At 41.0% G+C, this 72,089-nt stretch overlaps 1 long non-coding RNA gene and 1 pseudogene across 2 annotated transcripts; one reads left to right on the top strand and one right to left on the bottom strand.

Moving 5' to 3' along the window:
• Positions 1 to 21,822: 21,822 nt before the first annotated feature.
• On the bottom strand, positions 21,823 to 26,401 carry LOC141628840 (uncharacterized). Of its 2 annotated transcripts, none has more exons than XR_012537196.1 (4): positions 25,491 to 26,401; positions 24,057 to 24,152; positions 23,808 to 23,856; positions 21,823 to 22,261 (listed from the first exon to the last, which is right to left on the bottom strand). It is a non-coding gene; the product is annotated as an uncharacterized LOC141628840 (long non-coding RNA). The 2 variants fall into 2 exon arrangements; XR_012537197.1 differs by lacking the exon at positions 25,491 to 26,401 and adding an exon at positions 24,719 to 24,941.
• A 16,020-nt stretch (positions 26,402 to 42,421) lies between these two features.
• Positions 42,422 to 55,569, top strand: LOC141642446 (MLP-like protein 31; annotated as a pseudogene).
• Positions 55,570 to 72,089: the final 16,520 nt, after the last annotated feature.

Below are 72,089 nucleotides of genomic sequence, written 5' to 3'. Positions count from 1 at the left end.
ACATCTAATCATCATAGCTAAGACAAATTCACGGTGAACGTTAGCCGAAGAGTTGTTAATTAACACATAAACACATAATTTAACTACTTCCCCCTCTTGACATCATCAAGAGAAGGACAGAAACATGTTCAAGTAGTACATAATTAAACCAAAGACAAATGTTCAAAATAAGAGAAAAGAAACAGCCCATAATTTGCTTAAGAATTAAGAGCAACGAGCCAAAAGGATAAGAGGGCAAGGGTAGGTACGGATCCCTCATTCATCATCGGACACATGACCACCAAGAGCTTGCACACGCTCAATGAGATCTTCATTCAAGGTTTTGAGCTCAGCAACATCTTCCTTAAGAGTCTCATTGTCCACAACCAATTTGGACACCATGTTCATAAGCTTATCCAACTTACCAAGAACAACACCCATTTCAACAGTTGAGCCAACTGTTGCACCAGTTTTGCCTCTACCCAAGAACTTGCGAGTCAACTTCCCATTGTTGATAGCCAAGGTCATTTGAGAAAGCAAACCCATGGTCATGTCATCACTGAGTTTTTCAATACCGGGGCTACCTTTCATGACTATCTTTATTTTCATGAAGACAATGGACAACCACATACCGTATGGAATCACGGTTTTCTTGTCAAATTTCCCCTTTTGGAGGTCGGGGGCAATCTCATTGATACGGTGGAAGATTAGTTGAGGAAGGTTGATGGGACGGCGTTTGATAATGTGGTGAATAAGGAGCATCTCAAGGAGAGAACATCTTCCCCTACTGTTATTGCTTGGTAAAATGGCTCGGTGAACAAGGTTAAAGGTGAAACGGTAGGGGGCTTGAAGTTCATGGGCATATATGTTGGTGGTGCCATTTTCATTGTCGGGTCGAAGGGTTCTCATAACCTCACTAGCCATAGTTTCATCAACATCACCCCAAGTAGTTTTAGGGAAGGTGGTAAGACCCACGGCTTCAACCTCAAGGTAAGAGGCAAGTTGGTCAATGGTCAAGACAAAGGGTTTTTGGTTTATAAATGCCGAGAGAGTTCCTGATGCAACATCAACCTTGACTGTTGCATAGAACTGAATTAACTCCGACATGTAAACCGGAGAGTATTTGTCGAGGAGATTAAACCAATCCTGACAAAAAATAGCAGCTTTGAAGAATGCAAAAGTCGGGGAAGAATCATACCATGTTTTCTTGTATCGTCTCCCACTGTGGAAGCAACATGTAAGCATGCCGTGACATAGCTTGAGGGTGTCATCCGGAAGGTCGAGATAATTGAGATGAGCAAGGACTTCGTTCTTGAATGCCTCATCGTGAGTGGTGACCATCAACTCCGTGCATGTATTGAGAGGAATTTTATCCTCAATAACATCATCATCTTCCGTTGGAAGGACCACCTCCTTCTTCCGTGGGTACCTCGGCCTTTTAGCCGCTTTTGGCTTTGATTCCTTCTTTCTTTTGAGACCCGCCTTGGATTTTCCCTTTGATTTGGTGGGAGTTTCAATGATAATATCATCACCATCATCACCAAACAGTTCGGTGATTTTGATTTGGGATTTTGTTTTGGGGTTTTCGGTGGAAAGGGGGTCAAATTCATCAGCAACAATGTTTTCATTCGTGAGTTCATTTGTGGTTTCAATGTTGGGAATGACCTCTTCCTCATGAAGGACTTCTTTTTCTGAATTTTGATTTGGGGAATCAATTTTTTCGACATCTTTCTCATTCACTGTTCCCTTTTCTTTCTCTAGCTCACTCTCTTTCTCTTTTTCCTCATCTTTTTCACTCATTTTTTCTTCCTTATCATCATTAATTTCATTTTTCTCTTCCACATCTTTCTCATTCACTTTTTCTGATTCTTTTTCTTTTTCCTCCTCAACAACATCATCAACAACCTCATTCTCCTTTTCTTCTTCAATAATAGTAGCAACAACCACATCATCATCAATTGCTTTGTCTTTGTGGATGTTGCTATCTATTTGTTTGAGCGTGGGCTCGTCTTCCTCGGAATCAACATCAACATTTGAGTCCAACATCAACGAGATTGGTGGACTTCGTTTTAATCCACCACGGCCTCCTATACCACGGCCTCTTCCTTTGACAGCCATGGATTTCTTTCGTGCAATAGTTGGTTTGACTGTTGGTGGCTTGGTAGGAGACGGGGTGGGTTTGTCGGATTTTTCAACACTTGCAGCGGATTTTGTGGCCATTTTTTGCTGGGCAATATATTTGGGGTTGAATGTATTTCTAAGGTTTTGAATTTCTCTTCTAGTTGATTTTTTGGGAGCCATTATGAGGGGATGGGTTTTTGACGGTTTAGGAGATGAAAGAGGTTGAGGGATTTTTTGAATTTTGAAGTTAGTTTGTGGGTAAATGGGAAAGTGGGGTTATTACATGGGGGTTTTATTTTAGGGACGGCTGGAGTTTAAAAGAGGGAGTGGTTAAAGGTTGAGGTGCAGTGTAAATGAGAGTAATGATGGCATAGGGGGCGGCTAGAGTAGGATGTGCTAGATGAGACATAAAGTAAGTGCAAGGCTCAATGCAAATAATTCAAATGCAAAATGTGGAGTTCCAATGTAATTTTTTCGGCACACTTATCAAATGGTAAATTAGACATTTTTAAACTTGAGAACATATATACATCATTTCATCTCTAGTCAATCATATGGGAAAGATAATTTTAATATGTGTCACATGTCGCCTAACAAACCAATTTCCAACCGAAGTTTTACGAATTGTTCCCTTTCTAACGGTTTTGTAAAAATGTCCGCAATTTGATTTTCCGTTCTACAAAAGGTTAGACATATATTTCCTTTTTCGAATTGATCACGTAGAAAGTGATGCCTTATGTCAATGTGTTTTGTCCTAGAATGTTGTATTGGATTTTTCGAGATATTAATGGCACTTGTATTATCACAAAGTATGGGAGTAGTTTCGAAAATAAGACCGTAATCATGCAATTGTTGTCTTACCCACAGAATTTGAGCACAACAAAGAGCGGCACTTACATACTCACTTTCGGCCGTGGATAGAGCAACGGTATTTTGTTTCTTGGATACCCATGAGATAAGGCACGGTCCTAAGAAAGTGGCAATACCCGAGGTGCTTTTTCTATCCAACGAACTCCCGGCATAATCCGCATATGAAAATCCTACAAGATCAATGTCATAATGAGTTGGGTACCAAAGGTATAAACCTTGCGTTCCAATCAAATACCTAAAAATCCGTTTGACGGCTTTGAAATGTGATTCTTTAGGATTTGATTGGAAACGAGCGCATACGCACACACTAAATTGTATGTCGGGTCGACTAGCGGTTAAATAAAGCTGATGGGGCATATTCTGCACCCGCTGACCGAGTCAACATATTGGGCAAGGTCAAAGATATCCACAGCAAGTCAACGACTTAGACAGCCTAACCGACGCAGCCCGTCGCCCTGTCACGGGAGTCTCGGCTGGGACAACTAGCCAGCCGGGGCACATATCCGCGTACTCATATCCAAGACCCCTCGGCGGAGAGTCAACAGGGCCCGCCGGCCTGCCATGGGTCCCTCGGCCAAGGGTAGAACAGTCTTTCCACCTGCTAGCCACTTGGCCACTTGGCCACTACGTGACAAAAGGTGAAAGTCTATAAATACTCCTCAACCCTCATTGAGGAAAGGATCCCAAAATCATAACCTAAATACCCTATAATCCGGTAATATCTTCCTTATCTCTCTACAATATATACTTAGCCAAGTAACACATAACTTATCTCTCTAAGTTCACTGACTTGGGCGTCGGAGTGAGTACGCTCGGCCAAAGCCGAGCCCTCAGTTTGTTCATTGTTTCAGGAGAGGCCAAAAGGAGGATTCAGTCAAAGACGTCATTCTACAAGCACGAGTGGTAACAATATCTGCTTCGGAATTACACCCGGAATAATTGGCGCCGTCTGTGGGGAAAGATACTAGAAGCTAGTCACATTCATTCCCAAACAAAAAAAAACACAGAAACAAAAACCCACCCAAAAAGCTAAGAAGATGTCGAAGCAACCAGAGAAGGTGCTCGCGGAAAATGAATTCTACCAGGATGACACGTTCCACAACTCTGAAATCGGGCAATCCCCCACCGGCCGTATCACTGATACGACGAACGGGATGCCAAAGGAACAAGATACACCGCTGCCCGCCGACCAGGTCACCATCATGGGACATGTGGTTGATGCAGCTAAACTGAAGCTACTCCTGGACCTAATGGGGGGCACGCCGACTCACACTGTCACAACGACAAGAGCGGCGGCACCCCCACCGGAAACCAGGGCCCAAAATGTGACTCCGAGAAACTTGAACGAAGCCTTGGAGGAAGCTGACCATGTCAAAACGCCGGAGGAGCCCAGAGTGGTAGTGGTAGACCTAAGTCCTTCCCGCACTCAGGGGAGGACAGCGCCGCCGCGACACCAACGAGGCACACCCCAAAGGAGCCAGAGGATTCCGACTCAGCAGAGCCGGAGAAGAAGCCCGAGTCGGAGAAGGAGCCCGAGCCGCCACGGGGAGAGTAGCCGGACTAGGGTTGCGAGGAGCCGATCGCCGCGTGTCATTCGACACGTGGTCAGACAGCCCCTCAGCGCCTATGTCCTTGAAACCACCGTGCCAACCAAGCTGAAGTTGCCGGCGCTCACATACAAAGGGGATAGCGACCCCACCGACCATGCCGAGGCCTTTGAGTCGTACATGTCGGTGTGGGAACAACCCGATGAGGTCTGGTGCCGAGTCTTCCCAACGACCTTGCATGGGATGGCTCAAAGTTGGTAAAAGGGGCTGCCTGACGGCTCGGTATACTGTTACGCCGACCTAAGGGACGCCTTTTTAGCCCAGTACTCTTGCAATAAGAGGAGGGCCGTGGAGACATCGGATCTCCTAACTATCAGACAGGAGGGGGGCGAGTCTCTACGAAGCTATGTGAAGAGGTTCGACGCCAAGGTTCAGCAGATTCGAGAGCTGAATCCCGAGCTGGCGGCCTTCGCGCTGATGAAAGGCCTCCCAATGGGAGACTTAAAAAACGAGCTTATCAAGTACGGAGGCCTGGGCTTAGACGCCGCTAGGAAGATGGCCGACCAAGCCATCAATGTGGAGGACTATCACAAGACCTGGGTAGGCCACAGCGAGGCTGGGCACTCAGAGAAGAAGAGCCACCGGGATGAAAACCCGGATGAAGGACGCCGTGACAATAATAAGTCACGGCCCGACAGATCCGCCAGGAAGCAGAACCCGGCGGGCGCCGGGGGAGGTTCGATACCGTACTACAAAAAGCGGTACAATGATCACACTCCCCTAGTCGTATCTCCAGCCGAGGTCTTCGCCCTGAGCAAAAGCGAGGGTCAAAAGTGGGAAAGGCCTCCCAAGGCGAGGGGGGACGGTGACACGAGCCAGTACTGCGAGCACCACGGCCACACCGGCCACTTAACTAACGACTGCCGGCATCTGAAGAGTGCCATTGAAGAGTTGATCCGGAAGGGGAGCCTCGGTAAATACGTTACCGGAGGCCAAAAAACAGATGCCGGCGGGTCAAATAAGAAATCCGTCTTTGAACGGATAGGAGTAATCCATGTTGTCATCGGAGGCAACGAGAACGGTGGGTCCACTCATGGGCACAAACGGCACCTGAATGAACTATATCAGGCCATCAACTTTGTGCCCAACACAGCAACCCCCGCTTCCAACATCCCCGATATAACTATTGGGAAGAAGGACTACGAGGGAGTCATCGCCCCTCACAGCGACCCACTTGTAGTCCACTTGGACATAGCCAACCACCTGGTGAAGAGGTGCCTGATTGACACAGGCGCCTACACAAACATTATGTACAGAGAATGCTTTCTCAACCTCGGTCTGAAGGTTGAAGACTTGAGCCCCTGCACCAACCCGTTGTACAGGCTTTTAAGGGCCGCCTGTACCCCGGGGTCAATCAGCCACCGGTGAGGTTCGGCGAGGGGAGTGCGGCCAAGAATGTTATGTCTGAGTTCGTGGTCATTGACGGCTCGTCCGCCTACAACGTTCTCATAGGCCGAGTCACTTTGAGTGAGGCCGACGCTGTGATGTCCATCCGGGCCCTGACATTGATGTATGTCTCGGACCGGGGGGAAGCGCATAAGCTCGTCTCGAAGAACGAGAAGGACAAGGTAGTCAATGTCCAAGTATCCGCCAGAGGGTGCAACATGCAGTCCTTCAAAGTGGCGAAGAAATCAGAGAAAGGGAAGAGCCCATCCTTGCAACAGGAGGGCGAACGCATGGATACCACCGTCGGTATGGTTGAAGTAGCAGAAACCGAGGAAGTGGAGATTGACCCAGGCCGCACCGTAACTGTCGGTGTCAACCTGGAACCAAAATTCAGAGCCGACCTCCTGGACCTGCTGAGGAAGAATAAAGATGTCTTCGCCTACTCAGCGGCCGAAATGCCAGGCGTGAGCCGGGAGGTGATTGTTCACAAGCTGAACGTACTCTCCACCGCTCGCCCTGTCAAGCAGAAGATGAGGAACTCCTCAGCCGAGAAGGATGAGGCCATTAAAGCCGAGGTAGATAAAGTAATAGCGGCGGGCTTTATCATGCCTTGTACTTATCCTGAGTGGTTAGCTAATGTTGTAATGGTGAGAAAATCATCGGGGGGCATGGAGAATGTGTGTAGATTTTACCCATCTTAATAAAGCATGCCCCAAAGATTGTTATCCTTTGCCTCGAATAGATAGTTTAATTGACGCCACGGCAGGCTACACTATGCTGAGCCTGCTGGACGCCTTCTCAGGGTATCATCGGTATTCATGGCCGAAGAAGACATGCCTAAATGCGCATTCATCACCAGAGACGGCACATTCATGTATAAAATGATGCCGTTCGGTTTGAAAAACGCCGGCGCAACTTACACAAGACTGGTGGACAAAGTGTTCCAAAATAAAAAAGGGCGAAACGTTGAGGCTTACGTCGACGATGCCATTGTAAAAAGCAAGTCTGACAGCGAGCACTTAGCCGATTTACACGAGACATTTTGTTCACTAAGGAAATACAATATGAAGCTGAACCCAAAGAAATGCAACTTCGGTGTCCGGGCCGGCAAGTTCCTCGGCGTGCTTGTCAGCGCCAGGGGAATTGATGCCAATCCAGATAAAGTCCAAGCAATACTGGACCTGCCGGAGCCGAAGAATCGAAAAGAGGTTATGATGCTGACCGGGAGGATGGCGGCTCTGGCCCGTTTTATCTCTCGGTCAGCCAACAAGAGCACCCCATTCTTCAAAGTGTTAAAGGGGAATAAAGACTTCAACTGGGGGGAGGAACAGAGCACAGCTTTCATGCAACTGAAAGCTCATCTTCAAACTCTCCCAACCCTGTCCAGGCCGATGCTGGGGGAGACGTTATATCTATATCTACCGATTACCTCGCCACGGTCGGTCGTGATCGTCGAGAAGAGAACAACCAAAGAAGACACCAATCTACTTCATCGACCCATACATTGTTGCCCGCCGAAAGAAATTACCCGCCGATTGAAAAAGCGACCTTTCTTTCGTCGTTTGCCGCAAGGAAACTGAAACCCTACTTCGACGCACATCCCGTGACGGTCTTAACCGACCAACCATTGGAGAAAGCATTGGAAAAATTCGAACAATCCGGCAGGCTCATCAAATGGGCGGTGGAGCTATCCGGCTTCGGCATTCAATACAAGCCGAGGCCCTCGATAAAGGGGCAGGCACTTGCAGACTTCCTGGCCGAGTGCAAATATAAAGAAGAGCAAAACCCCGGAGTATGGGAAGTATACACCGACGGATCCTCCACGGCGAACAGTTCAGGAGCCGGCATCCTTATCATCAGCCTAAACGGGGACGAGTTTGAGTACGCCTTGAAATTTACCTTCTCGGCCTCAAACAACGAATCCGAATACGAGGCGGTGATAACCGGAGTCGAGCTAGCTAGAGCTGCCGGGGCGGAACACATCATTTTGAAAACAGATTCACTTTTAGTGGCTAATCAAATCAGAGGAGAGTTCGAGACTCGAGACGACGGGATGGTAAGATACCTGGAAAGGGTAAAAGCTGACACTTCAAAATTGAAATCTTTTCAGATACAATGCATTCCCAGGTCTGAGAACAACCGAGCCGACGCTCTCTCAAAGCTTGCCATTTCAACCATTAAGAATGTCAGCCGAACCGTGCTGGTGGACATCAGAAATGCCAAAAGCATCACTGAGACCATCGGCATGGTGGGCGACATAGAGGCCGAGACGACGTGGATGACTCCGATAATGAAGTACAAATTGACAAATGAATTACCGGAGGACCGCAGTCTCTCGCAGAAGATAAAGAGGATCGCAAAGAAGGTACCTGGTGTTTGAAGGAGAATTATACCGGAGGTCCGTGATAAGGCCACTCTTGAAATGTGTCGGCCCGGTAAACGACGCGAGCTATCTTGTGACGAAATTCACGAAGGCATCTGTGGACACCACATGGGGGCAAGAACATTAGCCCACAAAGCTCTCCGAGCCGGCTACTTCTGGCCCACCATGCTTGAAGATTCCAGAACAAAGACCAAGAAGTGCACAAACTGTCAGATGCATGCTCCAGTGATACATGCTCCTTCCCGGGACCTGCAACCGGTACTTAGTCCCCTTCCTTTTGCACAGTGGGGGATAGATCTGCTAGGGCCATTTCCAACGGCCTCCGGAGGAAGAAAGTTCTTGATCGTCGCCGTTGATTACTTCACCAAATGGGTTGAAGCTGTAGCAGTACCTGCGAAGACCACGGCGGCCGTAAGGAAAGTAATATGGGAAAATGTCATAACTCGTTTTGGGTTACCCCAAGTCATGGTATTTGACCACGGTCGAGAGTTTTGGAGCGACATGATAATGAGTTGGTTAGAAGAGCTCGGCATCAAGTTTGCATACTCCTCCGTCTGCCACCCTCAGAGCAACGGACAGGCGGAGGCAGCCAATAAAACCATACTCAACGGTTTGAAGAAGAAAGTTGAAGACCTGAAGGGAAGATGGGCCGATGAGCTACCCGGAATCCTGTGGTCCCTTCGAACCACGGAGAAAGAAGCAACGGGGTACAGTCCATTCCACTTAGTCTACGGGTCCGAAGCCGTCCTGCCAATTGAAGCATCGGTGCCGACATTCAGAACGGCTACCTTTGACCCGGTTGAAAACGAGGAAGGTCTGAAAGCCTCCTGACACAGTCGAAGAAAGCCGAGACACGGCACGCCTCAACTTGGCAGTATACCAAAACCGAATGAGAAGAGCCTACAACCGAAGAGTCCACAAAAGGGACTTAAAAGTAGGGGATCTAGTCCTAAGAAAGTCGGCCGCCACCAACAAAGGAAACATCCATGGTAAATTAACGGCCAACTGGGAGGGTCCCTACAAAGTGGTTGAAGAAATGAGGCCGGGTACATACCGGCTGACTGACATGGAGGGTGTGCCTTTGATGAGCCATTGGAACACTGACAATCTCAGGAGATACTTTGTATAGTGGCGGAGGTGTACAAAACTACTGTTGGCACCCCAACGCATATTTATATCTAATGAAGAATCATCCCAGTTTTTCCATCAAAGTGTTTATCCCCTCCTTAGTCATACCGAGATAGATGCCGACGGTTAAAACTGGGCAGTCACCCCAAGAAGTAGAAGAAACATATACTCAGTGCAGTTGAGACGCAATTCTAGCCGCCTCGGCCAACCGAAGGCCCGGCAGAGGAAGCGATCAATATGCTTACAGATACGCTAACATGTTCACAACGGCGGTTGGGAATCGCAAATCGGACGCCTCGGCAAGGCCGAGAGTGAAAGAGAAAGCGACCAACATGCCAACATGTTTAAAGACGTTAAGTACAGTTGAGACGCATTCTAACTGCCTCGGCCAAAGCCGAAGGTAAAAACAGAAAAGAAAAAGAAGCGCTCAATTAATAACGCAAGAAGACAAGTGGAAAATCCGCTAACATGTTCACAACGGCGGTTGGGAATCGCAAATCGGACGCCTCGGCAAGACCGAGAGTGAAAGAGGAAGCGACCAACATGCCAACATGTTTAAAGACGTTAAGTACAGTTGAGACGCATTCTAACTGCCTCGGCCAAAGCCGAAGGTAAAAACAGAAAAGAAAAAAAGCGCTCAATTAATAACGCAAAAAGACAAGAAAAGACCTCGGCCAAGCCAGAGGCAAAATAAGCAAACTCTTATTCAAAATGATAACAGGTTACAAGTGAGGAGAATACAGACGACGGCCGTCCCCATAGGGATAAGCCAAAACGCTACCTACCAAAGTTTTACAAAAAACGAGGAAAAGGAGAACAAAAGGTTACAGACTTAATCATTTGAAGCGCCAAAAGATGGCAGGGAGGAAAGGCTTAATAATTGGCCCCCGAACAGCTGAAGCTATCCGAGACGCCGGGTGAGCCTAGTGATAACCGCCCGTCTCCCTATGCCTGTTGCTGCTCGCCACCGGCGACATCAGCAGCATCATCCTTGGTGGGCGACCCAGAAGCCGACTGGTCAGCTTCAGCTTCAGCTGCCTTCAGTCTCTCAGCCTCCTCATGGGCCGCCTTCTCAACTTCAGCACGGACGGCCTTCTCCGCAGCCTCCTCCTCCTCCTTCTTCACCTTCGCCTCCTCAGCGGCCTTCGCCTCCGCGGCCTTCTCTTTACCTTCGAGCTTGTCATCCAACAGCTCGTCAAATTTTTGCCACGGAAAGGAGCCATCAAGAAAGAGCTCCCCTATCACTTCCCTGGCCGCTTCTTCGGCCAAGTCCCGGTATTGGGCGCACATGTTAGGGATAATCTCGCCTTGGAGCTTCTCAATGTCCTCCTCCCTCTGGGCGATGACAGCCTCCTTATTCCGAACCACCTTCCCCTGGGCCTTAAACATGGACCTCCATTCGTCCCTCTTCTTAGCATTGAAGTCGGCGACCTCCTGAAGCTTGTTACGCTCCTCCAGCAGCTTGGCGACTTCAGCCGCCGAAGCCTCAGCGTTGGCTTTCTCATCAAGGACTGCCTTTTCAGCATCCTCCCTAAGCTTTCGCTCAGCAAGGACCGCCTTTTCAGCCTCAGCCTTGGCCCTCTCAGCTTCCTTCTCCGCAGCAGCGAGTTCAAGCCTGAGCCGCTCTAGCTGTGGGGCAGCTTCAGCTATGACCTTTTCTTGCTCCACAATGAGAGTACCGGCCACATCAGTCCACTTCGAAAGCAGCCTGGCCAAACTTATGCCCTCCGACCTGATCTGGGCGGGGGTAGGCTTCGGGAAGGAGGAGACAACGCTGACATCTTTACCACCCGTCTGCACAGGTCGCTTCTCAGCACGCCGATCAACAGTGTGTCCGGCAGACAGAGGCGGTTTATCTACAAAAAATTCAATCAAGGCATCTGTGTCAACAGTCATGGACATACCAGAGAGCATGTCATCAGGAACGCCTAATGAACCGGCTAAGTCTGAGCCACAGGTTAGATCTGTACCAGTCTTGGCCTTCTTGGCCGGAGGACCCGTTTCTTTGCCGGCCCCCGGCAGATAATGCAGCGGCGTGACGAAGCGCGCGGGCCGGCTCCTTTCTCTTACGAAAGAGAGGAGATTCTTCTGCCACGGTGACCTCGTCCTCGGCAGTAATATCGACGATCTCCACCGTCTCCTTTTGAACTGAAGGGAGTGGAGGTATAACTGATGTCGACGCCGTCGCCGCCGAAGACTTTGTTTTTCGCGTTCGGCGCGGTATGTTGCCAGCAACCTTCGCCTGGGCCGCCGACGTATCTAAGCCCTTCAGTTGCTGATCCATGAGATCATTTGGCGCCGGTCTACGATCACGGGCCTGGGCCTTTGGATGCAAGTCAACAACGGTCTTGTCTTTGGCAAGCCCCATTCTCCGGAGGATATCCTCAGACAGGTCTGGGCCAAAATGGTCTGCAAAGGAACAAAACAAGAGTTAGTGAAAGAAATAAATCAAAGTTCCTGAAACAGAAACATTAAAAGCAGAATGGGCCCCACACCAACCCCACTCACCCCGTCCGAGGGCCGGTATGAGGCCGACATGGCAGAGCAGCTCATCCTGAAGAATGATCTGCGTCGGGGGAATCCATCTCTTCGGCACCCCATTCTTCTCCGCCTCAAACAGCCTCATCGCCAGCTTCTCATTCGCATTAAGAGGGACCTTGCTGGCGTCCATCTTAAGCTTACTCCGGGTGACCCATTTGTCATGCTCCGCCTTACTCTCGCACCGCAAATTGACTTGGTGCTGGAAGGACCGGGGCAGCAGATAGTCATCCGGCACCTCAACGTACCCACCGCTCTTTCCAGTCCTTGCAGGAGGAAAGCTTATCCACGGAGACGTAACCCGGCTACATCTGCACGCTGTACCACCCGACGCGACCAGCAAACGACGGCCGAAGGTGATGAAGCCGACGGAATAAATTAACCGTTGGGACCTCCCCCTTGAAGAGACAGAGCCAGACAAAGCCAACTATAGTCCTAATAGCCAACGGGTGCAGTTGGGCCACGGCGACGTTCATGGCTCTAATGATAGCCATAACGTATTCATTCAGCGGAAATCGGAGCCCGTACTCCAGGTGCCGGATGTATACGCCGATGTAGCCCTTGGGAGGGCAACAGACCGCCTGGCCTTCTCCAGGGATAACAATATTATGCCCCCTGCCGAAGGAGAAGTGACGTCCGAAGAAGTCAGGACCAGAACAACTGGCAAATTTGTGGGTCCAAGCACGGTCAGGGCTAACCTTACAGGCGTCGCCGTGATCCATGATGTACGACCTCCCCTCATTAGGAGGTGTCCTTTCAAAATCATCCCCGTCATCGTCAACATCATCATCATCCTCCCAATCCTCCAAAGCTTTTGGATCGACTTCGGGAGAAGGAGACCTAGGACCGCCAACGTTCAACGGAGTGACAACCAACACTTCCTCCTCATCAGGACGCGACGAGGAACCCCCCGGCGCAGGCTTACTAGGTCCGGCATCAGCAGAAGACATGGTAGCAACAATTGCTTAACAACATAAGAGAGTGAGTAAAATTTGTTTGTTTACCTTGAAGAAAAGCACTAGCCGAAGTAACGACTCTGAAGATTAGAAGAGAAAGAAGCCCTTGAAAGTTTAGAGAGAAGAAAATTTTAGAGAAAATGAAATTGGTGGCCAATTTCAGGGACTAACTGCCCTATTTATAGAGGAAAGCCCATTAAGAAGGACCAATCAGGGCACAGCCCATGAAACGTCAGCCAATCAGCGAACAGACACGTGTCAGACATGCAACCACGAAATGTCAATCGTTGCAACAGTTGAACGTCAATCAACGCAACAGTGACCAAGCGTCTTCAACAGGCCCCTTCATATCTCTTTGCCTATTCATCTTCCTCAACAAATTCCTAAGTATCTGTTCTCCGCCGGCCACATGATCAACCAAGCTAGGTAGCACCGGCCGGGGGCAATCAAAAACAACCTAAGACTCTCAACCCCGGTCTCGGCCGCGTCACTCTCTCTTCCACATCGGATGCCCTTTACACATCCATGTGGAGGGGGGATATGGTACGGCCTAAGCAGAACCAAGCCGAGGTAGAAGAAGCCGAGAAAGAAAATTTTTACTTGCGCGATATACGCTCAACATACATCGAGCCCATACCACGGCATAGACTACGCCTGGGGCAAATTGATGGGGCATATTCTCGCACCCGCCGACCGAGTCAACATATTGGGCAAGGTCAAAGATATCCACAAAGAAGTCAACGACTTAGACAGCCTAACCGACGCAGCCCGTCGGCCTGTCACGGGAGTCTCGGCTGGGACAACTAGCCAGCCGGGGCACATATCCGCGTACTCATATCCAAGACCCCTCGGCGGAGAGTCAACAGGGCCCGTCGGCCTGCCATGGGTCCCTCGGCCAAGGGTAGAACAGTCTTTCCACCTGCTAGCCACTTGGCCACTACGTGACAAAAGGTGAAAGTCTATAAATACTCCTCAACCCTCATTGAGGAAAGGATCCCAAAATCATAACCTAAATACCCTATAATCTGGTAATATCTTCCTTATCTCTCTACAATATATACTTAGCCAAGTAACACATAACTTATCTCTCTAAGTTCACTGACTTGGGCGTCGGAGTGAGTACGCTCGGCCAAAGCCGAGCCCTCAGTTTGTTCATTGTTTCAGGAGAGGCCAAAAGGAGGATTCAGTCAAAGACGTCATTCTACAAGCACGAGTGGTAAAAATATCTGCTTCGGAATTACACCCGGAACAAAAGCAATGAACCGATCATACCTCGATATACCCTTTCACTAACACTCTTACCATTTTCGTCTTTGTCAAGATTAAGCTTGGCAATCATAGGTGTAGGCAGAGGATTCGAGCTAGTTAACCCAAACTTACTTATCATTTTCTTTAAGTACTTTTGTTGGTGGATCATGGTTCCTTTTCATCTTGCTTAATTTGAAGACCAAGGAAGAATCCAAGTTCTCCCATCATGCTCATTTCAAATTCAGAAGTCATAAGATCCGAAAAGTACTTATAAAGAATGTTGTTAGTTGCACCGAAAATAATATCATCGACATATACTTGCACAAACAACAGTTCCTCTAACTGTGACTTGATAAACAATGTCTTATCAACCGAACCACGTACAAAACCATTTTCTAGTAGGAATTTGGAAAGCCTATCATACCAAGCTCGGGGAGCCTGTTTTAAACCATAAAGTGCTTTGTCAAGTTTAAATACGTGATTAGGGAACTCATTGTTTATAAAGCCCGGAGGTTGTTCGACAAAAACTTCTTCTTCAAGATAGCGATTTAAGAAAGCGGTTTTAACATCCATTTGAAAAAGTTTTATGCCAACATGAGATGCAAAAGCTATGAGCATTCGTATGGCCTCAAGCCTAGCTACCGGTGCAAAGGTTTCATCGTAATCAATCCCTTCTTTGTTGATTAAACCCTTGTACCACTAGTCTAGCTTTATTCCTTACGATTTATCCAACATCATCAAGCTTATTGCGATAGACCCATCTCGTACCAATTACAGTACGTTGAGATGGTCTAGGGACCAGATGCCATACCTTGTTTCTCTCAAATTGCTCCAATTCTTCTTGCATAGCCGTGACCCAATATTCATCGGATAGTGCCATTGTGATATTTGTGAGTTCAATTTGTGATATGAATGCTTCGAAAGCACAGTGATTTTGGAGAGATGATCTGGTTTTGATTCCAGAGGTAAGGTCACTGGTTAAATTTGATAGAGGATGGGAACCTTGATGTTTCCACTTCTTTGGAACAAGGGTGTTAGAGGCCTCATTTGTTTCGTTTGGTTCTGATGCAACAGTGTCAGTGACTGTTGCATGGAGAGTATTGTGTGAGGGTGTTTGTGGATTGGTTTCAATTTGGTTAGTGGTTGGTTCACTGCACTCCTCATTCCCCCTGGATGAGCTGGCTCCATTTTGAGATGAGGGAGGGTTAGTTCCCCCTGAATTTTGGCCAGCCTCCTCAAGCAACAAAAGAGCTCAATCGTTGCTCGGCCTTCTTCCACGACTTGATCCATGTCATGACGTATCATTCCAATTTCAAAGTCATCGTCTTCCTCATCATATTCATCATTAACCTGAGTGTTTGAAACAAAGAGACTAGATTCGTCGAATATTACATGAACGCTTTCTTCCATTTTCATGGTTCTCTTGTTATAAACTTTGTAAGTTTTACTATGGTTGGAATAACCAACAAAAACACCTTCATCACTACGAGCATCAAATTTGCCTAGGTTATCTTTTCCATTATTATGTACAAAGCATTTACTACCAAAGCACTTTAGATGGGAGATGTTAGGTTTTCTTCCTCGTAGTAATTCATAAGGGGTTTTGTTAATGATTTTTCTAATCATGACTCGATTATAGATATAACAAGATGTGTTAACGGCCTCGGCCCAAAAGTTTCTTGGCACTTTAGAGCTAATGAGCATGGTCCTAGCCATATTTTCAAAAGTTCGATTCATTCGTTCCACAACCCCATTTTGTTGAGGGGTTCTTGCGGCCGAAAAATTGTGGCTAATACCGTACTCATTGCAATAAGACTCAAATGATAAATTCTCAAATTCGGTTCCATGGTCGGATCTCAAGGAGACAAGTTTATAACCAAATTTGAACCTTTTTAACCCAAATTAAGAATTCATCAAAAGTTTGATCTTTAGAACTTAAGAAAAGAAGCCAAACAAATCTTGTAAAATCATCAACAATGACACAAATATAGCGACTTCCACCTTTACTAACAATACGCATAGGTCCACATAAGTCTATATGAATGAGTTCAAGAGGTAAGGAAGTGCTAACAATATTTTTGGATTTAAAGGAGCATTTTACTTGTTTACCTTTAACACATTCGTCACAAAGTGATTTGAATTCAAATTTGATGTTAGGAATGCCATCAACTAGATCAAGCCTCTTAAGGGTATTAAGTGTTTTAGCATTTACATGACCAAGTCGTTTATGCCAAAGCCAAGGGTCATTCTTTTGGACACTCATGCATGATAGTGTTTGACTTGACAATAAGTGTAAGTTAGTCATGTAGACATCTTTGACACGTTTACCTTCAAGAATGAGTTCTCTAGTTTTTCCATCAATTATTCTACATTCACTAGCAAGAAATTCGACGATGTTACCTCGATCACACAATTGTGATATGCTTAGAAGATTGTGTTTCAAACCTTTGACAAGCAACACTTTGTCGACACATAGTGACTTTGACTTACCAACTTTTCCAATACCAATGATTTCACCTCGCTTGTTGTCACCAAAAGTCACCATGCCACCATCGTATGCTTCTAGCGAAAGGAATTGGTTTTCATCTTCCGTCATGTGACGAGAGCATCCACTGTCTAAGTACCAATTGCTGCTGCCTTTCGCTAATGCCTATAAGAAATCAAACGTTTAGTTTAGGAACCCAAACAAGTTTGGGCTCCTTCTTGACAACAACTTTCTTGACTTCTTTATTTTTAATCCAAACATGTTTAGCCACTTTGGTACTTCTTTCTAGGTCAAGGACTCTCTTTTCACAACCATTAAACTTATGACCAGTTTTACCACAGTAATTGCAGATAATGTACTCAGGAAGGCCAGCATACTTTCTTCTTCGAAAATCAGTTACGCTTGGGTCTTGGTTTCGAGTGCAACAGTGCGTAGAACTGTTGCATTTGAAACCAAGTCCAGCATTTTTTGCACGGTTTTCATATTCTTGAGATTGTTTTAGAAGAAACTCCAAGACATTATGACTTCCTTCCCATTTCAAATAGAACATCTTAGCCTCATCTAGCTCTTTGGTTAGTTTTTCAATTTTAGGAATATGATTAAGATTTAGTTGACCTACTTTGTCGAACGCAAGTTTAGCATGTCTTACTTCATCACTAAGCAATAAGCCAATTTGCTCAAGTTGCTTGTTGTCTGTTTTGCACAAGGTAAGGTCAGCTAATAGAGAGTCACATTCTTTAGTTAGTGAAGACACATGTTTTGTGAGAGTCTGAATTTCCTTCATAGACTCAGATGCAACAGTTGCATCATCTGTTGCATGGATTTGTTCAACCTTTTTCAGAGTTTCAATTTGAACGAGAAGGTCATTGTTTGAATTTCGTACTCGATCTAAAGTACTTTTAACATGATTGACTCATCATTTAGCATTTCAGCAATTTTGACAAGTTCCTCTTTTTCATTTTGACATGTTGCAAGATCAATCAAAAGTTGGTCACGTTCTTTGGTTAGTGAGGACACAGCTTTGTCAAAGGACTCTTCTCCCTTGTTAGACACAGATGCAACATTGCATTGATCTGTTGCATGTATTTCATCAACTCTTTTAGCAAGAAACAGATTCTGTTTTCGGGGCCTTTTAATCTTCTTTTCAAGACTCGATGATGAACTAGGTTGATCTACCTCATTTAGACATTCTTTTAGACCAACATTTTCTTCGGCTATGTCTTCAATTTCTATTTGCATAGCCTCTAATTTATTGCTTTGGACACGACACTTATCAATGAATTGGTCTAGGAGATGACAAATTTTGTCTTTAGAGAAAGATCGAACCTTTTTCTTGAGCTTATTTACCTTAATGTCAGAATCTGAATCTGAGTCCACGGAGTGAGCCATAAGACATTTGACACTTTCTTTCTTTGTTGACTTTGGAACATCATTGCTTGACTGAGGCGAGATGCTAAGTTTGGCATCCAATTCTTCCTCAAGAACATCGTCCTTGTCAGAATCAGACATTCCCCAAATGGCAGTCATTACTTTGCTTTTGTATTCTCTTTTAGCAAACTCACGCTTTTCTTTAGACTTAATGTCATTCCACTTTGGGCATTCTTTGATTTGGTGACCTTTGTCACCATATTTGAAGCAACCAACAGTGGAAGTAGACTTTCTTTTGGGAAAGCGTCGTTTGCTAGTATAGTTATTAGACCTTTGTGAGTTTCGACCATTAATCATGCCAACAATGTTTTTAGTGAACATTGCAAACTCGTCATCTTCATCCTCCTCATCACTTGAGAGAGCATAAAGAGCAAGTCCTTTCCCTTTAGAGCTTTCACCGGATCGCTTCATGAGAGTTAACTCATGAGCCATGAGTGAGCCCATAAGTTCATCAAGGGATAGCAAAGAAAGGTCTTTAACTTCCTCAATAGCCGTAACCTTCGGTTGCCATTTTTCAGATAGGCTACGAAGGATTTTACGTACTAAATCCTCGGATTCAAAGTTTCTACCTAGATTCTTGAGGTCATTAACAATACTAGAGAAACGAGAAGACAAACTATTAATTGACTCATCTTTTCCCATATTGAACATCTCATATTGTTGCATGAGAAGATCAACACGGTACTTTTTGACTTGTGACGTTCCCTCATAAGCAAGATTTAGGGTGTCCCAAATTGCCTTTGCCGAGTCACATCCGAATATCCGGTTGATCTCTTGTTCACCGATGCCATATTGAAGGATGGACATGGCTTTAGAGTTTTTCTCGACTTTTCTATAATCGGCCTCAACATATTTGTCCTCACTTTTGGTAGACTTAGTGCCATCGGCATTAGTCACCTCAATCTTGAGAGGACCATTTTGAATGATCAACCAACATTCGTAGTCCGTACTTTTAACATCGTGCTCCATGCGATGTTTCTACCAGGCATAGTTTTCTCCCTTAATGATGGGATACTTAGTGTGTTTTGAATCGTCCATAACTATGGGATCAACTCTTTGGTTTTAACCAATATCAAGAGCACGAGGCTCTGATACCAATTGAAGAGTTAAGAATGATAAACACCTAAGAGGGGGAGGGGGTGAATTAGGTGTACCTTTTAAAAATTTTCTCCTTTACTTGGTTAATGACTAACACAAGTAAGATCTATTAATACGAGTTTGAGAAACTTAATGGATTGTAAGTTCACAAACGGTACAACAGGTCTATGTAACAGTATGAGAGACTATTGCACAGCACTGAGAGCGAGATTAACGTGTAGAAGAAAAATGATAGGAAAACGTGAAAGTAAATAAACAAACAAGACGATGTTTAAGAATTGGTTCAGCTCCTACTCCGGAGCCTACGTCCAACCGTTATTTTATTGCTTGTTTAGAAATTTACTCAAACTTAACTAAACCATTACAATGAAAATAACTCGCCAACCTACTCCGGTTGCAATTGGTTAAAGCTACTCCGCTTCAAGACTTTCTCTTGCTCAAAGCTACTCCGCTTCAAGACTTAAGGTTCTATCTCAACGGTTTCTGGACTCGGAATCTCATCTCGGTTCACTTAAGAACATGGAGATTACAATTAAGACCTAAACACGAGAATCATTGAACATATTCTTTTATGCAACAGTTAAGCGAACTGATACTTGGAGATTTTACAGCTTTGAAAAACAATCGAAGACTTTTGAAAAACAGAAAACGGTTTTGCAAATGATTGAAGAACAAAGCTTTTAATGCTGAAAAGATTTACAAAGTATTTACAATGAATGCTCTTTCAAAGTCTTGCAATAAATGAAAAATGAAGTGGCTATTTATAGAGAAAGGTAGTGTGTAAGAGAAGGATCTTAACACTACATTAATCTAATATCCACAAGTTTGTACTATGCATTTTCATTTAAAAAATATAAAAGAACAATCAGATTTGAGAGGCTCAAGGTGGCTGCGTTTTTCCAAAGAGAAGGAGTGTTTCCCATAAAATATGGGAACTCACAATTTTGCCTCAAATGGAAAAAGTATAAGACCCATTTTTAGCATGAAAAACAACTTGCACAAATGGGATTGACATCTTTTAAATTATTGTGCAAGCATATTCTTTTTGTTCTTTTTGTTCTTCAGTTTTGAAATAATGTTCCTCTTGAACATAGAAAAGCTTTTTAAAGAATTTCAAACACTTGTGAAGTTTCCCGAAAATTTCTCCATTCGTTAGTACCAGAAACCATGGTGGAACAGTCACGGGAACTGTTGCACGGTTTTGCCATAACTTATGCGTAAAAAAAAAATATGTTGAACTACCTCGTTTACAACATTTGTTCTAGACTATGGGCATGCTTGACTTGTTCTTCATCTTGATCATCTTTGAACTTCTTTGATCTATCATTGGATGCTTCAATTTGCTAAGCATTAAACTAAGAAGCAAACGATTAAATCATAATGAAACTTGGCATCATCAACCAAGTGTGTTCTAACATATTCCCTTAGGCTAATTTCAATTTCATAGCAATGACGAATGATTATTCCTGCAACATATTAGTATAAAAAAACAGTAACGAAGGCTACCCGACGCCTATCCCAATTCCTTAAGCCCTGGTTCAGTAACAGTTGTTTTTTGTTGTTCAGCAGTTCAGTTGTATTTTTTTGTCAGAAATACCAAGTATCTATTTACATGGTTTTATTAAGGGTATTTGCATGAGGAAGATAATAAATTTGTTGCCAATTGGCCGATTTGTCGCTGAATCCGTATACCAATTACCATCCAATCATCAATTGCAGATTTGCAGTCTGTTAATATATACATATACACATCTATGTCGCACCCTGGATAATGGTCCTCACCTTTTGACAGTCTTATTTACGATTTTGTGTTATTTCAATCAATCACGAGTGCGCATCAGTTTTTCGTTTAAGGAAGTGGTTCATGATGCCCAACGCATATATACATATGAATCGCTATCTATCTTTTCTTTGTTTCATACTGAACATAATTTTAAATTGTTGGGAACAAATTTTGTGATTTTCTGCATACCGCTTGGGTTATGACCAAAACCTTCTTAATGCACCGCGAAACAATCAAAGAAAAAAGAATGACGTTGCTGGATGTAACTCATCGTTTCCCCATTATATCCTATTTTGTCACTATATCAAGTTCAAAGTAGTAGCGGCATTTAGAGACTTGGTTTTATGCTTCAATGCCAATATGTTTGTAATCCGCTAACCAAGCAATAATGGGTGGCTCTTCACATTCATCACTCAACAAAAAATGTGTCATGTGGGCCGCTTTATTATGTCAAGAGTGGGCCATTTTAGGGTCATTGTGATTCGTCTTGTCTCCGCGAAGACTATTTGTTTAGATCCTTTCCAAAAACGTTTATTATACTAGAACTAGCTCGGTTGCCCGTGAATTCACGGGGCTTTTTTGGTTCGTGGTTTTTGTAATGGCGGAATTACGTTCATTGGAGCATGTTTGTCTATTAACTGATTTTGAGCCGAGAAGCTATGAAGCGGTGAATATACAGAGTAGGGGTACTAATAAGCAGAAACGGAATTAAGATTAGAAGGATTCGTTTCAAACATTGTCAAGATATTTGGGCAGAATGTTCGTTTATATAAAGAACTCAATTATATAAGCGAGGAGGACGACAACAACAATATTTTCAATAGTCTTTATCACGATTCACGTCTACTAATATATTTTGTCAAGACTCAAGAGTGCTAAAAGGTATTAAACAACCGCTAAGATTTATGGTGGACCATTTATTCAAGTAGTGAAGTAGGTGAATATTGTTATATTTTTTTGGCAGCCTCATTGCGGTTTATGATGTTGTCTCTGCGCGCTTGTTGGCGTTACTTTCCTCCATCTTGATATCTTGATGACTCTGTCACCGCTTCTACGCTTCTACTCTTGCATCCTTCAGTGTTCTTTTTTGTTACGTCTGTACACTTCTGAATGTACATGTGAATATATTATTGCGTCAATAGGCTTTACTTACTTTTCTGTGTTATTTCGCTTTTCCTTCTTGTATGGTGTTTGGGATGTTACTCTTCCTTTTCTAGGTTGCTCTGGAGGTTCCTCTTGCTGTAGCGTTGCCTGCGTATTCAGTAACATTCAATGTCAGTTTTTTAATTTCAATATTTTTGCCATGGTCTGTGGTTTTCTGTTCTACCTTTTCCTTCCTTTATTTATTTAGAATGCTACATTCTCACTTTATCTCAAGACCTTTGGTCTACGTTATAGCCCAATTCAATATCAGCACACCTCCCTTACCAACTCATACGTTTGGTTTTGGATGCTAGGCTATTAGCTCTGAAATATTTAGTTGGGTATTGCAACTTTCCCTTGACAAAATAGTACTTCTATTGGCCGTGATTTAGGCATTAGCTTTCCCATCCTTCTACATAAATGTCCATGCATGTTATTTACCTAATTATTGAGTTCTGTTCATTTTGCTAAACCTCGTGTTTCAGGAGTAATGGGTCAGTTGGGGACTTGGGGTCAACCAGGTTGTACGACACTGTCTCTTTTGTTTTTTTGTTTGTTTTTGTCCCTTTCGGAATGATAAGGGGCAAAATGTTTATCTATGCTTCTTGCGAGCCACCAAATTGGCATGCGTTGCACCTCTGCAACTAAGAAATTCTGAACATTTAAGAACCTTGCTCACCTGAATTTCTCCACCCACTCTCTTGCTCTGTTTGCCCTTTCATCTATGAACTTAACTAATCTAATAATTCGCTTATGAGACAATCTTATGTTTATGTTATTGTGAGACCACTCATATAAGAGGTGGTTATTTCTTATATTTTATTTTTCCTTCTGGTTGCTTTTAGTAGTTTTTAGGGTGTTCTATATTTTGTCTTACATTACTTTGATATGAGATAGTATCTAAGGAGGCGTACTCTACCCATTCACCAACTTAAAGCTCCTTTTTGTACAATCAACTCCTATCACTCGCAAAAATGCAATGGTATGTGTTCATAAATTGAATATACTTTATACTTATACATAAGGTAGTTGTTACGAATACTAATGTCGAAGCTTTTCAGACGGCCAGTACCGAGTGCGCTTATGCAGTAAGTAACACTTAGTAGATACGAGTATTCTATTTTTCTACAACAGACAAATTTGCTAATAATGTTATACTCACTTCATTTCTGCTTGTCTCCTAAAATAATTGCCCGATTCATATCGTATAAACAGAGAAATGAATTTCTTCTCGTATCTTTACTTACACAAAAACTCTAGATAGACGGTCTCTCAATAATTATTGAAAGACCTCTTACATGATGGGGTGAGAGACCCACTGAATTTTTTTTTTTACCTATTATGTTACCCACTAAATTAGTGGGAGACGGTCTCTCATGAGACCTGCTGACTTATTAAGTAGTACTCCGTACATTCAAACGTCTCAAAGTAGTGGGAAGAAAATTTAAAAATGCTCTGATATGTAAGAATCAAAGTCTAGTAAACAAAAATATTTTCCTCCAGTATAGCGGGATTAAATGGATAAGTAAATGAAAGACGAATTTGAAGCTTGATTGTACGGAGTAATATTTAGCTTAAATATTCAAATTCAGGGGAAAGAGCATTTACAAAGTTGAAAATTGAAATAAGGAATTCCGATCAATAAATAGCAGACCTTACGCTTAGCTTGCTCTTAGTTCTGATCTCCGAGCACCAACTAAAACCTAAAAGAAAAAAAGTGAAATAACAAAAAACAATTTTAGAATAAGAGAATTGAAAATCAAATCAAACAGAAACTTATGAATAAAAGCACAATTAAGATCAAAAGAGTATTAACCAAATAAAAAGCAAACAGGGAAAATACAGGGAAACAAAAAATCATATTATACCAACCGTGGATCATGAACAAAAAGTCATGCCAAACCTTATTTCCAATCTTCAATTATGAGCGTGAATAGCCAGCGGGAAAGAATAGAATTCCGTTAAAAATTTCCAATCTTCAATTCTGAGCATGAATAACCTGTGGGAAAGAATAGAATTCCGTTAAAAGTTAGCAAAATTTGCTTATACATAAGATAATTATTACGAATCAAATGTCAAAGCTTTCCAGACGGCCAGTACGGAGTGCGCATTTCAGTAAATGGTTTCATCAGTACGACAGTACAAATTACTAAACCATTATCAAACTATTCCGGTACGGAGTGCGTTTCAATAAATGAGTTGCTCCGTTTATCTGGTCTATTAAATCGCAGGTGCAGATAACTCCAACTCGACTGTGGAGAGCATGGAGTCAGGAATCTTACAAGATGAACAACAAACACCGTACTAAATGAAAAATCGCTATGTACTCCTAATCCTTCTTCTTGACTGGAAAGCACTACAATTTCGACATTAATTATAAATTGGTAATAGAGCCTTAATTATTATAGAGTTCCCCTGATTTATATCCACTCATTCATTGCACCAAAAACAAAAATATATGGAGTGTAAACTAAGTACCCGAAACTCATAAGGGTAGAAGGAAAACAACTAAAAATTCAATGGTAATCGGAGGTTGATCTCAGATTAAAAGGTGAGTTGTCATACCAACATGCAAAAGTAAGAACAATTTGGTCCTTCTCCGATGTAGCGGCCGACGCCTGCCACCGCTGGATGGGTGGAGTTATTGTATATAGAGTAATTTATCAAATACACCCTCAGCAAATGCACTTTTTTAAAATAACTCCCACCTCAAATTTTTTTATTTTTTTACACCCAACTTAATGGCTCCGTTCAAAACTTGCACCCAATAACGTTTCCCGGCAAGTTTTCCGTCAGTTTTTAAATTTTTTGAGTTAAAACCTTTTTTTTCGGACCATTTTGCCCTCATTTCCTCCTTTATAATTGTGTTGTGTTCTTCTTTCTAATTCCCCCATTCATTCTCTTCTTTCTCTTTCAATCCTTCTTCTTTTCCTCAATTTTGTTTGGATTTCGTTTCCTTCATTGTATTCTCATTCTCTGTCAAGGTAAATCATTCTCCATTGTTTGGATTTGGTTAACTTTTTTCATTTTAATTTCGATATGGTTGTTGGTAATTAGGTTGTGATAATACAAAACCAAACAATGGAGAATGATTGGAAAACCTAAACTAATAAACACTAAAATTAGAATCATAAACCCAGAAATACAAAACCCCAACACCCTAAACCCAGAAATAGATAACCCAGAAATTAGGATGCTCAAAATTAAGCTTATAGAATTATCGGATTACAAACCGAGAAAATAAAGCTACTACAATCAACATTATTGAAGACAAAGGTTACAGAATCAAAAATAACAAACAAAGAAATTCGAAATAAGAGATAGAATGAAAACTTACATAAATCAATCCTGATGAATGAACAATCCCTCGAAAATTAGGGTTTTAAGCGGAAATTTGGGGAAAATTTTTAAGAGTTTAAACTGGGATTTGGGAAGATTTTTGGGGGAATTTTAACAAGTGTTGTGTTGTTCAACAGATGGAATAAGGGAGGGAAATGAAGAGTCATAGCTTTTTAAACACGCGGGGGCATTTTCGTCATTTCACATGCTTTTTCACCTGAAAACGGTTATGGGTGCAAGTTATAAACGGAGACATTAAAATGGGGGTAAGAAAATAAAAAAATTTGAGGTGGGAGTTATTTTAAAAAAGTGTATTTGAGGAGGGTGTATTTGATAAATTACTCTTGTATATATTTGAGCAGCTCTTCCAGGTGCGTCTCTCCCACCAATGAGACAGTTATTCGACAAATTTGATAGACAAAGTGGACGGATCGCAATAGGTAGAGAGATCCGCTCGAGTTGCCTCTTTAGTGAAGATGTAATAGATATGGAAATGTAATAAATTTGAGTTTTACGTTTCGTTAATGAGGCACTCAATCAATTGAGATAGTAAATTTGGTTCATCGGTTTTGTTGTTGCTGACTATGCTGAGGTATACGAGAAGGCTTGAAGGTGAGGAGTAAACATTTATTGCTTTTTCTTTTTCAGTTCTTTTTTTCTTTTGTTTATTGCCGGCTTTTTCTTTTTTTCTAGTTAATACATACATAATGTATGCTGAGTAGGATGTATAGTAGTCATAGGTGGCATGTAGTGATTAAGCTTATGTGTGACATAGATAGAGGCTCAAGAAGCCTTTTTATGTTATTATATAGAATAGATAAGTCTTTTTCTCTCACTTTGCTGATTAATATTTGGGACTTTGCTCTTTGTAGGAAAAGAAAAGATAATTGATAAGAGTGAGGGAATTGCATAAAAGGGAATTGTATTATTGATAGTTGTGTGATTCTCATTAGAATATATAGATGGTATATATAATAAACCACACTACTCTAAACCCTAGACGATAGCCGTCATAACTCGTAACCTAACTTTAATTCATAACTCATGATAATTTGCTAAAATTACCATGAGTTTGCACAAATACAAAATAAAAAATCTTCGATCTGCGTCTTCTTTATCTTCATTAATCTTCTCCGTCTTCAAAGTAGGTAAGAAAAACGAGTATAAAGACTCGCTTGAAAATTTCTTCGAACAAGAACGTTAAGCATTTCGGACTTGTCAAATATCAAATAATTTGTTAGGAACACTAATCGGACCTACACAAATTTCGGTAAGACGGAAAATTATCCGTTAATTTCAATATTTGGAGATATTAAGTTTTTCGGACTCCAAATTTTGTTGCGTAACAACTCGCCAGTCAATTTTAGACTACCTTGAACGAATTCGAAAATTAATAATGAAATTTCAAAGAAAGACAATCTGGAAGATCAATTATGGATCTTAAAATCCCGTGAAATTAAATCACCAAGCATAAGATGTATATCTTTATGAACTAAAAAGGATAAAATTTTCACACCATTGATGTAAGGGGACAAATTAAGGAAATAATTATTGTGCTAGAAATTGCTATGTAAGGCTTGGTACAAACACGTATGTACAAACACGTATGTAATGTGCTCCACCATTATTACGGATACTGAAAATTATTGCTATAAAAACAAGCAAAAGAAGATAAACAAATATCAATCTGAATGTAATGAAACCAACATATATCCGACCGGTGGGCGTCATAATAATTCATAAACCCACCGGCAGGGACGCGGAATATTTTTTTTTTAGGCCTCAAGAGCGTGAGGCTCTGATACCATAATAAGACTATAGAGGGGAGAATAGGATATTGGGCTTACGTAATGCCTTTACGATTGCGGGAGGGTACTAGGATATTGGGCCTATAATAGGCCCGACTACCATTAAGGTTGGCCATATTAGGGTTAGGGTTTAATAAAGATGTGAGTTATTATAAATAGCTCACCATATTTCATGTAAGACACTATCATTATCAATAAGACAATTGCCTTATGAAATATTCTCCCCTCTATAATTAATTGATTTAAATAGAAGAAATGCATAAAAGGCTTGCAAATCAATATATAGAAAAAGTTCATCAAGTATTAACCTGCAATTCTTGATAGAAAGATAAATATGTGAAGGTATGTATACATTAGAGTAACACAAATTCTAATTAGAGACTGTCTAAATGCGAGGTCCACCACACCCGGCGTTCTCAGTTATTGTTCCTATAACCAGCCTGGGATCAACTAAGAACTCGAAATATCCCTTTATTTTACACATATCATTATTGTTCGACTGCAACATCATCCTCGACTGATTGCATGTTGAAAGAAAGATATCTTCTTGACATATTTGGCGTATAATATCGTATAATGTTTTTATTTTGTTACCTTTTCCTACCCTTTAGAATAGGTAATTAATATTCTAGAATTGTGTATACATGTTTTTATATGGTTTCCTGTATGTCGCACTATAATCAATTGGAATACAATAAACTTTCTCACATCAGTACGCTTCCGATTTCTTCATGGAATCAGAGCAGTAGATCCTAAACAAAACTCCATTCACTTTTTTTTACACAAAAAAAATCAACACAATGACAAAGGATGGGCAGGGAACCGGCAGCACCAAAACAGAACAAATTGCACCGACTTCGCCATTATATCTTCATCCATCAGATAGTCCGAGTTTGATGTTAACACAAACGATTTTTAATGGTGAAAACTATGAGATTTGGGCAGATGCAGTACAGAATGGTCTCGACGCCAAAAATAAATTGGGTTTTGTCGAGGGAGCAGTGAAGAAGTGATACGAAAGTTGATAGCTTTCGTTGATTCGCGGAAGCAGCACAATAATGAAACAAACGAAAACAATAACAAGGCACGAAAACAGTAAAGAAACAACGAACCAGGAATTAGGCAATCGGATATATGCTTGGATTAGACCTATAATCTAACCAATCGTGATCGATGTTGCAAGACATATTGCTAGTCGATCTAGTTTAAGCCTGAAAACGTGTCAGTCAGAAACCGGGTTTGGAACGAACGCGTCGAACCGGAGGCACAATTGCACGCAGCAATAAGCTTCAATTTTAATATCAATATTCAACGTGTCTATTGTGAGCGCAATTACACGCCTTATATAGGCTTCAAAAATAACCTAATAACGACCTAGTATCTCTGATGAGATCTTTCTTATTCATGCTAAATAATAAATTACCTAAAAGATATAATAGATAATTAAACTTCCTAAAACTGAGATAAGGAGATAACTAAATTAGAAAATAAACTAATAAATTTTTAAATATGTCATCATGTGGAATCGAGAAGCCGGTAGTTGCTAATGACGAAGAAACCATTGAAAGCGTAGCATGGCGACAATGTAACGCCATGGTTAAAGCATGGTTAAGGGATGTAATTGACGTCAAGCTACATCCAAGCATTTCTTTTTCCGAAACTGTGATAGAGATTTGGAAGGAATTGAAGGAGCGCTATTCAACTGGTAATGCACCTCACGTTCATCAGTTGAAAAACGAACTTAATGAATGCAAACAAGAAAAGAATCAATCAATTGTTGAGTATTACACATAATTGAAAGCAATATGGGATGAGTTGGGTAATTATAGCCGTGTACCTCCGTGCACTTGCGGAGCGGCAGCCGCATTGGCCAAAGAACGTGAGGAAGAAAAGGTCCACCAATTTCTGATGGGACTCGACACGGTTTCCTATGGCCACATTCGCACGAACTTATTGATGGATGACGAAATAACATCTTTAAGTAGAGCATATGCTATCGTGCTGTGGGAGGAAAGGCATAGGGTCGTGACGAAGGCTAAGGAAGTGGTAAATGATGCTGCAATGGCAGTCAAGACAACCGCTGGAGATGGAAGAGGACATGGCAGCAACCCCAAAAAAGATGAAGAGGAGACACTTTCAGATCGATGCACATATTGCAAGAAATTCTACCACATTGAGGAGAATTGCTATTCGAAACACGGGTTTCCAGGTAGAGGAAGATGCCGTGGAAGGAGAGGAGGCCGTGGAGGCAGAGGAAACTGTTGGGGTTGGTGTCCTTAACAGTTAGTGCAAGGACTTATAAACCTCTAAAAGGATCAAAGGGCATACTTTTGGTATTATTATCAGTTGATCCACGTTTATCAATAACGGTTGGCTTGCTAGATAAGTTTGACGTTATTGTCATACAGATGGCGGTGATCAACTGGTCCCTAAAAGTCACACCTATAGGATACGTTTGAGTGATGTGACGGTATGAAAATACAGTCATGTAGATGCCAAATTTGACTAACCAGTTAGTCTGAGTTATTTGACTAATAATTAGTCAAAATGTGATGTTGAGATGTTATATTTAATACGGATTAAATATCATGGGCTAAAGGCGAATTAACCAGTTAATTCGTAAAATTAAATATAAACGTTTTATATTTAATTAAATGTGTATTGAATATAATTATACAATACTGTTTTGTCGGACATGTATTAATAATTCAACTAACCCGTATTATTAGTTGATGCCTTAATTTCCGATAACCGATAACAGTTTATAATTAAACCGCGTCGTATACACTTAGTAAGCTATGGACCGGACCGCGAGTTTAAGTGAAGAGAAAATGAAAAGCCCATTTGGGCTCCTTCACTCGGTTTGGCCGAAGGGTTTTAGACAAAAGAGAGCTCTCTCTCTTTTGTGACCTAATGCTAATTCATTTACAACATAGCTAGGGTTTTGGAATTCATCCTCTCTAAACCTAGATCTCTCATCTAAGAAAACCTCACACAAATTCTCTCAATATTGCAAGACAATTAGAGAATTCTCTTCTAGCACAAGGGCATAATCTCAGACGGTCTTGGGTGTTTCAATTAGGAGGAAATCTCTGTTGATTTCTGATCTTTACGCCGCACTACAAAGGACCCGAGGTTGATTTCTACATCTTTATCGTTTTCATCATGTTTTTCGTTTTATGACTATAAACTACATATATATTTTGCGTTATAATCCTTAATTCGAAGGGTAGTATACGGATATTAACCCACAAGTGGTATCAGAGCGAGGCCACGCAATTTTTTATATGTGTTTTTCATTAAACGATTTTGAAATCGATGAATTTTGGAAAAAAAATTTGTCACGGCTCAAATTTTTTTCCCTCTCGGCAATATTTTTTTTATTGCTGCGTTTTGTTGTTGTTTTGTGCCTTGGGATCCGTGTCTAGTTTACACGGTGATGTTTGTTTATTTTTTGATCTTTGCATATTGTCTATGTAATCGATATTCATCGCTATATGTTAAAGATCGGTCAAAATAATTGCATAAAATTTCGTGTGGCAATTTTTATTTCGGCAAATCTGTTTTTTTTAAGAAAACCGTGTGGCCGTCACTGTTCACGGCCTGTTTTCTGTTTTTTATTGCATTGGTTTGCGTGCCACAAGTTTTGTTAGATCGTTCGATCTCTTGTTTTCGTGTTGTTCTTAGCGATTTGTTGTTTTAATCGATAATTACAACAAAATGTGAAGAACATGTCAATTGTATTTTTATTTTAATCCGGATTAGAGTAAATTGCAATTGTGTTTTAATCAAACCGTTTTGTTTTGATCTTTCATTGCTCTCAAATTGAGCCGTGTAAAAGTTTGTTTTTGGCCTTAAAGGCTCTCGGCATTTCTGCTAAAATAAAAAAAAAAAAATTTTTTTTTGAAGGCCCCTGGTACTGTTCACGTACAGTACAGAGAAGAAAAAAAAAAAAAAAAAAAATTTCTTTTGTTTTTTTTTCGGCCTTTTTAATGCATAAAACGTTTTTTTTTATGCTCTCGCTTGATTAGTGAAACGGTTCACCCACGTAAAATAAAGTTACATTAACATGATTTATTGTAACGGATTATCTCGGATTAAAATTAACTTGACTGAAGCGGTTTTGTCATGTAATTTTAATTATCTTTGGTGGTTTGGATAAAAATTAAACATAATTACGGAATTATGTCACGAATAATTTTATTTTTAGTTGATGCATTTTATTTATCGTTTTTGTTAATTTTGTATGTTTTTGAATGCCTTTTAATTACGTATTTAATTATTTTGCAAACGGTTGTAACTTAGTGTGGCCTTAGTAGAACGTGTTACCGTAATGATGGAACACGGTCTTGGTTGTATTTTGAGATCTCGTATCTCCATTTTATTTCTTTTAATTACAGTTTTTATTTAGAATGTAAATAGGTTTATATTTGTAAATTTTAAATTGTAATTTTTGAGAAGACTAAAGTTGGAGACCGGATGCTCACTCCCGCTACTTGGATCAAGAAGGAACATCAAGACAAGCTTCTCGGGTCCAACGGTGGATTCCAAAGTTGTTTTATGTTTTATTTTACTAGGATAGGCCACACTAGGAATTTTTATTTACGTATTGCATTCATTTATTTATTTTTTCGTAACGATAATATGCATCATTTTCCGCCTAAAAACCAAACCACCTAATTATTGCATGAAAAAAACCGACACATATAGAGGTCACGAGTTAGTTTTCATTGACATTCTCATGTCACACGATTTTAAGCCATCACCTAAATTGATTCATTCACGCAGACGCTAGTTATTCGTTCACTTAAAATGAATTATAATTAAGTTGGTGGGATCTTCCTCGTATAAACAAAAATTGAGAACGGTCTTTATAGGTCAAACTCCAATGAGTCCCTTCTTCGTCGGTAGGCATAATATGACCCCTTCTACGTCGGGTAAGTTGGAACCGATTGACCTATTTTATCTCAACACTATGGTCACTCGTATGATCCTGTGACTATGGTGGACTATAGATAGGATTTACGGAAATCTATCGACCAAGAGTTCTTCCTGAAGAATTAGCTAAACAGTTGGCTTATCAATTTACCGAAATTGAGTCTTGGGATCACTTGTATCATTCTTGAGGGAGATCAATTATGCAAGTGCAATGAGTCTACACGATTAAAATGTATTTTAATAGACTTAAATCACCTCGATGAGTTGCTTATTTCGTTTTGTTTTTCTTTCTTTTTCAAAGTAGATCACGAATTTTAAAATCGCTATAACAAATGGCTGGTCCAACTAACGACCCAATGCCAAGTGCCACATTGGACCGTGAGTCCTGGCTTCGGATCTTCATGAATCGGATGAATCGGTCTACTCGATCAAGAATGATGGATCCAACTTCGAGACCGGGAGGCGGCATTACGGAATGCTGCATTGGCGATGGGAAGCTCAAATATTTATTAGAGCCCCTCCCGCAAACCCAGGTCCCACGGCTAGAGTCAGCTCAAATCACCAAGTTTAATGATTTCCGTATGGAAGCGGGTGCGATTAAAAACGTACTCATTTTTGCAATGGAATCCAATTTGCAGAAACGCTTCATAGCCCATGGTGCGAACAAGATTTTCACCACGCTCACTAAGGAATTCTCGAAAGCACCGAGAATCGTGACTTATGAGCATACCACTCGCTTCTTTGATGCGAGACTCGAAAGGGCCAACCGGTTAGCCCACACATTCTCAAAGCATGATTGAGAATGTCGAGAAGTCGAGACCTTTGATTGTAACATCAGCGAGAACATTGTTATCGACCGCATGCTTCATTCACTCCACGATGGTTTTTCGCAATTTAGAGCGAATTACTATATGAATGATTTGAAGAAGACTCCCCATGAATCGCACTCCTTCTCGTACGCACCGAGAAGGACATGAAGTTCAGTGGGAGCTTGAAACAAGATGTTCTCGTTGTGTCCAACAAAGGGAAAGGTAAGGGCAAAGCTCGGCAAACCTAGCGAAAGAGGTAAACCGAAGTTCAAGAAGTCAGGTTCAGGTAAGAGTGGTCCTGGTGAGTCGAGCAACTCATCAGGCGCGACAAAGAGCAAGGATGGTAACATGGAGTGTCACCACTGCCACAAGACTGGGCATTGGAGGCGTACATGTCCATTATACCATGAGGACTTAAAGGCAGGTCGTGTTAAACCTGTTGGTATGTCTTCTTCCTCTACTACTTTTATTCATATGATTGAGATTAACCACGCAAGTTACTGGAACTTGGGTACTTGATACTGGTTGTGGTTCTCATCTGTGTAATCATGTGCAGGGGCTCCGAAACATCGAACCCCTCGTAAAGGGTGAGGTGGACCTGCGTGTTGGGAATGGAGCAAGAGTAGCTGCCATCTCAAAGGGGACATATGTGATCCAGCTTCCTAGCGGATTTGAGTTATCATTATATGATTGCTATTATGTACCCAGTCTTTCCAAAACATTATTTCAGTTTCTGCACTTTACAAGCTTGAATTTTCATTTGTAATAGAGAATGATAATTGCATTTTCTCATTACACGATATGATTTTTGGCAAGGCAGTCTCCATGAACGGAATTTATGTTTTAGATCAGACCACGGAAATATTACACGTAATGAATAAAAAGTTAAAGGTTGGTGACAAAGATCAAACGTATCTATGGCACTGCCGTATGGGACACATTAATGAGAAACGCGTAAAACAGCTCATCAAACATGGAGCTATCTCGGCCTTTGGTTTTCAATCATTTGGCACGTGTGAATCATGTCTCATCGGTAAAATAACTCGTATTTCCTTCAAAGGTGTTGGAATGCGCGCTGCTGACCTATTAGGACTCATACACACGGATGTATGTGGACCTATGTCAATCACCGCACGAGAAGGCTATAGGTATTTCATCACTTTCACGGACGATTTAAGTAGATATGGCTATGTCTACTTAATGAAGCATAAAAGTGAATCCTTTGAGAAATTCAAAGAATACCGAATAGGGTGCGAACCTATTGGGTAGAAAGATTAAAACACTGCGTTCGGATCGTGGTGGCGAGTATCTTTCTCACGAGTTTGATCATCACCTCAAAGACTGTGGGATTGCCCTACGATTAACTCCACCGGAACACCTCAATTGAATGGTGTGTCCGAACGGAGAAATCGAACACTACTTGATATGGTTCGATCCATGATGAGTCACACGGTTTTACCCGATTCATTATGGGGTTATGCTCTTATGTCACCCGCTCTAATACTTAACAAGTCCGTCTAAAGTCATTGACAAGACTCCATATGAACTATGGAAAGGAACGGTCCCTAACTTGTCCTTTATACGGGTTTGGGGCTGCGAGGCTTATGTCAAGTGGAGACACGAGGATAAGCTCGGCCCGCGATCAGTCAAGACATTCTTTATAGGTTATCCTAAAGGAACACTTGGTCATTACTTCTATTCGCCAACCGAACAACGTGTTTTTTGTTGCGGCTAGTGCGACATTCTTAGAGAAGGAATTTCTCGAGAATGCAAAGAGTGATAGAACCTTCGACCTGTCGGAGATTCCAGAACCAAATACCGAGCAACTATTGGAGGAACCTATTCCTTCAATCCCGGCTGCGGTTAACATTCCTGAGGAACCTAGGAGGTCGGGAAGAGTCTCTATTCCTCCGGACAGATACATCGGTATGGTCGAGGAACATGATATAGATGACGTTCTACTCTTAACGAGTAGTGAACCCGCAACCTATAAAGGTGCCATGACCAGTTCTGACTCAAAGCTATGGCTTGAGGCCATGCAATCCGAGATGGACTCCATGTATGAGAACAACGTGTGGGATCTTGTTGACTTACCTGCTAAGGTTCGTCCCCTTCAATGCAAATGGCTTTACAAGATAAAGCATTCTGTGGAAGGTCAACAAGATATCTACAAAGCACGACTAGTTGCTAAAGGTTTCACCCAAGTGCCAGGTTTGCACTACGATGAGATTTTTGCACCCGTAGTCATGCTGCGTTCCATTCGGATTATCTTAGCGATCGTCGCTTTTCATAACTATGAAATTTGGCAAATGGACGTGAAAACCGCCTTCTTAAACGGCTTTTTGGAGGAAGAGTTGTACATGGTACAACCCGAAGGTTTCATCGATCCAAAGACATCCTAAGAAAGTGTGCAAGCTTAAGCGTTCCATTTATGGACTTAAGCAAGCATCAAGGAGTTGGAATCATCGCTTCGACCAAGTGATAAAAGAAAATGGATTTACTTGATCGGTCGAGGAACCATGTTTATATATCAAGTCGAGTGGGAGCAAGATTGTCTTCCTAATATTGTATGTTGACGACATACTCCTGATTGGGAATGACATACCTCTCTTATCTTCGGTGAAAGTATTGTTGAAAAACCATTTCCAGATGAAAGATCTGGGTGAGGCACAAAGAATTCTGGGCATCCGTATCTATCGAGATAGATCACGACGGATGTTATCTCTCAGTCAGGAGTCTTACATAGACAAAGTCCTAGAGAGATTCAGCATGACTAACTCCAAGAAGGGGTTTCTTCCTATGGCTCCAGGGGTGCATTTAAGAAAGTCTCAGGCACCAGAGACACCGGAAGAGAAAGAGCGCATGACACGGATTCCTTATGCTTCGGCTATAGGATCAATCATGTATGCCATGATATGCACACGTCCTGACGTGGCATATGCATTGAGTATGACAAGTTGATTCCAACAAAGATCCGGGTAATTCACATTGGATGGTCATCAAGAACATTCTTAAGTACCTACGGAGGACTAAAGATTGGGCATTGACTTATGAATCGAGATGACTCGAAATCTCAGTCTGGATTCGTTTTTACTCTTAATGGTGCTTCAGTCAGCTGGAAGAGTTCCAAACAATATGTTACAGCAGATTCTACGACTGAGTCCGAGTACTATGTCGCGTCTAGACATGTACAACGGAAAGCTCATCTAATCCGAGATTACGTGGAGCAAAAGGAAGTAGTGATAGAAAAGATTGCTACACATGTTAATATAGCAGATCCTCTCACTAAACCATTACGACAAGATTAGCATGAAGGGCATGTTAATTCCATGGGAATCAAACGTGTTCCTGAGTTGTAGTACTCTTTTATGGATCAGATTCATTCTCCTTTGTACTCTATACGACATCATCGTTTTGATATTTTATATATATATTTTGTTTTTTCATGTGGAATTGTACGACGATTTTGAACACCACAAAGTGAACTGAACAAACATCATATCTTGTTAGTCCTTAATTGCCCACATGAGCCGATAACTCGCAATTATTCTCGTGACGTTGGTTGATGGTGGGTTCAACGAGCCATAAGTCAACCGGTTGACCACCAATCACGAGGCGATTTATACGGATATTTCGTAGGACACAATTGTGACATCGACGTGGAGTCCTAAATGTTTTATAACATTCGTGCCCGGTCGTGGATAGGACTTCCATGGTGATCCTAAGAGTCGATTCTTTGACTATCGACTGTCTCTTGAGACTACGGCAGTTTTTGGGTGACTTTGGTTTCTTTCTCACGGTCATCCGTAACAGGGGCCAAGTAGATTTTTTTCTGGTCATTTCATGCGTGCTTAGATCGGAAGGAGTCGAGTTGAAGGAAATATTCAGCCTTTATCGTGTACTCGATATTTCTCGGGGCCACTCGAGGAGTCAGAATCGAAATGCATGGCCATGCTCGGATACGGATTCGTTTTATCGGTTAAGTTACTCTCTAGTCGGGGAAACCACTCTAGATACGGATCGATTGTAAAATACGACCTTTGCGGATCCGGATCTGCAAATTGTTTTACATTGAGTGGGAGAAATTTTAAATGAATATGAGAATCGGTTATCGCACATACACTTGTACGGACAAGTGGGAGTTTGTTGGAACTTGTGTCCTCCGAGTTAGTGCGGATAACGTCATTGCACATACACTTGTACGGACAAGTGGGAGCTTGTTGGGGTTGGTGTCCTTAACATTTAGTGCAAGGACTTATAAACCTCTAAAAGGATCAAAGGGCATACTTTTGGTATTATTATCAGTTGATCCACGTTTATCAATAACGGTTGGCTTGCTAGATAAGTTTGACGTTATTGTCATACAGATGGCGGTGATCAACTGGTCCCTAAAAGTCACACCTATAGGATACGTTTGAGTGATGTGACGGTATGAAAATACAGTCATGTAGATGCCAAATTTGACTAACCAGTTAGTCTGAGTTATTTGACTAATAATTAGTCAAAATGTGATGTTGAGATGTTATATTTAATACGGATTAAATATCATGGGCTAAAGGCGAATTAACCAGTTAATTCGTAAAATTAAATATAAACGTTTTATATTTAATTAAATGTGTATTGAATATAATTATACAATACTGTTTTGTCGGACATGTATTAATAATTCAACTAACCCGTATTATTAGTTGATGCCTTAATTTCCGATAACCGATAACGATTTATAATTAAACCGCGTCGTATACACTTAGTAAGCTATGGACCGGACCGCGAGTTTAAGTGAAGAGAAAATGAAAAGCCCATTTGGGCTCCTTCACTCGGTTTGGCCGAAGGGTTTTAGACAAAAGAGAGCTCTCTCTCTTTTGTGACCTAATGCTAATTCATTTACAACATAGCTAGGGTTTTGGAATTCATCCTCTCTAAACCTAGATCTCTCATCTAAGAAAACCTCACACAAATTCTCTCAATATTGCAAGACAATTAGAGAATTCTCTTCTAGCACAAGGGCATAATCTCAGACGGTCTTGGGTGTTTCAATTAGGAGGAAATCTCTGTTGATTTCTGATCTTTACGCCGCACTACAAAGGACCCGAGGTTGATTTCTACATCTTTATCGTTTTCATCATGTTTTTCGTTTTATGACTATAAACTACATATATATTTTGCGTTATAATCCTTAATTCGAAGGGTAGTATACGGATATTAACCCACAGAAACAGCAATACCTTTCAGGTTGCTAATGCAGCTTCAACCGGTGATGCGGATTCACAGAAAATTGACCTGATAGCAGAAGAGATAGTGCAGGTCAGGAGCTTGTTAGCAGCGAAGCCAGGAGGTAATTCAAAGACACTAGGTATGAAAAACCAAATTTGTGGTAATTGGATGATTGATATTGGTGCATCAAACCACATGACAGGTAGGCCTGAACTACTAGAGCAAATTACGGAGTGGTAAACCTTCAACAGTTGGGTTACCTAATGGCACGCATATTATTGCAAACGAGCACGGACGTGTCGTGCTAGGCGAGAACTTTGTGCTCAAAGACGCGTGCTATTCGTCCAGTCTCTTACTTGTGATCTAATTTCTGTACAACAATTAATTAAAGAAAATAATTGTGTTGTGACTTTTTATCCTGACCATTGTATTGTACAGGACCAATCTACGAGGATGAAGATTGTACGGGGTGAGCACAAGGATGGAGTTTATTTTCTAAGGCATGATCGAGAAATTGTGGCGAAAGCGAGTACTGGTGGTGACGCGCGGCTTTGGCACAGGAGACTCGGTCATCCCTCAAGTAGTATTTTACCTTCCTTTCAGTCTCTAGTTGGGTGTGATTTAATTTGGAATTCTAGGGATATTTGCGATTCTTGTTGTCGGGCCAAACAAACACGTTCCGTTTTAAATTAAATAATTCTTCCAGTCCCGGTTATTTATTTGTCGATTTTATTTTGGGTGTCTCATTTAATTGTTCGTCTTTAATTTCTATTTTAAAAATGTTTGTGATGGATAATCAAATACTCCATACTCAGTTTGGTCCATTTTACACCTAATAATTGACCTATTTTTTTTCTTGATCGTTGTACTAGAATCAAAGAACCGGAACGGGCGGAGATCTGAAAATCAAGAATTATTTGATCGGGAGACAAATACTGACCCACTAATGGCAGTATTTATATTCATGCCGGCCATTTTTGAGACTAACGTGAATGACAACCCGAACCCTAAGAGATTGAATTCTCTATTACAAGTTTACAACATCATGATTTTTTTGAGTTAACCACACTAAAAGGACCTCAATTATGTGAATATATGGCTTTTTTTTTTGGATAAGATGATCGTTAAAATAAAAAGCGAAAGAATTCAGTTACATCAAGGGGAGGGTCGGGGGAAAGTGGCGTAAATGCCAAAACAATGTCAGAAATACAAAGTTCGGATAGAAAGTAGGGAACGCAGTCCCACTCAAAACATCCCATGAAAGGGCTAGTATCTAAAAGAGAAAAACGGGCGATGGAGTCTGCAACACGGTTGGCCGTTCTCCTCTCAAAACCCAGCTTCAACCGGGGTGAATCCTGTAAAAGTGCCCTACACTCAAGGATAATGTTAGCAAAGGGGCCGCAAGGGACATCATTTCGCAAAATAGAGGAAACGGCGTCCAAACAATCAGAGGCAATCAAAACATCAAGCCCAAGACCACTAGACCGTCTAATCCCATCACGAATGGCCAGGAGCTCGCAAAGAAACGGGTTGGGGGAAAACAGGCGGGAAGACCAACCCAAGACCCACGTACCGGTCCAATCTCTAGTGACACACCCAAAGCTAGCAGAGGAGGAGGAGGGAGATAAGGCCGGGTCAACATTGGTTTTTAGCCAGTGACGAGGTGGGAGGGCCCAGCTAACAGGATAGCAAAAGGCATCAGGTGAGGTGACAAACAAAGGGGCAGCAAGGGAGCGGTCATGAGCAGAGATCCAGGTAAAGGCCTGAGAAAAGACGGAGTCACAGAAGGTGGTCAGGGGCAAAGGGGTGAGCGGAGAAAAAATAAGATCACAGCGTCTAAGCCAGATGCGCCAGATAAAAAAAGGAGAAGAGAGTGTTTCAGTGGGGGCGGCTAGAAGTAGAATTATCAAAGATCCAGCGCTTAAGGTCAGTGGTGGTGAAGTCAAAGTTAGAGTCGAGGCGAGCCCAGACACTAGAGGCGAAACTACAATCGCGGAGGGCATGAAAAGAAGACTCAGAAAGGGAGGGATTAAGACATAGGGTGTTAGACTGGCAAGGGAGGATATTTATAGAGAAAAGGGATTAAGACATAGCGTAGCAATAAGGATCTGCGGTTATCTTTTCCGTTAAATGTAACCAAGGAGTGAGGTGTGAGATATGGTATTGTCAGGCTTGCTTTTTTCTTTGTTTTAAACTTGGACGGTGCATATGATTTATGGTAAATCGTTTGTTTTTCTTAAGACGGTTATATCCGTCTCAAGTAATACAGGACAAACACGATTTTATAGAATTAGACAGGACGAAAGTTTGTCATTTACTTAATGTTTTGTTTCTATTTCATCCATCTATTTAATCAGTTTTATTGTTTAAGGACATGTCCGCATTTCCGTCTTAAACAAGAATTTTTGTATGACTAAGGCCCTGTTCTTTTGGACTTAAAGTCACTTAATATAAGTTCACTTCAGATCCTATAAGTTCAGTTCAGATTCTATAAGTTCAGTTCAGATTCTATAAGTTCGATTCGATTCGAGATCCTATAAGTTCGATTCGATTCGATTCGATTCGAGATCCTATAAGTTCGATTCAGATCCTATACTTCACTTAATTTAAGTTCGATTCGAGATCCTATAAGTTCGATTCGATTCGATTCGAGATCCTATAAGTTCGATTCGAGATCCTATAAGTTCGATTCGATTCGAGATCCTATAAGTTCGATTCGATTCGAGATCCAATAAGTTCAGTTCTGATCCTATAAGTTAAGTTAAGTTCAGTTCAGCTCCTATAAGTTCAGTTCAGTTCAGATCAGATAAGTTTCAGTCCAAAAGAACAGAACCTAATTACCCATTTATCTAGTACTTCCCGTTACATGTCATTTGCTAACAAGTAAAATGATAAGATACCTAATATTTAGGTCACTTTATACATAGATCCAATAAGTTCAGTTCTGATCCTATAAGCTAATTTACCAAATATTTTTACATATAACCTTCAAGCCTAGCTTGTTATTGAAAATATAGAAAGAAAAAAAATAAAAAAATAAACAGTTTTATATAGGCTCGATTTGGATTCGAGTTTGGCTCGAGCTCGCGTTAAAGCTTGCAAGCTTTATAACGAGCACATTTTTTTCAAACTCGGGTAAGCTTGAGATCAGCTCGAGCTCGAGTTTTGATTCTTGAGCACAAGCCGAACAAGGCCAAGCTCGGGCTCGACTCGACTCATTAACACCCCTATAACCAATTAATGCTTACTTACATTGTGACACCGGGCGAAAATCTAAATCTAAATTATTAAATCAAACAAAATCAGTAGCTACTTCCATCCGAGAAAGAGAGCAAAATTTCATTATTAGGGAGATAATAATACAAGAGTAGTCGACATACACGCAGGGGCGGATCCAGCTACTAAGCTGTATGGGCTACAGCCCAACCCATTTTCAGAGTTAAAATCTTATAGTTCATTAGACATTCAGCAAAATAGAGTCGTGTAGTTGGTAAAAGGTGCAATCATAAGGTTGTGGGATTGATGCTAGGCGCTGGTTCGATACCTACTGCTTTCAATTTTTGCTTATTTTTGTCCTTTCAATACTCTTTGTATCTAACTTGTGTTTTTCCCTATTTTTTTGTTGCCGCATTAATTAAATCGTAATAATATGGTCTTTGTTTGTAAAGAAAGTTACTGATAAATACTTGCATCATTAAGTTGAATTCCAAAAAGGTTAGTATTAGTCATTTTAACAATTAAAAAAACACGAATATTCCGTATTTTAAAAAGGTAGACGGGATAGTAAGATAAGATGATTTGTTAATTTAATTTACTAAGCAACTATTAACAAAATTGTGGGTAGCATTGGAAAATATTTTTATACGAGTAAATACTTTTTAAAAACTTGCCCGGATATTTTTATAAGAAAAAATTAGTATCGTATAACTCTAATTAAAGTGGTTTTGCCATTGGTCAAGGCTACGACAATAAACTACGTGGAGTTTACATACATGCAACCATATAACTTCACATGACAACTGAGAACCGACTTCGACCTAGCCCTACATACTTTTAATTCCTGGATCCGCCCCTGCATACACGTACTTATAATAGCCAAATAATAGAGTATGTCATCCGGTCATTCTCTCATATTGAATAAATACCAACCAAAAGATGGTTGGTAAGTTGTATAAATACCAACCAAAAGATGGTGTCTACCTATCTCATTATCAATATCCATAGTTATTTTCACAAAAACAAAAGTAGAAGCAAGAAACTAAGGTTGAGAAGATGAGGGTTATAGGGAAGTTTGAAGTAGAGGTTGACATCGCCGCATGCGGCGGAGATGTCTTTCATGAAATATTCAGCACTAGACCTCACCACATCGCCACCATGTCACCTTCTAATATCCATGGTTGTGATGTTCATGAGGGTGATTTTGGCAAAGTTGGCTCTATCATTTTTACGGACTACACCCTTGGTATTATTCTCTTTAGACCACTTATTTACATGTTTGCTCAGGCACATACTATAATTACTGATGGGGCATATTCTGCACCTTTGACCAAGTCAACACACTGAGCAAGGTCAGAGACATCCACAGCAAAGTCAACATATCAGACAGCCTAGCCGACGCAATCCATCGGCCTGTCACCTGGGTCCCGGCCTGGCACCTAGCCCGCCGGGACACATATCCGCGTACTCATATCCAAGACCCGTCGGCCGGCCTGCCATAGGTCCATCGGCCGAGGGTAGAACGGTCTTTCCACCTGCTAGCCACTTGGCCACTTGGCCACTACGTGACAAAAGGTGAAAGTCTATAAATACTCCTCAACCTTCATTGAGGAAAGGATCCCAGAACTTAACCTAAATACACTATTCATCTGGTAATATCTTCCTTATCTCTCTACAATACATACCTAGCCAAGTAACACAACTTAATCCTTTAAGTTTACTGACTTGAGCGTCGGAGTGAGTACGCTTGGCACAAAGCCAAGCCCTCAGTTCGTTCATTGTTGCAGGAGAAGCCGAGAGGTACGATAGAGGCAAGAAGGGTTCAACTCAAGACATTATTCTACAAGCCACGGGTGGTAACGATACTTGCTCTGGAATTACACCCGGAACAATTGGCGCCGTCTGTGGGAAAAGACACTAGAAGCTAGTCACATTCATTCCCGAACAAAAAAGAGAAAAAAAAAAAAAAACAACAAAAACCCACCCAAAAAGCTAAGAAAATGTCGAAACAACAAGACGCAGTCGTGACCGACGAAACCACGTTCTACCAAGATGATGCTTTCAACAACTGCGAGTCGTGCGGCCCTCCACCGGCGGAGTAATCCAACCGAGTTCGGGATGCCAATAATACCCGACACGCCGCCGCCCGATAAACCAGGTCACCATCATGGGGCATGTGGTTGACGTAGCGAGACCGAAAATGCTCCCGGACCTAATCGATGTCGCCGCTCACACTTTGTCACGCCGACAAGAGCGGCGGAAACCGTCCAGGAGACCAGGGCCCTAAACGTGACTCCGAGAAATTTGAACGGAGCACTAGGAGAAGCTAACCCAGTCAAGACGCCGGGGGAGCCCAAAGTGGGCGCGGTAGACCTAAGTCCTTCCCGCACTCGTGGGAGGACAGCGTCCCCGCCGCACGAACGAGGCTTACCCCAAAGGAGCCGAGGAGTCCGACTCGGCGAGTTGGAGAAGAAGTCCGAGTCGAAGAAGGAGCCCCTCCCGCTACGGGGAGGAGCCGAGGTTAGGGATGCGAGGAGCCGATCGCCGCGTATCGTTCGACACGTGGTCAGGCAGCCCCTCAACGCCTACGTCCTAGAAGTCCCGGTGCCAACTAAGCTCAAGTTGCCACCCATATCATATAAAGGAGATAGTGATCCAGCCGACCACACCGAGGCTTTCGAATCTTACATGTCGGTATGGGAACACTGATGAGGTCTCAGTGCCGAGTTTTCCCGACAACTTTGCATGGGATGGCTCGGAGCCGGTACAAAGGGCTTCCCGACGGCTCGGTGTACTATTACGCCGACCGAAGGACGCTTTCCTAGCCCGATATTCCCGCAACAAGAGAAGAGCCGTAGAGACATCGACCTCCGACTATCGGACGGGGAGGGAGGCGAGTCTCTCCGGAGCTATGTGAAGAGGTTTGATGGAAAGGTCCAGCAGATTCGAGAAATTAATCCCGAGCCGTCGGCCTTGCGATGATGAAGGGCCTCCCAAGGGGAGCCTTAAAAAATGAGCTCATCAAGAGCGGAGGCACAGGCCTGGACGCCGCCAGGAAGTTGGCCGACCAAGCCATCAAGGTGGAGGACTATCACAAGACTGGGTAGATCCCAGCGAGGCCGAGCACTCGAAAAGAAGAGTCGCCGGGAGGACACCCGGGACGAAAGACGCCGTGACAACAACGGGTCGCGGTCCGATGAAAGACGCCGTGAGAATAATAGGTCACGGTCGGACGATCCGACCAGAAAATGTGGACTCGGCGGGCGCCGGTGGAATTCGAGAACGTACCACCGGGGCGGTATAGTGATAAAACCCCTCTCGTCGTATCAGCCGCCGAGGTCTTCGCCCTGAGCAAAAACGAGGGCCAGAAGTGGGAGAGACCCCCCAAGCCAAAAAGTGACGGTGACACGAGCCAGTACTGTGAGTACCACGGCCACACCGGTCATTTAACCAACGGCTGCCGCCATCTGAAGAATGCCATAGAGGAACCGATCCGGAAGGAAGCCTCGGCAAGTACGTTAAAAAGGCCAAAAGACCGACGCGGCGATTCAGATAAGAAGTCCGTCTTCGAGCGGATAGGAGTGATTCATGTTGTCATCGGGGCAACGAAAACGGAGGGTCGCTCATGGGCACAAACGACACCGAACGAGCTATATCGGGCCATCAACTTTGTGCCCAACTCAGGGATCCCCCCTGCAAATATCCCCGATATGACTATTGGAAGAAAGGACTACGAAGGGGTCATCGCTCCTCACAGCGACCCGCTTGTAGTCAATTTGGACATATCCAACCACCTAGTCAAGAGGTGCCTGATCGACACAGGCGCATACACGAACATCATGTTCAGGGAGTGCTTCCTCGGCCTCGGCCTAAAAATAAAAGACTTAAGCCCCTGCACCAACCCACTATACAGCTTCTCTGGGGCCGGCCTGGTACCACTGGGATCAATCAGACTCCCGGTGACTTTCGGCGAAAAGACGGCGGCCAAGAACATCCTAGCTGAATTTGTGGTCATCGACGGCTCGTCCGCATACAACGTTCTCATAGGCCGGGTCACCCTGAGCGAGGCTGACGCGGTGATGTCCATCCGGGCCCTAACACTGATGTACGTCTCGGACCGGGGGGAAGCGCATAAGCTCGTCTCCAAAAACGAGAAGGATGAGGTGATCAACATCCAGATAGCTGCCCGAGGATGCAACATGCAATCCCTCAAAGAGGCAAAGAAGTCCGAAAAAGGAAAAAGTCCGTCCTTACAGCAGGAGGGCGACCTCATGGAGACAACTAGTGGCTGACTGGGAAGGTGTGCCTGTGATGAGCCATTAGGGGGTTGGTAATCTCGTAAAAATCGATGTAGCGGCGGAGGTGTCCAAAATAGCTTTGGACACCCCGACGCATGTTTTTTTTTACCTAATGAAAAATCATCCAAACCTTCCATCAGTGTAAATTTTTCCCATCAGTCAGTATCAAGAAACAGACGCCGGCTCACACTGTCATACCGACAAGAGCGGCAGTCGCTATGAAGAAATACAGCGCCGTCGCAGTCACCCCAAGTAGTAGACGCCACGGCAGTCACCCCAAGAGGTAGACGCCGTCGCAGTCACTCCAAGTGGTAGACGCCACGTAACACGCTATCAAGAAACAGACGGCTCACACTTTGTCACACCGACAAGAGCGGCGATCGCTATGAAGAAATACTGCGCCGTCGCAGTCACCCCAAGTAGTAGACGCCACGGCAGTCACCCCAAGAGGTAGACGCCGTCGCAGCCACTCCAAGTGGTAGACGCCACGTAACACGCTATCAAGAAACAGTACGCCGCTCACACCGTCACACCGACAAGAGCGGCAATCGCTATGAAGAAATACAGGCGCCGTCGCGATCACCCCAAGTAGTAGACGCCACTAGCGATCCACCCCAAGAGGTAGACGCCGTCGCAGCCTCCCAAGTGGTAGACGCCACGTAACACGCTATCAAGAAACAGACGCCGGCTCACACTGTCACACCGACAAGAGCGGCGATCGCTATGAAGAAATACAGCGCCGTCGCAGTCACCCCAAGTAGTAGACGCCACGGCAGTCACCCCAAGAGGTTCGACGCCGTCGCAGTCACTCCAAGTGGTAGACGCCACGTAACAAGCTATCAAGAAACAGTGACGCCGACTCACACTTTGTCACACCGACAATAGCGGCGATCGCTATGAAGAAATACAGCGCCGTCGCAGTCACCCCAAGTAGTAGACGCCACTAGCGATCACCCCAAGAGGTAGACGCCGTCGCAGCCACTCCAAGTGGTAGACGCCACGTAACACGCTATCAAGAAACAGACGCCGCTCACACACACACCGACAAGAGCGGCGGTCGCTATGAAGAAATACAGCGCTGTCGCAGTCACCCCCAAGTAGTAGACGCCACGGCAGTCACCCCAAGAGGTAGACGCCGTCGCAGTCACTCCAAGTGGTAGACGCCACGTAACACGCTATCAAGAAATGACGCCGCTCACACTGTCACACCGACAAGAGCGGCGATCGCTATGAAGAAATACAATGGCGTCGCAGCCACCCCAAGTAGTAGACGCCACAAAGAGTCACCCCAAGAGGTAGACGCCGTCGCAGTCACTCCAAGTGGTAGACGCCACGTAACACGCTATCAAGAAACAGACGCCGGCTCACACTGTCACACCGACAAGAGCGGCAGTCGCTATGAAGAAATACAGCGCCGTCGCCGCAGTCACCCCAAGTAGTAGACGCCACTAGCACACCCCAAGAGGTAGACGCCGTCGCAGCCACTCCAAGTGGTAGACGCCACGTAACACGCTATCAAGAAATGACGTCGGCTCACACTTTGTCACACCGACAAGAGCGGCATCGAGATCAAAGAAACAGACGTCGGCTCACACATCACACACCGACAAGAGCGGCCAAGATCAAGAAATAGACGCCGCTCACACTGTCATACCGACAAGAGCGGCAGCCGAGATCAAGAAATAGACGCTGCTCACACCGTCATACCCGACAAGAGCGGCAAATCGAATCAAGAAGTAGACGCCGGCTCACACTGTCACACCGACAAGAGCGGCAGTCAGTAACATGGAGCACTCGCCGGCTGACACCGTCACACCGGCAAGAATGGCAATCACACTCAGGAAATAAACACCTCGACGGTCACGACCAGCGCAGTTGATACTCGCAAAGCGATCAAAACGCCTCAGAAGCGTTGCACAGCTGAGGAACGCACTCTAAGACTGCCTCGACCAGGCCAAGGCGAAAGCAGAGGAGGCGCCCAATTAATAACATAAAAAAAAAAATCAGACAAGGATGAGAAAAGACCTCGGCCAAGCCGGAGGCAGAGTAAACGAGCTCTTATTAAATATGTTTCAGCAAATTACAAAGAATACAGACAATGGCCGTCCCCATTGGGATGAGCCAAAGCACAACCTGCCAAAGTTGTACAAACTACAAGGAAAGAAAAGCAAAAGTTACAAGTATATCATTTGAAGCGCCAAAAGATGGCAGAGAGGAAGGGTTTAGTATTTGGCCCCTGAACGGCTGAAACAGATCTGTTGTAAACTTGTTCTCATCAAGCAGCACATAGTAGTGTGTGAAGAGATAAGGCAATCCGAGACGCCAGGTGAGCCTGGTGACCGCCGCCCGTCTCCCTATGATTGTTGCTGCTTGCCATCAGCAGCGGTAGCCGCATCTTCTTCAAGGGGCAACCCAGCGGCTTTCCCTAGCGACCTCGGCCTTGGCCTCGGCATCATCAGCTGCCCTCATCCTCTCGGCTTCCTCCTTGGCCGCCTTAGCCTTCTCAGCAAGAGCTGCTTTCTCCGCGGCCGCTTCCTTCTCCATCTTCGTCTTCACCGCCTCATTGGCCTTCTCCGCCACGGCTTTCTCCTTAGCCTCGAGCTTATCATCAAGCAGCTCGTCAAATTGGCCCCACGGAAAGGAACCATCGAGAGGGAAAAGCTCCCCGATCACTTCCCTAGCAGCTTCTTCGGCCAAATCCCGGAATTCAGCGCACAGTTTGGGGAGCATGACGGTTTGGAGCATCTCAATGTCCTCCTCCTTTTGCTTGATGATGGCCTCTTTGCCCCGAATCACCTCCGCCTGAGCCTTAAACAGGCCCCTGGATTCGTCCCTCTGCTGGAGATAGAGGTCGACACGCCTCTGAACAAGGTTACATTTCTCCAAAGACTTCGCGCTTCGCCGCCGCTTGCCTCGGCCTTGGCTCTCTCAGCAAGGACCTCCTTTTCAGCGTCCTCCTTGAGTTTTCTCTCAGCCAAGAGCGCCTTCTCAGCATCTCCCCTAAGCCTCTGCTCATTAAGGAGATCCAGCTTCGCCGACGCAGCCACCTGCTTAGTGGCATTACGCTCAAAAACAGCTTGAGCAACGGCCTTCTCCTGCTCCATGAGACGAGCACCGGTAACCACGTTCCACCTCGCCAGCTCCTTAATCAGCTTCGTACCTTCCTCTATAAGCTGGGAGACGGAAGCCTTCTGGGATGAGGGGACGGTGGTGACACTTTGACCACCAGCGTGCAGCTGCAGCTGAGAGAGGGAAGCCTTCTGGGATGAAGAGTTGACAGTGACGCCCTGATCACCGACCTGCGCAGAGATCCCCTCCACTTGCTGCCCAATGAGAGCGAAAGCCGGCAGCGGTTGATCTACAAAAATTTAATAAAGGCATCAGCATCAACATATTTCGACTAAATTTGAGCCACAGGATAGATAGGTACCATGTTTGGCCTTCTTGACCGGAGGAGGCACTTCCTTGCCAGCGGTAGAAGCTGTCCCTTTCCTCTTACGGATAAGGGGAGATCCCTCTGCATCAGAGTCCCCCTCATCGGGAATATCAACAATCTCCACCTTCTTAAGGGAGGGGATGGGAGTTGGAACCGGTGTCGACGCCGTTGCCGCTGAAGACTTTGTTTTCCACGTCCGACGCACTACGCCGCTAACAACCCTCGCCTGCGCCTCCTCCTTGCTCAAGACCTTCAGCCGCTGTTCCATAAGATCATTCGGCGACGTCCTGCGGTCATGGGCTAGAGCCTTGGGATGCAAGTTAGCAACGGTTTTATCTTTGTGCAGCCCTATTCTCCGAAGGATATCCTCAGATAGGTCCGGTCCAAAGTGGTCTGCAAAAGAAACAAAGCAAGAGTCAAGTAGAGGAAATAAATCGAGGTTCGAAAAGCAGGAGCATTGAGAGCGGTGATGGGCCTCACACCGACCCCACTCACCCCGTGCTAGGGCCGGTATGAGGCCGACATAGCAAAGCGGCTCATCCTGAAGAATGATCTGCGTCGGGGGAATCCATCTTTTCGGCATCCCACTCTTGTCCACCTCAAAGAGCCTCATTGCCAGCCTCTCATCCTCCTTGAGAACGACCCTGCTGGCATCCATTTTAAGATGCTTCCGAGTGACCCATCTGTCATGCTCCGCCCTAGTCTCACACCGCAAATTAACCTGGTGCTGGAAGGAGCGGGGCAGCGGATAGTCATCCGGCACTTTAACGTACACCCACCGACCTTGCCAGTCCTTGCAAGAAGAAAGTTTGTCAACAGAGACATAACCCTGCTCCGTTTGCACACTGTACCATCCGACGCGGCCAGGGATTGATGGTTTAAGAAGATGAAGTCGGCGGAATAAATTCACCGTCGGAGCCTCTCCCTTAAAGAGACAAAGCCAGACAAAACCGATTATGGTTCTCATAGCCAGCGGGTGCAGTTGGGCAACGGCAACGTTCATGGCTCTAATTATGGCCATAACGTACCCATTCAGCGGAAACCGGAGCCCGTACTCCAAATGCCGCATGTATACGCCAGTATAGCCCGGCGGAGGACAACATACGGCCTGACCCTCCTCGGGGATAACAATTTTGTATCCCCTACCAAAGAAAAAATGGTCCTCGAAAAGTTTCCCGCCGGAACAACTGGCAAGCTTATGGGACCAAGCACGGTCAAGACGAACCTTACAGGCATCGCCGTGATCCATGACGTACTGTCTCCCCTCATTAGGACGAGAACTTTCCGCATCATCACCAAAGTCATCACCAAAATCACCTAAAGAATCATCATCTTCCCATTCCTCCAGAATTTGAGGATCAACTTCGGGAGAAGGAGACCTAGGGCCCCCGACGCAGTGTACTAGTCCCGGCATCGCGAAGACATGTTCACAACAATTACTAACGAAATAAAAGATGAAAAAATTCGTTTGTTTACCTTAAAAGAAAAAAACACTCGCCGGATCAAAGACTCTGAAGATTGGAAGAAAAAGGAAGCCCTTGAAAGTTTAGAAAGATGAAGATTTTGGGAAAAATTTGAGAAAACGAAATTGGTGGCCAAAATCACGGAAAAACTGCCCTATTTATAGGGAAAAAGCCCATGAAGAAGGACCAATTAGAGCACGACCCATGAAGCGACGGTAAATCGGCGAGCAGACACGTGTCGAGCATGCAACCACGGAATGTCAATCGCCGCAACAGTTAAACGTCAATCAATGCAACAGTGACCAAGCGTCTTCAACACGCACATTCACATCTCTCCGACTATTCATCTTCCTCAACAAATTCCTAGGTATCTAGTCTCCGCCGGCCACCTGATCAACCAAGCTAGGAAGCACCGGCCGGGGGCAATCAAAATCAACCGGCACTCTCAGCCCTGGTCTCGGCCAGCGTCATGTTTCTTTTCCACATCGGATGCCCTTTACGCATCCATGTGGTGGGGGGATATGGTATATGGTACGGCCTAACAAGAGCCACGCCGATGCATAAGAAGAAGCCGATACAGAAAAATTTGCGAAAATTACTTGTGCAGAATATATGCTCAGCATACATCGGAGCCCATACCACGGCATAGACTACGCTGGGGGCAAATTGATGGGGCATATTCTGCACCTTTGACCAAGTCAACACACTGAGCAAGGTCAGAGACATCCACAGCAAAGTCAACATATCAGACAGCCTAGCCGACGCAATCCATCGGCCTGTCACCTGGGTCCCGGCCTGGCACCTAGCCCGCCGGGACACATATCCGCGTACTCATATCCAAGACCCGTCGGCCGGCCTGCCATAGGTCCATCGGCCGAGGGTAGAACGGTCTTTCCACCTGCTAGCCACTTGGCCACTTGGCCACTACGTGACAAAAGGTGAAAGTCTATAAATACTCCTCAACCTTCATTGAGGAAAGGATCCCAGAACTTAACCTAAATACACTATTCATCTGGTAATATCTTCCTTATCTCTCTACAATACATACCTAGCCAAGTAACACAACTTAATCCTTTAAGTTTACTGACTTGAGCGTCGGAGTGAGTACGCTTGGCACAAAGCCAAGCCCTCAGTTCGTTCATTGTTGCAGGAGAAGCCGAGAGGTACGATAGAGGCAAGAAGGGTTCAACTCAAGACATTATTCTACAAGCCACGGGTGGTAACGATACTTGCTCTGGAATTACACCCGGAACAATTACAATGTCAAAAGAGAACGTAAATCCTTCAATAATCATTTATTTATTTGCTCATTTTTAGTTTTTTAAGCATATTGTCTAGTTCCTGTTAGCACTAATTCTTGTTTAATAGCGTCTTAACTTTAGGCCTCTTACACCCGATGGAAATAATAGAGCGGAAATAAGGGCTTAAGTAGTTTTTTTATCGTTTAGTACGCATCTTGTATTTCATAAAAATTGGGTACCAATATAATCCTTACGTTAACGTAAGGGTCATCCTCCCCAATTAAGATCCTCCCCATTTCTTTCTCTCCATTTCCCCTCACAAACCCATTAAATAATATTTACCCTTTAAACACTATTAATCATATATTTTTATGCATAAATGTACAACCGTGACCGTCCGATATTGCCAAGATGCAATCTGGGCCGTTAATAGAAAATGACCTCTCCATTTCTTTTTAGAAAATGGAGAGGATCTTGACTCCATCCTACCAACTCTCGGGCAATGATTTTTCTTGCGAATTTAGCTATTTGCTCGAAGGTAAACTCCGAAAAAAATGGATTATGGAAGTGGGCTAAAATCACTTATTTTGGCTTTTTTACCCTACCTACCAAAATTGACTTCTGGTGTGTTGAATCCATAACTGATGATAGAACTAGTGTAGCGAGAAATTTCATAGAACTAGTGTAGCGAGAAATTTTAAGTTAAGACCGTCTTATTATACTTAATCACATAGTTATAAGAGTAATTTATCGATTACACCCACGCTTAATCCACTTTTTTACATTTACTCCCACGTCAATTTTTTTTTTATTACACCCAAATTAATTGCTCCGTTTACAAATTGCATCCAATGTCGGATTCAGGCCTAATTTCCGTCAAATTTGAAAATCGTTTGGTTAAAACATTTATCTTAGGACGATTTTGCCCTTCTTCTTTCCTTTATTATTATTATTATTATTATTATTATTATTATTATTATTATTATCACCCAAACACATCATCTTCTCCATCTTCTCATCCCCAAACTCTGTCCCTCCCCCCAAATCAGCCTTACCACCACTTCTGCCTCACCGCCGTGAGAGTCCCACCGTATGAATGCCCACTCACCTTGACCCCAACAAACCCCTTTCATCTCTTCGTCCCAGATCTGGTGTCCTCATCATCTCATAACAAAGGGCTTGCAATAACCGGTTTTTTAATTGGAATGTGGATGATAAAGATGTCGTAAGAGAGTCGTTGCTCTCAAGGCTAGAAAAGGCATGGAATCATTCATTGTATATTATGGCATTGGGTGCAATTTCCGTATACTTCAGGAAATCAGTGATACTTTTGACAATTACTTGTTTGTCCAAGACCCAACAACCTCATCTGCTTATTCGTTGAAAATCAACTTTAGCGACTTGCAAAACACATCTTAACTTACTGCTCACAAGAATTAGGATGTCCTTAAGCCATGATTGGGAAGTGATGGGAAAAGAATTGTTCCCTGCAATACCAAGCTATTCCATCTTTTCCCATATGTGATTACATATAATCAAAGGATGTCCTTAAGCCATGATTGAGTATATGATTATATGTAATCACATATTGAGTGGAATGTCAATCAACCTTTTCCCATATTCTTTCCTGCTTCCTTCTTCCTACTTCGACCCTTGATAGATATTGATGGATGAACAATCTCTCAATACTTAAGGTTTAATTTGGATTATGACGGAAATTTTAGGGAATTTTTATAGGATAAGTATTTTGGGGAAGTATTTGGGAGAAATTAGGTGAAAGAGTTGTAAATGGGAAAGTAAGCGAAGAGTCCCAAGAATACAAAGAGTCATACACACGGGGGCAAATTCGTCATTTCATAAAATTTTTCACTGGAAAATAGCATTGGGTGCAATTTATAAACGGAGCTATTAATTTGGGTGTAATTTTCAAAAAAAATTTGACGTGGGAGTAAATGTAAAAATGTGTATTAAGCGTGGGTGTAATCGATAAATTACTCTAGTTATAATATGATTTAACCGTGGTCCGTGGATAGTAAACTTATAAAGAACAGATAATACACTTGATATATATACTTTTTCACATAGTTATAATATGATGTAACCAGGCCCGGCCCAAGGGGTGTTCAACCCGCGCGGTGGAACAGGGCCCCCAATTTCAAGAGGCCCAATTATTCTCGCAACTACTCTAATTTATTTTTATATAAATTTTAGCGTATTTTGACAACATTGGGAAACTTGCATCTCAGCTGGTATGGATGCCTTATTATTACCTTGCACATCTCGAGTTCGATTCACATTAACAACATTTTTGAAATTTTAATTTGTAAAAATGAAATAAAATGGCCTCTAACAAGCCTTGAACCAGTATCCACTTAGTACTATAGGCTATAGACATGTTGCCAGTTGCCATCTCTACTATGATAATATTTAACGATGTAATCTTTATTTATTCAATATATATGTATTTTGTTTTGTACCCAATTTGAAAAAAATAATGGTAGTTGTTTCTAAAAAAAAAATTCAAGTACTTATTTAAAATTTAATTTATTATTTCATAGAAATATAGAGTATAATACTAATAAGGACCTATTTTATAAATATCGTATAGGGTCCTGAAATGTCAGGGAAGGCACTGTAAGTGAAAACGTGAAACAAGAAATAAGGCTAGATGATATACTCTTACTTAAACTAATAATATACGCCTTACATAACAAGTATTACATTATTTTCCGTAATAAATAATATAATCTGTTATCCGATGATATTTTTTATAGTAAGCAATATTTTTGTTTTTTTTGATAATTTTTCATCGATTGTGGTTTTACAATTCACTTTTCGAGCAATATTTCGAGTAATTTGGTAATGGTTAAGGTCCAAGCTTAAGAATTTTTTTTTTTTTTGTGTTATCGTAAAAAATTATATACTTAAAAAAAAAAAAATTAAGTATATGTATAACTAGTCGTATTAGTTAGGGCCCCTTTTCGAGATTTCGCACAGGGCCACCGAAATCTCCCAGACGGCCCTGGATGTAACCGTGGTCCGTGAATATTACTTTGATAAGAACAAATACTACACTTGAGATATACTTTTTCACATAGTTATAATATAATTTAACCGAGATCCGTTTATATACAAAATCGATATGCAGACGGGAAAAAATGCGTGGCAAAGGAACTGATTGAAGAAATAGATGATGAAAACAGTTGGTGAGATTTAAGATAATTGATGGAGATCTACTAAAAGAGTTTAAGAGTTTTACTCTGACAGTTCATGTGTTACCAAGGGGTGAGCTAACTGGGGTTAAGTGGATTTCTGAATTTGAGAAGATTGATGAAAGTGTGCCTTATCCTACCAAGTTGATTGATTTCTGTATTGCTGTTACTAAGGATATTGAAACTCATCATCTTAATGAGGCAAAAACAGAGGCAGCAAAGACTGAGTAAATGAACAAGTGATCTCTTATATATTCACAGTCTGTGATCCGTCATAAGGGAGAGTTACTGTTGTTATATATTATGCTTTTAAGGTTATTTGTGTAAGAAATGTGTGTGTTGGTGTATTTGAATTCATGTTGAATAAACTGTTTTAATATGTAGTGGTTTGGCTTATAATGCATGGTTTGGTTAATGGTATAAAGAAGTTTTTATTATTAATCATACCACATTTTCTAATGGCAATTGATTGATGTTACATTAGGTGTTCTGAGAGACCGTCTTTCCATAAACTTGTTGATGCAGTGGGTGTCCTCAGAGAAAATATCTCAATAAACGTATTGAGAGGCCACTTACAAATTGATGGCACAAAGCTTTAGTGAAGATATATCCGCAAGATGTTCATGAGTAGGTTCAAGTGAGGGAATAATCAAACCGACTTGAATAATATCACGAACAAAATGATGATCTAACATTATTACACCTTTAGTTTATTGAACACCGGACGTTTTTAAATATGCAAAGTTGATTGATTATCACATAAAAAAAAAAGCTTCATAGGGCATATTAAATAAATCTATTCCCTTTAGGCTAATTTCAATTTCAATTTCAATTAATAGCAATGACGAATGATTATTCCTGCAACATATTAGTATAAAAAAACAGTAACGAAGGCTACCCGAAAACGTGGCTTAATGATCTAAACAATGATACGTAGTTGTAACAAACTTGATGATATCCCAGGTTGGCCGACGCGACGCCTATCCCAATTCCTTAAGCCCTGTTCAGTAACAGTTGTTTTTTTGTTGTTCAGCAGTTCAGTTGTATTTTTTTGTCAGAAATACCAAGTATCTATTTTAGGGTCATTGTGATTCGTCTTGTCTCCGCGAAGACTATTTGTTTAGATCCTTTCCAAAAACGTTTATTTAGCAGCTATTTACTTATTGGAGATTGGCCAATGGAAAAAAGTCCAAGATAGGATCCAACCACCCAGGTCCCGCTTAGCACTCAAAGATCGGATATCACCATGTGCAATTTTCAGGGATGGTTTGCTTTTGTATAATTGCTCCTATTTTTGTGCCTTGGATCCATTTGACGTTACTGATTAATATTTGGGACTTTGAGAATTGTAAGCCTGCCGCAACCTCCAACTGATTGTATTATTACTAGAAATAGATAGTCTTTTTCTCTCACTTTGCTCTTTGTATGAAAAGCAAAGATAATTAATTGATTTAAATAGAAGAAATGCATAAAAGGCTTGCAAATCAATATATAGAAAAAGTTCATCAAGTATTAACCTACAATTCTTGATAGAAAGATAAATATGTGAATGTATGTGTGTATACATCAGGGTAACACAAATTCTTGTTAGAGACCGTCTAAATGCGAGGTCCACTACACCCGGCGTTCTCAGTTATTGTTCCTATAACCAACCTGGGATCGACTAAGAACTCGAAATATCCCTTTATTTTGTATATATCATTATTGCCCGACTGCAACATCATCCTCGAGACCTCGACTGGTTACAAATTGAATATATAGAATTAACAATTTGCTAATTGTACTCTGTTTTTTTTTTTTTTTTTTTTTTTTTTTTTTTTTTTTGCACATAGGAAGAGTGCACCCACCAGTAAACAAACAACACCAACTATCAAGATGATCAACTTTGTGTTGTCGATCATGTAATTACGTTTATTGTTGTTGTTGTTATTGTTTTATGTTTCATTGGTAGGATAGGATTCTCATTGTCGCCGATTGATACTCGAATTTCATGACTTTTTTCTCATCATGATTCAATTTTCAATTCACCAAGAGCTCTTTTCTGGTATTAATCAATATTAATGCATAACTTATTCCTTGCTAACAATTCGATCAATGGAGGGAGATAAAAAGAAAAAGAAAAAGGTAGTCGATACCCCATTTTGATACATAATCAACAACGAAATTGTACCCATTTCCATGAGATGAGGGAAACTGCTCTTGATTTTTTTTTAAATAAGGGTTATTTAATGTACTCTGAATTATGTCCTTTTAAAAATACTCTGACCTATATTTAACTATGCACTAAAATTTGGGAGAGACGGTCTCTCACTAAGTTATTGAGAGACCAATCTTTCGTAGCTTTTTATTTATATTTCGTACCTCTTTTGTTGTTGATTGTAACATAGTAATTTCGTACCTATTTACATAATAAATGTACCCATCTTATTATTAATCACAATTTGTACCTAGTTTATTACCTTTAATACCACTTTTTCTTAAAATTGTACAATAGTCTCTCAATAATGAATATCACCAACTAATATACCCCTCTCTTAAAATAGAATTCCCCTTTTTTTTTTTTTTTTTTTTTTTTTGGTGACGAGGAGGTTGGATCCTCCCCGGATACAGGACCCCACCCTGCTAGGCGCCTGTACCATGTGAGTTCATTCCCGCGGGGATTATTCCCTCTCCGGGCGTCAGGTCCCCAGGAAAGTGTTCATCTAGGGAAATTCCCCTTTTTTTTTATAAGAGCAGGTAACCTTTGATGTGAGGTCCATTTCTTTTGTTTATTAACAACTTCATCTCCTTAACTTCACAATTCCATCTTCTTCCCTGTACGACATGCATCTTAAGAACGAACAAAGGTAGTCAAATCTTTGAGAATAGTCGGCCAATAGCAACCTGACTGCAAGACTTTAGAAAACGTATTGGATGGGAGTATGATGAGCCCCATATGGTGAAAAAGGCATCGAGCAAGGATCGCATGTACCTCACTCTCTGGAATGCACCGGTAATAGACATTGTCCATGCACTCGCGGATTAGACACAGGCTATCCAAAAAATACCCCTTCACGTCAACAATATCAAACTTGCTTGCTTTTGCCAATTTGCAGCATTTTTTGTAATTCAAAACAATATCAAACTTACCTGTAAGTAAATTCTCCGTATGTAGTATTTTAAAAAAACGCAAAAAAAAAAAAAAAAGTAACATTGAACAAGAAGAAACCAAAAAATGAAAAACTTATCCGGCTTCATGGAAAGTGACGAGGAGTCAGGGAATCGGGATAGGCGTCGGCCAAGCTGGGATATCAAGTGTGTAAGAATTCCAAATCCCATGGGGAGGTATTGTTACTGTCAAAGGTTCTAAGCTTTTTGATTTAATATCGAACAAGATGAGCCGATTTTGAATTAGCTCACCCTCACCTTGATGATGTGTTCTTAAGTATACCAAGTGTTGGTTAGTTGGGTGCACCCCAACCACACTAAAATCATACCAACCTGAATTACTGTTATCACGAGCCGCTAATATGGATCCTTTTACAATGCAATAAACATCAAATTCTGATATCAACTCCCATCGAACAACTACTTGTTCCTCATTATTCTCGAGTCCCACGTCACATTTCCAAATACGCCATGCTCGTGAAAAGTACTGAATTAGTTTTCCTTTATTACCGGACACAAAGGAAGTATAAATACTCTCCTGACAGGCTATCAATTTTCCGTCACTCTCTAGAAACTTATAATAATAGACACTATCGTCAGGTAATGGAAGGTCTATAGCCGTCAAAGGCCCGTGAAAAGTGTCAGTAACTTCGAAAGGATTGAAGGCACCCAAATTCTTTCCGTCGTGGATGCACACCATCCACTTATACACTACTCCGATGAAACGTTCACCAACACAATATCCACTACCGGATGGCCTCAATTGGAATCTAACATCTATGTTTCGCCATTCACATGTCTCCGATATGTAAATTAATAAATTAATCATTATGAAAGGGTCTTTTTGACAGTAAGGAGAAGATTTCGGGCGAGAATTAGCCACAACAATCCTAAAACCGCGTCCTTCCAAACATACAAGAGCGGCCCAATATACTGATTTTGGGTGCATTTGAGAAGGTGGGAGAACAATCCATTGTTTGGTTAGCGGATTACAAATGAAGAACGTGCCTGAACCCGACAAAGGATTAACACCGAAACTTAATATCAAGTCTTTGAATGTCGCGACAGGTTCGGTATGAAAAGGAAGGAACTGTAAGGACAAAATAGGATACCACAATGTCCTCCTTTGGAAACATGGTGGTGCTACCATGGCAGTCACATAATTTTCATTCCACATCTTCATGTAAAACAAGAAAATGAAAGATGGTTCCTTTTCAATGAGTTCGCGGTGGGTCAAAAATCCCTGTGTTACAAATAAAGGGTCGGAGATTAGAGAACACCACCGTTTTGAGACGGTTTTGTAGCCAAGTGCAGTGCGATAACAAGGCAACCTGCATAAGATCTCACGCAACATCTCACTGTTAAGATCATCAATCATCACCATTGATATCAAATTAATTTGTCTTCAGCCGAATAAGTTTGTGTAAGGGATTAGTTTTCTTGGATAGAAACAGATATTAGGGTTAAATTAGGTTTGGTGCCCGGCTACGTCCGAGCTACCTTTATTTACTATTTAAATTTTATTTTCTGTGAAATATATTTCGCTAAATTTGGTTAACACACATTTACCATTTATATCTTGAAATTATGATGAGATGTAAAATTAATCAACAAATTATGTGACACGTTCACCACTCCCGCTGTTAATATTATTACTTTCACTACATAGCATGTTAATACTATTATGTTCGCTACATTTTCGGTTAATATTGTTTGTTTAACTATTCCTACTATTTTTACGGTTAACCCGTTAGTTTTGTCAAACTCATATATTTAAATAAATTAATATTTTTTTTAAAATTGAATTGTTAGTTAATTTTTCATACTCTCTCTGTTGTTCCTACTGTTACTTTCATTACATGTTTTGTGACTACTATAGTACTATTACTTTCCCTTCTACCGCCGTCATAATCTTTTCTTTCACTACTCCCGCATTTATTATTGTTACTTTCATCTACTGTGACTTTCATTACATGTTTTGTGACTACTATAGTACTATTACTTTCACGTCTACCGCCGTCATAATTTTTCTTTCACTACTCTCGCATTTATTATTGTTACTTTCATTAGAGTTATATATTTAAATAAATCTAAAATATTAGATTAGAATATTATTTAAGAGCAATCATTATTATTTACTAATTAAATTAAAAATCTAATGAATTATGGAATATTATATTTTTTTGAAATCTGGATTGATTTATTTACCTTTTAATAGTTTCCAAAATACTATAAAATACTTATATCATATATTATTCGTGTATGTTAAATAACTAGGTTGAAAGCCCGTGCGTTGCACGGGGGTATTAACTTAGTTATACTGAAATCAAATATTCTAACGCTTTAATTTTTACATATAATTATTAGTTTACATATGATTACAATATTTCTTTCCATGAAAATGGAAAATAAATACATACACACCTATCGTTTATTATTTATGTGAGAAAAATAAATAATAAATAAATTCCACTCTTGTAGAGATAAAAGAGAAACTCTACAGACAATACTTAAGAGACTCAAAAGATTTTAGGTTGCTGCCACGTAAGTTCAAAGATGAATCGTATTTATAATCATAGGAATATAGGATCCCCTATATATTCGGCTCTTTATCCTTTATATATTAACCATATCCATATTATTTTTCAATATGGGACAAATAACATACCAAGAAATAAACCATCTTTTTCGTACTTAGTACTATACTATGTTCGTACGTTTTTGTTTTCTATTTTTTTATCATAATTAAAATATGTGCAAATAATAATAAATATATACTTTAATGGTAGCATTTTTTACCACGATTCTAATTATATAATTTCCACAATTTTTGTTTTTTACGATACTTTATTGTCAAATGAAATGTATAAGTGTTTATATAAAAATTATAAATATCACTTAAATATAATATAGGAAATGTGTATTATAATAATTAAAACATTCTTCACATTATTTTTTATATCATAATGTAAGAGCTCTCTAGGACAATATTTTAGAGACTCAAAATATTTTGGGTTTATACCTAAGTTTCAAGGATGCATTCTATTTATAATCATAGGATCACCCACCTTATGCTAATCTTTCGATGTGGGGCAATTATATTATTTATATGTTCAATTTAGGATATATAACATACTAAGAAGTATACCATCTGTAATATGTGCAAATAATACAAAACATATATATATATTAATGATAACATTTTTTACCATTAATTTAGTTATATTATTTTCATAATTGTTTTTAACTATATCATAGGATCACCCACTTATCTTATGCAATTATTGATCTTGGGAATATAGAATAAGTATTTTCACTAATCTAATTGTTTAAATCACATATATTTTTTTTTTCCTAATACAAATTTAATATGAAATGGAGGAATCAATAAAATGTATAAATAAATGTAAAATGCTTTTTTTTTTCTGATGTGATTTCGAAAAATGGTTAAAAATAATGTTGTGTTTTAGTCTGACTCAAATGTTATGAGGCATAATAATCTATATCTATATCTATCTATATATATTTATAAAAGAGACTTTTTTTGAGCGATTCTAAGTTGTCCACATCATCAAAAATCAATTTAGGAAAGTTTCATAAATAATAATTTTTGATGTAAAGAGTAAATTGGAGAATCTTTTAATTATTATGATATAATATATAGGATATAATATATAGTATATAGTATATATTTACTAATTTATATTCAAATCATGTTTCTATTTTTTTACATGAAAACTCTTACATTTCATTTGACAAAAAACCATTATTTATAAAATTATGAAAATAATATAATTAGATTCGTAGTAAAAAAAATGCAATTATAGAGTATAAATTCCATATAATTTGCAAATGCTAAGTGTATTTCATAATATGTTATATGTCCCACATTGAAAAATAATGTTGGTGAGGTAAATATACTACGTATAAATAATAGAATTGTCCCACATCGAAAGATTATCATAAAGTTAGGTGATCATATGATTATAAATAATAGAATTGTCCCACAGATTAGCATAAAATAATATGGATATGATTAATATATAAAGGATAAAGAGCCGAATATGGGTGATCCTATATTCCTATGATTATAAATATGAGTTATCTTTAAACTTACGTGTCAGCAACCTAAATCTTTTGAATCTCTTAAGTATTGTCTTAGAGGTATCTTGTTAGAGTTTCTATTATTATCTCTACAAGAGCGAAATTTATTTATTTATTTTTTCTCGTATAAATAATAAATGGTAGGTGTGTATGTATTTATTTTCCATTTTCATTACTAGATAGCGCTTATACATCGAACCGGGTGAAGCATTTTGCTCGCGGTGGAGGGGCATGGAAGAAGGGATTTGGAGAGGCAATGATCCGTATGGGATCAATTGGTGTCCTCACAGGAGATGAAGGAGAAATTCGCAGAATTGCCGGGTTGTGAACAAGCAGAAAGCTAAACCTTGAAGCTTGTCTATTTATATATATAAAAGAGAGTTTTTTCAAGCGATCTGAGAGCATCCACATTATCAAAAATTAATTTAGGAAAGTATTATAAATAATAATTTTTGATGTAAAAAATAAAGTGGAGAATCTTTTAATTATATAATATATATTTCCTAAATTATATTCAAGTAATATTCCCAATTTTTATATCAAACTTTTACATTTCACTTGGCAAAAAAATATCGTTAAAAAAATTATTATAATAGTATAATTAGCTTCATGGTAAAAAATGCTATCATTAGAGTATGGATTTCATATTATTTGCACATATTAAAACTTCTTAATATGTAAAATTGTGTAATTTTTAGTATGTTTTGTCCCATATTGGAAAATAACGTAGGTGTGGTGAATATATTCCATATAAATAGTAGAATTGTCATACATCGAAAGATTAGTATAAGGTGATGTGATCCTATGATTATAAATATGAGGCATATTTAGAACTTATGTATCCACCCAAAATTTTTTTAGTCTCATAAATATTGTTTTAAAGAGCGTTTAAGATTTTCTATCATTATCTACGATATGATATAAAAAATAAAGTGGAAATCACCCGAGAAAAAGTTAAGAACATGAACAAGAAAATCAAAATATTCAAAACAAAAGGTTTTACTAATGATATTCTCCTGACACAGTACAAAACTAAAGATTTTACTAATGGTTGTGTTCTGAATGCAGTAATAGAGCGTTAATGAGTCGTTATATATACAATGTAGAAATCCTTATCTAATGATCAAGACTAAGTGGTTTTACCTTCAAACAAAAATAATATGTATACAATAGTGGTTTTTTTAAGAAGAGAAATGTACTTCTTGGTATGTTATATCTTTCACATTGAAAAATAATGTAGGCATGATGAACATACTACATCTAAATAACTAAATTATGTATCTCACATCGAAAGAATAGTATACCGTAGGGTGATTCTATAAATATAAATAGGAGGCATCCTTGAAACTTAGGTATTAACCCAAAATTTTTTGATATCAAAGATATGTACTTTTTAGTATGTTATATGTATATGTCCCATATTGAAAAATAAGGTAGGTGTGGTGAATATATTATGTATAAATAATAGAATTGTCCCATATATATACATTTTCTATATTATATTAAAGTAATGTTTATAATTTTGATATAAAATTTTTATATTTCATTTGACAAAAAAGTATCGTATGAAAATTATATAATTAGATTGTGACAAAAAAATGTTATCATTAGAGTGTAGATTGTATTGTATTTTCTCATTATTAAATCGGGTTGATGTCAAAGTAGGTGCGGAAAAAAATGGTGTACTTAGTATGTTATTTGTCCTTCATTGAAAAGTAATGTAAGTGTGGTGAATATACTATGTATAAATATTAGAATTATCCCACATCGGAAGATTACCATAAGGCAGGGTGATCTTATGATTATAAATAAAAGTCATAACCCAAGATCTTTTGATTCTCTTAAGTATTGTCAGAGAGAGCTCTTAAAAGAGTTTGTATTACTATCTCTACAATAATGATTTTTAACCTAAGTTAATCTTTGGAAAATCTTTTAGTTATTATAATATATACTATTTCTTATTTTATATTCAAGTGATGTTTCTAATTTTTATATAAACACTTTTATATTTCTGATGTGACTCATATTTGAGCACATTTAGTCCCGAATCTACCTCGTTCCTATGCTTTTGAGTGCATAATTGGGTCATTTACTATCTTTTGTTTCCCACTTTGCATATTCTTTGAGGTTTTGTTTCCTTGGTAGGAGAGGAGTGCAAACCTTGCATTTACATGGCAAATTGGAGCTAAATGGATCACAACTAATGACCAAGCATCAAGGAGAAGACAATACTTGATGTATGGCTTATGTAGATAATGAAGTAGATTGGGCAATGACGAAAGAATCCTTGCATCCTCAACAAGATCCCCGCGGATTGTTGAGGAAAAAAGAGAAACGAAGCTGTCTGAGCCAGGACCCGAGCAGATCACAAACGATCCGAGCGTCTCTCTTGACCACCATCCGAGCGTCCCGTGCTGAATACGCTCGTCCTGAAGCAAGAAGATCCGAGCGTCTCCCTTGACAATCCGCTCGGATCTTACTACAGGGAACCCGTGCCTATCCTCAAGACGGTCGTCCCGTGCCAAGACTAGCAAAACGGAAATGCTCATCTCCTTGGAGAGGAGCATTTCCTCAACTTTTCTTAAGGACTTAATAGTCATTTAAGCCCTTAGTAACCGTAATTTTTGTACTTAATCTTTAGTATAAATACCCCTTTGTACTACTTAGATTATCATCAAGTTGTAATCAATTAGTAATCATTCTTTAATCTTGTAATCAACTCTTAATCTAGTCTTAATACAAATCTCAATACTTAATCTTTCCTTAATTTCTCTATTGTTCATCATTTTATTTTGGGTAATTAGAAGATCATTTGGGTTTATTGGGAGATTGACAACCTTCCATCAATCATCAAGTACTTCTATTATTCTTGCATTGTTATTTTGGAATCTTCATAGGTATAATTCTTTTAATCCTTGCTTTAATTATTGTTAATCATTTTCATTCATTCATCATGTTTTGTCTTGTTAATGTGATTGACAACCTTGTTAGCATGTTAAACTTGATAATGAGTGAGTAGTTTCCTTAGCTAGGGTTAATGGGTAATGATACGTGCATTTTATATAGTCTTTTTAGCCTATTTTATGCACGTATTTCTATGCTTTTATCGTGGTTCTATGCTACGAAATGCCCCGAATATGCTACTTTGGTGTATTTTGTCTTAATTGCAGGAATGAACCAGAAAGTAGCGAAATCAAGTCATTTACCGTCCATTTTGCATGCATTTGGAGGAAGAGATGATTTGGAGCGGGGAATATTGCTGTCTTGGGATGCGTGAAGGTGTTTCGGGCGCTAAAAGGACAAGTCAAGGCCAAATTAACGAGAATTATAAGCTGCTGAAGCCAAGATCCACCTGATCGAGTAGTTTTCCACTCGATCGAGTGGCTTAGGAGTTAATAATCAGTCGATCGAGCACTATTCTAAGTCGATCGACCAGTTCCTTATATGCCCTAGCTCGATCGAGCACATTCTTGGTCGATCGAGCTGTTTTCTTGCTGAGTTTGCTCGATCGAGTAATTAATCTACTCGATCGAGTGGATTTTTGCTTCGGGCTGGGCTTTTTAGCTCTATTTCCGTCATTAGGTTTAATCCTACTCCTATTTTCTTATAAATAGGAGTTAGGACGTCATTAGTTAATCATCCAGGGATCACGTTACTCTTCTCCCCTTCTTTATACACTGTTACTTTTATTCTTGCTCATTTCCGGATCTTTTAAATTCAGTAATTCTTTCCTCCTTTCCCTCTTTTTAATTTAATGTTTATTATTCTTATTTCCTTTATGCTTATTCTCTTGAATTCCATGTCTAGCTAATTCCCCCTAGTATGTTAGGATTAGGGAAGCCGTGGTAGCATGCTTTAATTGTATTAAATAGATTAGCCTTGCGATAGGAATTGTATTAGGCAATTTAACTGTTATCCGGTCGAATGAATGCATGCAGGAGACCAATAAATTTAGTTAACCCCGACCTAGATCGAAAGATTAGAAGGGAAGGCTTGCTTAATTACAATAGGGTATTGCAGTGAGGGCGAAAGTTAAGCTGTTTACGCTCTAGGGCGGTTTAAGGACCGAAAGGTGACGACCATAGCTCTTCTTATCAATAGTCTAATCGCCTTAGTATTCCCAATAGTATAAGATCTGATAGCTGCCACGGTGGACCGACTCCTAGCATACTCCCTTTTCTCCTGTTAATCTCTCCTTTTTATTTCTCTTGTTTAGTCTTTAGTTTAGTTAACACAAACCTTTCAAACCCCCATTAGTGACATTAGACAGATAAATAGACAAGTAGATAGTACACCGCCTCCCTGTGGAGATCGACCCTACTTACCGCTGACTTCTGTTAGTTGTACTTAGGTATTTTATTTTTGGTACGAAACGACAGTATCAAATTTTGGCGCCGTTGCCGGGGAGGCAAACTATTTATTTATTTGTTTAATTTTATCTGTTTTTAGCCTCAGGGGATTTTTCCCTTGAGGCCGTTTTAATCTTTTGTTTAGTGCTGTTTTGATAGGCCTTACAGGTACTACCTAGACAGTTCTAGGTGAAAGACAGTCAAAGGGAAGGCTTGAGTACCTTTGACCTATCACCGATGTCCCATTATATGGAACACCCGGTGATCTGCTACGGGAGATGTGGTTCTGCTGAGCACAATGCAGCTGTAGTTGTGCCGCCACATCCTATCAATGGCCGCCGCAACAAGATCCCCATGATATACAAGAAGAGGACATTGCGGAGCTGAAATCCTTGATGGAGACACTTGCATTCCAAGCACAAGAATATGTCTCGCGAGTTGATAAGCTCGAGTCTGTAGTTGCCCAGCTAGCAGCTGAGATGGAAGAAGAAGAGATCGCGGAGCTGACATATTTAATGGGAATGCTTGTATCCAAAATACAAGAGAGTGATAGATATATGGACACTCGAATCCTTGAACTGGAGTCACAAATAGCTCAGTTAGCAGCTGAGATGGAAGAAGAAGAGGTTTATCTTGCTGAGAGCGGTTTTTCTCCTGAGGAAACCGTGTTGCCCAATGATGAGGATGACTTCTATGACTCAGACGACGAGTTCCTATCATATTTCACTGCCCCGCGCGAAGATTTCAGCCCTATGCAGGAAGAATCACTCGATCGAGTGACTAAAACTAGTCGATCGAGTGAAATTTCAGAAGGAAGCCCTCGATCGAGTAGTATTTTTACTCGATCGAGTGGAATGCAGGAGGATAGTTCTCGATCGAGTGATTTTGTTATTCGATCGAGTGAGATGCGGGAGGAAAGTGGTCGATCGAGTGATCACTCTGCTCGATCGACCGAGTTGGCCATTGGGAGCTTTAATTCGTCACTTGGGTTCATTTTGGATGACGAGTTTGACGATGATGAAGGTTACGGTGAACCTCCCTTATTCACAGCCAAATCGGATATACTTGAAGCTGCGATCTACGGGATGGATTCCACTGAGGAGGTTGATGAAGAAACAGCTGAGTCGGTAATTGCTCCTAGCACGGAAGAGGTAATAAACCCTTTTACCTATGATTCCGCCATTGAGAGCGACCAATCTGAGGTAGTAAACGATAATTTTATTATTGTTTGTTCTAATAGTATTTTGCCTCGTTTGACTTGCGCAATTCCTTTTAAAGTTATACCCCCTCTCAAGTGGACGATTAAATTAGCAAATTCTCACCGTACATGTCATCTCAAAATTGCTAATCTGAATCGGGACCCCTATATTTTGACAGTTGCTCCCGCGCTCCTTTATTATGTGGATAAATTTAGGAGCTCACATAGGAAATTTGTTAGACTCAAACAGTTGTTTAGTTTCTTTTCCTATTTCTGTATTCCACTTTGGTGCTACTTATGCTGTTGTGTAGCACATGCGCAGATGTATGATTTGTTGAGCTGTTTTGATTGTGACTAACCAGAGAGCCTCGAAGAAAAAGAAGGTCGAGCTGGGACCTGACTGAAGCTAGCGCTACCCGGGAGGCAACTTGGCGATTTTATTTTGTTTTTATTTCAATTTCAGTTGTAATAAATGGTTTTATACCATAAAACTATCTCAGTATGCTTGTCTTGTTAGTTTGCGGGCTGTTTTCATTTGCATTTTGCAGGAATTCATCGAGCATCACTCGATCGAGTGGTTTTTTCTACTCGATCGAGCACTGTAGCTGAAGGGTTCACTCGATCGAGTGATTAATCACTCGATCGACCACCTGCAGAATGAGAAACCACTCGATCGCCCATATTCCTGTCGATCGAGCAGTTTTAGATGGCCATGTTACACGATCAGCCACTATACGACTGCTATCGAGTGTTGTTGACTTGGATTAGCTTCCTGAGACGGTTTTCCGGGCCCTTAGCAACCTCCCATTTCATGGTCGGTTTGGGGAGGTCCCTTATTTCGCGTATCTTGTGAGTTTTCCGCATTTACTCTCTTTCTCCTTCAGTTTGCATTTCCTTTCCATGTTTTGGTACAATGGGGGCATTGTACGGTTTGGTTTGGGGAGGTTATGCATCCATATCCGTGTCTGCATATTGTTTTTATTGCACTTCAGTAATCACGTTTAATTTTATGTTTGCATTGTTGTTTATTTTCGTTAAAATTCAAAAAAATTCAATAAAAATCAGAAAATTGTTAAAAATTCAAAAAAAATCATGTTTAATTTAGCATATAGATTGAGTCGGAACGGTAGATTTCCATGATGATATTGCTCTATAACTGTCTTTTTGCTTAAGCCTTGCATTGAACTGTTATCTTTTAGCCTTGTCTTTTGCATAATCTACGAGTTAATGTTTAAATTTAGCTGAACGAATAAACTTGACCTATAATTTTGGCAACCTACTTATATTTTCTAAGATTTAGAGCCTTATAAGCTGGTGTCATTTATGACCAGTTTCATATAGGATTGTGAGTAGTTACTCCTTGCATAACATGTTCATTAATTTGCACAAATATGAAATTCAATTGCTTTTTGCCGTCGTACATTCGGGTTAGTGGTTGGTGTCACATGTAGGGAGGTGCTTACATTACCCTTTTCTTTCATTTTTACCCATTTAACTCCACATTAGCCAAATTTGCCAGTTGACCCTTAGCTACATCCAAATTTAGCCTGCCTTGTCAAGCTAGTTTAGATTGTTTCTGCGGTATATTGTCTATTGTATCAAGTTTGGCTCATATCATATTGATTCGGAGTTGGTAATTTATGAAGAGAAGGAGGATGATGAAAAAAGACGTGAAAAAGAAGAGAAAAAAAATGAAAAATGAAAAAAGGAATGAAAAAGAAGAAACCGAAAGAAATAGAAGGAAAAGAAAAGAAAATCAAAAAAAAAAAGATTGATGTTTGGTTGACGGTTTCTGCTCCTATGATCTATCTTACATTATTTGAGGAGTATGTTTGGTTTGGTTTGGTGAGATTTTATGCCAAGTAAGGGCATGTGTTTATTTCATAATTGAGTTGGAAATGGATATGTCTCATATGGTTCTGTTTAGGTACTAGCTTGATCACCTATACCTCCACATTCCCATAAATGTTTTGCCTTTTCTTACCCATTGCCTCACTTTACCATATTTTTGTAAGCCCTCGGCTGTGACAGGACCTTGTTGGTTGGAATGTATGTACGGTAGCTAGAATTGTCTATCATATTAGTTGCATGCATGTTTATGTGGGTCGTAGTTTAGGTGAGCGGCTAATTTTTCTTTCTCTCTTACATATATTTGTTCACCCTTTGCTTCATGAGAGAAAGAGTACCCGTGAGAGTCCATCATTAACGGTCTTGCAAGGTCGACGGTTCAGCTTTATTTATAAACATCCTATAACTCGTTTGCATTTGACTATCTGCTATAAGTGTTAGTTTGCTTGTATTAAATTGGCTTAAGTGGGCATTTGTAGCGGGCTCTGAGTTATTTTTCCGTTCCATTAGCGTATAGTTTTGAGTTTACTCGAGGACGAGTAAAGGTTTGGTTTGGGGAGATTTGATACGTGCATTTTATATAGTCTTTTTAGCCTATTTTATGCACGTATTTCTATGCTTTTATCGTGGTTCTATGCTACGAAATGCCCCGAATATGCTACTTTGGTGTATTTTGTCTTAATTGCAGGAATGAACCAGAAAGTAGCGAAATCAAGTCATTTACCGTCCATTTTGCATGCATTTGGAGGAAGAGATGATTTGGAGCGGGGAATATTGCTGTCTTGGGATGCGTGAAGGTGTTTCGGGCGCTAAAAGGACAAGTCAAGGCCAAATTAACGAGAATTATAAGCTGCTGAAGCCAAGATCCACCTGATCGAGTAGTTTTCCACTCGATCGAGTGGCTTAGGAGTCAATAATCAGTCGATCGAGCACTATTCTAAGTCGATCGACCAGTTCCTTATATGCCCTAGCTCGATCGAGCACATTCTTGGTCGATCGAGCTGTTTTCTTGCTGAGTTTGCTCGATCGAGTAATTTATCTACTCGATCGAGTGGATTTTTGCTTCGGGCTGGGCTTTTTAGCTCTATTTCCGTCATTAGGTTTAATCCTACTCCTATTTTCTTATAAATAGGAGTTAGGACGTCATTAGTTAATCATCCAGGGATCACGTTACTCTTCTCCCCTTCTTTATACACTGTTACTTTTATTCTTGCTCATTTCCGTTTCTTTTAAATTCAGTAATTCTTTCCTCCTTTCCCTCTTTTTAATTTAATGTTTATTATTCTTATTTCCTTTATGCTTATTCTCTTTAATTCCATGTCTAGCTAATTCCCCCTAGTATGTTAGGATTAGGGAAGCCGTGGTAGCATGCTTTAATTGTATTAAATAGATTAGCCTTGCGATAGGAATTGTATTAGGCAATTTAACTGTTATCCGGTCGAATGAATGCATGCAGGAGACCAATAAATTTAGTTAACCCCGACCTAGATCGAAAGATTGGAAGGGAAGGCTTGCTTAATTACAATAGGGTATTGCAGTGAGGGCGAAAGTTAAGCTGTTTACGCTCTAGGGCGGTTTAAGGACCGAAAGGTGACGACCATAGCTCTTCTTATCAATAGTCTAATCGCCTTAGTATTCCCGATAGTATAAGATCTGATAGCTGCCACGGTGGACTGACTCCTAGCATACTCCCTTTTCTCCTGTTAATCTCTCCTTTTTATTTCTCTTGCTTAGTCTTTAGTTTAGTTAACACAAACCTTTCAAACCCCCATTAGTGACATTAGACAGATAAATAGACAAGTAGATAGTACACCGCCTCCCTGTGGAGATCGACCCTACTTACCGCTGACTTCTGTTAGTTGTACTTAGGTATTTTATTTTTGGTACGAAACGACAGTATCAGGTAATTAGGGTAAACCAACATGGGGAATGATTCATGCTTAATCTAATATGTTCACATAATTTATTTGCTTGCTTGTTGTGATTTCAACTTATGCATATGTTATGTTTGATGAAATGCGAGCCTATGAATCCTTGCATTTTTTTACCCATCACTTATCTTTTCAATGAGGCTTGTAAGACATAAACCAACTCGAGCCTCGTTAGACCATGCATAATGTTGAATAGAAAGGATTAAGTCGACTTGTAGGTGTTGGACAATCTAATCGATTCGGCTCCGGGACCCAAACCTTCTTAGGGATTGTAAGATATACACTAACTCGATCCCATCACAACAATAATTGCTTGCTTATAATTTGAGAACATGTTTGTATGATCAACTCCCATGAATCCCCTATGAACCCATGATACCTTAGT

Source organism: Silene latifolia, chromosome 2 (assembly GCF_048544455.1).
Source record: "Silene latifolia isolate original U9 population chromosome 2, ASM4854445v1, whole genome shotgun sequence".
Classification (NCBI taxonomy): domain Eukaryota; kingdom Viridiplantae; phylum Streptophyta; class Magnoliopsida; order Caryophyllales; family Caryophyllaceae; genus Silene; species Silene latifolia.
The sequence above is the reverse complement of the archived record's forward strand: the minus strand, read 5'-3'. Positions and strand labels throughout refer to the sequence as shown.